Raw genomic sequence first — 70,717 nt, 5'->3', positions numbered from 1 at the left:
CCCCCCCCCCCCCAAAAAAATCTCCTATAAACTATGTATTGAAGTCAAGGAAGGGAAGAAGAATGCAAGAAGGATGATTTATCAATTCCAGTGAAGCTGATATATCACCAAGAAGAAGAAAACAAAAGGGTCGAAGATTATCAATAAAGGAAAAATTACCTCCAAAGGAAGCGTCGCAACAAGTGGAGCACATAATTCTGATGTAAGAGACACTCCTGTTGGGATAAATATAGTCTTAACCTGAAAAAAGTACATATTCCTTTGGTAAATTACAGAGCTCTATGGTGAAAGAATTTACAAAGACAAAGAGACAGTACAATTTGGAAGTACAAAGTTCTTAAAAATAATGACTTAAAAGAAGTAATGATTTCGTATCAAAGAGTACCTTATCCCAGTTCTCTTCAATTTCAATCCCTCCACATTCTGAAAAGCTTATACCATTCCCAATTCGGTCTGAGACAATATTAAGATAGAACTCTTCGTTGTGTGGGATGAAAGGTTCTACAATGAATGTCGTAATAGGTCCTTTACATCCACCCATCTCAACCTATAAACCAACACCGATAAAATTCACGCAAAAAAAGATGCTCAAAGCAATGAACTACAGTATAAAGCAACAAAATCATACAGTGTAAGAGTAGAAAAAAAAAAAAAAAGAAAAAAAAAGAAAAGGGGGTACCTCTTTGCCAAGACGCTCCTTCACGAATGTAGCAACTTGAGCCAAATCAAGATTCAAGGCAACTAAACCGCTCTTCCCACGCTTCCCGAACAACATATCAGGTTTCACAACCAACTTCATCGACGAAAGCCAAGGTTCATTTTGGGCTAACTCATTGAAATCTGTTGATTCCGTGACCTGATGCAAGCAAAAAAGTACACACCAAAAATAAATAAATAAATAAATAAATAAATTCCAATATCTATCCTAATCATAAAGCTAAAATTAATGAAGACAAAAGAAAATAAGCTTTTTCTTAATTTCAAAAAACACATCTTGGAAGATCAAATCTCAGAAAATATCCCAATTCAAATCTACAGTTATATAATATTGTTAGCTTAAATGATTAAATTCATCATTTTCCAATAACTTAAAGCTTTTAGAACAATCAGTAATTTATCATTATATATGCTAAAAAGCACGGACATGGATACGCATACGAGTTCAGGTGCAACACAACGACACAAACAAACAATTTCTGAAAAAGCATAATATAAAATGACTGGTACGACAATCTAAATAAAGTATCAATGCTTTTTAGGGTATCTTAGCAGGAGGTCAGCTTTTGGAACAATCAGTAATTTATCAAATAACAACGATCTAGTTTAGGAGATAAAATCGATGTAGATCTATGTTATAACGAAGTCGCTGATTAACACTAATATATCATTCCTAATCTCTTAGATTTCAGAACCTCGCAACATTTTTTTCAAAAATATTTGAATTAATATTCGGTATTTAAACATATAATAATCTAATTTAAGCTAAAAAAAAAAAAAAAAAAAAATTAGACATCTTTTCAAACATTCAGAGATTATGAATTTTTGGCATAACTTACTTGGGCTGATTTAATAGGTAGTTCACGGCCAGAGAGCCTCTTGAAGTGCTCTTTCAACAATCTCTTGGAATCGTACTCTCTGATCTTCTTGCGTGCCATTTCCTTCTGATTTCTCTCTAACCTGTGAAAAATGAAATCTCAGCCGTCAGTTTATATCAAAAAAAAAAAAAAAAAATCCAATGCCCCAGATCTCGATCATGATTCATGCAGAACTGGAAAAAAAAAATCAAATTTATTCGGAACACAGAAATAGGGGAAATGAAATATAATGAAGCATAGAAAGAGAAACCAAAAAAAAAAAAAAAAATTTAAATTACCGTTGAAAGAGAAGCAGGAGGAAGCTCGCTAATATGCAGTTTGTGAGAAATTTAGAAACAAAGAACTTTGAAATCTTTCAGTCTATGGCTTGGTCTATTTATAATTGCCAACTTGCCAACTGAATTTTTTTTTTTTTTTTTTTAAATACTAATTTTAGAATTGGGTTTGGTTGGGCTCAGACTTTGGTGTAGCGGGAACTGAGTAGTGAGTAGTACACACATGTGGCACCTACCGCCTTGGACCAACACTTCAACAATAATTTTTTTTTTTAATTTTAAAAAAAAAAAATTATGGGGGGTGATTTGGTGCGTCGCGGGAATAGATTGGATGATGGGGTGGCGAGGGGCATCAACGTGAGTTGGAAATACTTTTTAATTTTGAGGTTGTGGAGTGGTCGCTATGGTCTAATAGTGGGAACCTAAGAACCAGACATTTGTTGGTATTTTGGTCAATTAAAGACAATTAGGTAGATATTTGGAATCGTAATACTTACTGCATTCTTGGAGTTTCCTTTAACTAAAATGTACGATTTTGTTTTGGTAGTTAGTTCCATCCGGGCATGTGGTTCGAGTTCAAGCGTTTGGCAAGATCAAGCAACAATGAATGAAGTTTATTTATCTACCAAAAAGAGCTTGGAGGGTTTGGAATGGGTTGTCCATCCAAGAGCCGGACTTGACTAGACCGTCGAACTTGAGGTGAACTAACTCGACACTAAACTAAGTTGGGTCTCCAACTCTGAAACCCAATATTGGATTAGGTGTCGATTCTAGTCTTCTGCAACCTAACTCTAACCAATTGTAACGACTTAAGGAAAAGCGCTAGCCACATCTGCGCTATACCTAAAAATGATTAGTCACAATTGAGGCTCATTGTAGTTGTTAATAAAGCCCAGTTCAACCCAGTAAATTCTCGATGTGGGACTCATCACACAATCAATCAATCAAATTGGGGTATCACAATCTTCCCCACTTAAATCCCTAACGTCCTCGTTAGGGCCCATTTTACCAAGCCCATACGGGGTTACCAATCGAGCTCTGATACCATATGTAACGACCCAAGGAAAAGTCACATCTGCGCTATACCTTAAAAGGACTAGTCACAATTGAGGCTCCTTGTAGTTGTTAATAAAACCTAGTTCAACCTAGTAAATACCCGATGTGGGACTTATCACACAATCAATCAATCAAATTGGGGCATCACACCAATCCTATTGAAACCACCTAAGCTGCTTCAACGTCGACATTTTCATATGTCTATGATGCCATTTTTCAAATTTGACAAGATCTCCATCAAATCTAGGGAGATTGCAACCAAATATAGGGAGATAACACTTAGATTCAATGAGTCTACACAAGACTTGAAAAGTCGCCATCACTTACGATCTCAACCAATCTAACCACCAGAAAAATCAACCCTTGGTAATCAATGACCTATATTCCTTGCAATTGGCTATAGGTCTCATGATCTTAAACCTAGCATTCTTAGGCCAGGTGGCGAGTTAACAAATTAACACCAAACTTGACCCCAACAGACTGTGAACAACTCTATTAAAAAGAACCAGGGGGATTTTTGTTTAAAAAAAATATATATATATATATATAGTATTGTGAGGGGACGAGGATCCAAGAATACAAATTAAGTGATTAAGGAAGGAACCTCGAAAAACAGCAGTAGAATGTCCTTGGAAAAATACTAGCGACCTTGTGCAAAGGCAAAAAGACTACAGCGGATGAGGACTCCAAGGATGCCAACTTACCTCGGCAAATTGGGAACCAAAGCTAAAGGAAGTTGGGTACGAACTGAGGGTGAAAAGGGTTACTTGGTGCTGAGCAAAGAAGAAAGGAAAGAGGAAGGATAAAAGCAACCATCCCTTCCGCATTAAATGCACTGCAACCACTTAGCTGGATGCATTAATGAAGAAAAGACTTATGAACAGTATCCACACAACCCATACCTCAACGTAAAAAACTTTTAGCAAGGCCTTAATGGGACAAGTATCAGGGAAATCCAATCCTAACCCTCCAAATGTAGGGTTCAAATGCATCTTGGCTGATTATATAAAGCCAAGAAGCCCCTAGATTAGAGGAGGAATTTTTTTGGGGAGACAGAGAAATTACTTGTAACCGCTATCTCTGACTAAACCTTAGGACATCAATATTACCATTCCAAGACTGTTCTAAATTAAATATACTTTGTCCTTGTTTGGAATCAATTCCACTTAAGTTATCTCTCCTGTTAAAGGTATTTAAGGTTGATTGAGCTTCCCACCTCTTAAAAATTAATTGTGTGAGCAAAAGTATCAAGATAAAATCTGTCAACTTCTCTATTTACTTTTCGCCCGCCACAAGTATATATTAGTAATTACTAATTACTATTTGAAAATTTTGGTTAAAAAAAAAAATCAAATCTAACCCCTTCCAAAATTGAAATTTAAAATTTAAAATAGTCATATAGCCCAAACTTTTAGCTGGTGGTCACTTCCAAGAAATCCCTTTTCCTCACAAAACAAAAATCAATTCTTTAATAAAAAAAAAATGTGATTGGTATAACACTTTGGTTATTTACATTTTGGGGACCCAAAATTAAAATTTATGATCGGGACTTGGGTGTTGTTTTACTCTAGTCACCGTTTGCTGTTTTTTTTATTTTATTTTTTGGTGCCATTAGCAAGATGACTTTACAATTCAACATCATTATGGATTAGATATTTTCTATGCTACAATAAATTCTCGATTACAAAATATAAATTATCACTTTAATGAAAATTTATTGGAGTTACTCATTCTTAACTCGGTTGTAGATCCCTAGTAGTCAATGACCTAAATTCCTTGTCATTGGCGATGGGTTTCATGATCTCAAACATAACATTCTGGGGCCAGGTGGCGAGTTAACAACCTAACACCAAACTTGACCCTGACCGACCCATGAACAGCCCTATTAGAAAGACACCAAGGGGGATTTTTGTAAAAAAAAAGTATATACTAGTAATTACTAATTACTATTTGAAACTTTTGGTTAAAAAAAACTTCAAATCTAACCCCTTCCAAAATTGAAATTTAAAATTTAAAATAGTCATATAGCCCAAACTTTTAGCTAGTGGTCCCTTCCAATAAATCACTTTTCCTCACAAAACAAAAATAAATTCTTTAAAAAAAATGTGATTGGTATGACATTTTGGTTATTTACATCTTTGGGACCCAAAATTAAAATTTATGATAGGGACTTGGATGTTGTTTTACTCTTGTCACCATTTGGTGTTTTATTTGTTATTTTATTTTTTTGGTGCCATTAGCAAGATGACTTTACGATTCAACATCATTATGAATTAGATATTTTCTATGTTATAATAAATTCTCAATTACAAAAAATAAATTATCACTTTAATGAACATTTATTGGAGTTACTCATTCTTAACTCGGTTATAGATCTCTGGTAGTCAATGACCTAAATTCCTTGCCGTTGGCGATGGGTTTCATGATCTCAAACCTAACATTCTGGGGCCAGGTGGCGAGTTAACAACTTAACACCAAACTTGACCCTTACCAACGCGTGAACAACCCTATTAGAAAGACACCAAAGGGGGGGGGGGGGTGTAAAGAAAAAAAAAGAAAAAAAGTATATACTAGTAATTACTAATTACTATTTGAAACTTTTGGTTAAAAAAAACTTCAAATCTAACCCCTTCCAAAATTGAAATTTAAAATTTAAAATAGTCATATAGCCCAAACTTTTAGCTAGTGGTCCCTTCCAATAAACCCCTTTTCCTCACAAAACAAAAATAAATTCTTAAAAAAAAATGTGTTTGGTATGACACTTTGGTTATTTACATCTTTGGGACCCAAAATTAAAATTTATGATAGGGGCTTGGGTGTTGTTTTACTCGTCACCATTTGGTGTTTTATTTTTTATTTTATTTTTTTGGTGCCATTAGCAAGATAACTTTACAATTCAACATCATTATGGATTCCAGATTGTCTATGTTACAATAAATTCTCAATTACAAAAAATAAATTATCACTTTAACGAACATTTATTGGAGTTACTCATTATTAACTCAATTATAGATCCTTAAGACCCATGAGTCTTTTATGAAGGGAAGTTTTGGGTGTTAAATTACCCATCCAACCTGTCTACATGTGTGTTTATACATATTATCACGTGATTGTGTGCTATTGGATAAAGGGTTTACAACTTTTCCTCCTACCTTCAACCTCCCATATTCTCACATAGACCTCCATTTTTTTCTCCACAGTCTGTCATATCACAGTTGTGACAAAGTTGTTCTAAAAATAGGTGTGGTCTTAGATTTTCTCTCTTTTTTTGTTTTTATTTTTATCAAACTCTAAATTTGCTAAGCAAACCCCCCATCAGGGTTAATTTACAAATTGAGAGAATGTTAGTCTCTATTTTGTACATCCCAAAAGATCCCTAAGAAAAGCTTGATACAAAAAAAGAGGGCAACCATGATAAACTATTTTTCCGACCGGTATGTTGTCCACACTTGTTTGTCAAAAATATCTGCACAACCAAGAACTTCACAGTAGATGTGCCTAGGCCACATATTCTCAAATGTAGCAGAGTAACGTCAATACATCTTTTATTTGGCTAAGTAATTATGGAGAAAGAGAATAGCAAATGAAACCCTTATAAGTAATCACTTCTTTTATTGTGGCACAAAATTTGTGTCCATAGACTTTCTCAAATATAAGCGCCAAGCTCACCCCAATTCTCTTACAAGATAGCTTAGATAGTTACAAAACAAATATAAAACTCCCTTCTTAAGGATATGGAACAAAGCCCAAACCCTTTAAAGGGGGTTTTCTTGTTTTTCGCTAAGTAATCAATACATTATTAATTATACATGTTGTATATGGCAAATTATTAGGTAACCTTAGAATAGTGCTCCGAGACTATCCAATAATTTCTCGTTGTATACATTATTTACTCTTTTTCATCAAGCATAACCAACCATTTGATGATTGGCAAGATTGTCCAAATTTGAACATGATTTTGCTACTTCTTTTTATTAATCAAATCTAAGTTGGCACCAAACTATAATGGCTACTTATATTAAAATTGTTGTTTTCACATTAGCAGTTAGCACTATTCATGAAAATGATTTTACCAATAAGCTTACCGCATAATATTTTTGAATGCCATTAAAGTCATTGTCAAAAAAGTTGTCAATCTCCACATATTTTAACAATGAAAAACTATTAGCAGTACATTCAATATTCATTTTGACAATTTAATAATTCATAAGGTTTGAAAATATCAATCTATTGCTTTCGTATTTTGCCAGAAAGCTAGAAAATATCAATAAGGGGTTGAAATGAAACCCTTAAGGCACTGGATAATAATTTATTTTAAGAAAGTTTTAATACACTTTTATGGAAAATGAAAAAAAACTGTCAAAATATTATTATTTTTTTTTATTTTCTATAAAAATTTTCTTTAAATGGATTATTAACTAGTACTCTAAAGCCACTCATTAGCATTTCTCATTATTATTGAACTGCAAACTCCTTCTTCAACCTCTAGACAACGCTTTCAATTTCGTGTAAAATTCTGAGCCACTGTAAAAGAGACAAACATTGGATTTGGATGTTAATGGGAATTCAAAAGGCACTCAGCCACATAAATAAATAAATAAATAAATAAATAAAGGAGTTTCACAAGTGTTGCTTCACCCTTACCAACCACAGTCAACCAGATGAGTCGACACACCACAAAACCCTTTGGTCAACACTGTACAGCTGCTCTCTATCATTGACTTGGTTTTGCTAATTGCAAGTAATACTATAGATTCATACTAAACAACAATATGATACTCTCTAATTTCCATGGAGACCGTGAAAGAGTAAACAACTTAACATTTCAGCCATGACTTCAAATATACTCCTAGTCCTAGCAAACTTTCAATGTTTTTATTCTTTGTTTTTCCTCCTTGGATGATGACTTGGCACTATTTACTAGTAGACTATAGACTCCAAAAATTGAGTAATTATAGAATATTCAGAGTATTATAAATGTATATTTTCTCTTTTTATATAATATTATGTTCTATAAATTACATTCATGGTATGGTTTACCATTCACGTAAAACTAAGAGAAATAAAGTAAGCATTTATGATTCCCATAACTCAGAGTATTCAATAATTTACTCCAAAAATTAAACATAATTTGAGACAAAAACTCATGCAGCATAAAGTCTTCTGTCAAATTCATAGCAACTCAATAATGCTAATGTGGATCTTTACCTCCTTTTTGGGTAAACCAGAACGGACGACACGTCCTAACCCTTTTTTAAAAAATTAGGTACACATTGTGAACCAGCAGAAACCAAGCACTAATAAAGAAAGAAACATGGAAATCTTTAGACTGCGTAAAACGTGGGACATTTTTTAAGTCTTTGGCTTGTGGGTGTGTAAATTGGAATTTTGGGCTTCACGGGCAGATAGTGCTGCAGCTGAATATTGACTTTGATGTGTACAAAATATGAATACGCTGGTTGACATAATTTTTTTCTTCTTTGTTTTTGAAAGATTGCGTAATTCTCCTTTTCATAATTTTTCCCTTCTTCGTGTGGTTGTAGAAAAGTTGGGAAAATGCGTAGCAGTACGGTTTATTTATTTTATTTGTTCTAATGGTGAAAATCCAAAATTCAATTTATATGTTTCACCAAAATTTATTTAAGCTCTTTAACTTTGTTTTTGTTCATTTATGTTCTTTAAATTTTAAGATTATTCAATTAAGATTTTTCTATCAATTTTTGTTATCTGTTGTGATTAATTTTCTAATTTTTTAAAATTTTCTTCAAGTTTTTTAAATTAAAAAAATTCAATTAATGATGGAAAAATATTTTTTAATTTTTTTTTCAAAAATTTTAACAAAAGTTAATGGAAATGTTTTAATCAAATAAATCTGAAATTTGGAAGATTGAAATGAACGGAAACAAAATTAAAAAATTGAAATGAATTCTGAATAAATTTAGAAGATGAGTTTTCTCTTTTTCTTTTTTTTTTTACTAAGTTCTAAGCTTCTTAAAGTTATTCAATGAAAGCATCAAGGGCACCGTTGAGACTATAAGATGATAGAGATACATGGATCATAGTCATAGCTCATAAATGTTTTATTGAACAATTTTGGCATATGATAACGGTCTGATGTGGGCAGTGTGGACGAATTACGAATATACGATTTTTTTTTTCCCCTCATTAATCACGTGCGAAGAACAGATGAGCGAATCCGGCTGTGTGCAGTGTCTATGTCAAGCATTTTGTCTTGTTGAGCACGTGACAAACTTACAATAATGTTCTGAACTTCTGATACTGGAGCCAAAAGGTTAATAGGTTGATTTTTGGATGGTTTTTTTTTTTTTTAAACAATTTTGGTTTATATATATATATATTTATATTTTTTGTTATTATCAATTTAGTTCATATATTTTTGGTAGCAACTAATTTGATATTCTTATTTTTAACTAATTTGAAAATACCATATTGATCCATACATGATGTAGTCACTATCCATTTGATCCCTACATTTTTGTTTTGTTTTGTTTTTTTTTTTTAAAGAAACTTGAAGCAAGAGCACTTACAGATGGGATTACCGCTAGTACTTAGTGAAAAATAATCTAATCATCACTTGACACATACACAAATTGTAATAATTTGTGTGGCAAATTGTGTGTCCATATAATTTTTTTTTTAAAAAAAAATTTGTGCTTCGTGTTATAAAAATCTAAAGAGCAAAATATTTTATGGGAAAAGAGAGGCAAGATTAGGTAAGAATTCAGGACTTGTGAATTCAAGTCAACATGCAGTGATATTTCTACCTCCATTGCTATCACCATACTCTTTTCTCACTAGCTTTATTTTTTTCTTCTAGCTGAATTTTTTTCTTATTGAATTATGTCTGATTTTTTTTTTTTCAAATCTCAATTATAAGATTTGGGGTATATCTAGTTGTATAGTTTTTGTTTGGTTTTATGTGTGTCATATTTGGGTTTTTTAATAGATTTGATATTTGGTTTAAGATTTTTTCCTTCAAAAGTGTTTTCTTGGTTTTTTAGGCACTTCCTTACTTCTTTTTCATTCCCTTATATATAATAAAATCAAGCGCAAAACATCAAGATCCACATGCACGCACAAACACAGGGTCTGTTTGGATAGCACTTATTGTTGCTGAAAGTTGATAAAAACTGATTGTTGCTGAAAACACTGTAGCAAAATAATTTTTAAATGTGTGAATAGTATTGTGGGACCCACTTTTAATATTAAATATTGCATGAACAGTATGTGAACAGTGCGTGAACAGTACACGCACAGTAATTTTGTCCCCCCAAAGTCAACAGTTGCGGCAGAAAAAAAAAAAAAAAAAAAGGAAACGCGCCGTGACTTTCCTCTGTATCCAAACCCTCACTAAATTTCTCTCTCAAAATTTTCTCTCTAATTGATCCACTGGATCCATCAAGGTTGCCCATGAGCATTGGATTGTTTCTAAAATAGCTAAGAAAGCCGGTTTGCTAAAATTTTACATAAATTTCACCAAAACTTATTGAAATGTTATGTGAAATTGAAGTTTTGGTTTGTTATATTACTGATATTACTTTTTTTTTTTTTCCTTTAAAGATGTGTGAAAAAGTGTTTTTTTTATTAGATTTATCTTTTTTAACATTATGTGAATTGCTGTAGATCCTTTAAACATTTATGTCATACTATTTAGAGCAGGGCCCCTTGGACACTCTCTGGGGACGCCAACCAATATTCTTTGGTCTCTTTTATTCTTTGTTTATAGATTCTTAGATCTATTTCATGTTCTTGTGTTTTAAGATAGTCTCTTGGATTGGTAATCTTGCTTTAATTTTTTATCATGTATGGATTTGATTAATTATAGATTTGAGCTTTGGGTAATGGTGTTTTTTTAATAATTTTGAGTTGGGTATGGGTTGTGTTTGAGTAATCGTTTTGCTTGCCTTCTTCTTTTTATTTTTATTTTAAAAAAAGAAGAAGATGTTTCATACTTTTTATAGTTGTTGATGTTTGGTTTCAATTCAATTCCAACTGAAGGGCAAGACCCATGAGTCAAGCTAAAAATTGCTGCCACGATTTCAATTTATTCTCTAATTCTAAATTGTTTCTTTCTTATTATTAGCTTTACTTATTCAACTCTAATTTTGATTACATAATCTTTATCCTTATCAGTTATTCGCTCAAATCTATTGTATAAATTTGCTAACGTTATTAACCGTATTTGGTTAATTAGATTAGCTACCATTTTTATTTGAAGAAATTCTAAATTAGAGAATTTGGTATCTTAGAAAAGTAGAAAACATAAATAATTGTTTGTTGTGTTAGTTTCATCTGGCAAAGCTCGGTCCATTTATGTTGACCTCATTTCAAGTTATCCTTAAATATTTGAAATCTAATCATATTGGGCATGATTTGGACTCTTTAACTACCATTCACGTCGGTACTTTTTTGCATGTTTAAATTGATGGGGTCTCGGCAAGAAGAGCAATTTTGTTCGCCTCAAGAAATTGGGATCAATCATTCAATTTTTTTTAGGGAGATTATCAATTCTCTTTGTAAGGGTGACATTGTTATATTTAACTTTTGATTACTTAGTAAAAGATATGTTGTCCTTAGTTTACTCTGTTCAAAGTTTTTTCTTCTCTCATACTTATAGGCAAGAGGCATATTACAATGATAAAAAGCTGAGTTTGAGCTGATTACACATGGTAACTTAGGATGAAGGAGATTATGGACAAGAATTGAAGGAGATTATATACAAGCATGATACTAGTTTTGTGGGAGTAATCATCTTGTGCTTGTGAGGCTTTTCAAGTTAGTAAGGAGTGTCTCTGTGTATGTATCAATTAAGAAGATAATTAAAATTTTGTCTTGATAAATTTGAATGGTGAAAAAGAATGCATATGGCCAACCTAAAATTTTTTGAACTGAGGTTTAGTTGTTGTTGATACAATATATTATTTCATATAAATAAATATATAGAAAATGATCCAAAATTAATCTATGTATAATAATTATCTTATTAACTTAAAAGATTAATTTAAATTAAACATGTCATTTGAATATTTAAGGGTAAATTGAGAAAATTATTGTTAAAAAAATTGCTAATATAATATTTATATCTAAATTCAACTTAAAGGTGATATTACTTAAAATTTTTGTACTAATTCTGTATCTCTTTCTCTATGTTTGAAACTCACTGCCACCATAAAAAAAAAAAAAAGAAATCCTGAACACCATCACCACCTCAAATTCTTTATTCACCACCACCAAAACCAATCACATTCTTTGTCTAAAAAGAAAAACCCAAAACACCATTACCATGTGTCTAAAACTCAACACCATTGGAGGTAAAAAAAAAAAAAAAATCAACTAACCCACGACCCACCAACTAGTAGCCAAAATTAACCATGACCCACATCATAAACCCATCAAAATCATCGCCAAAATCAACCCATGACCTAGACAACTCAAATCGGTGATAGGCAAGACAGTAAGAAGGCAAAGTGGCTAGACGGCGTGCAGAGGTGCGATGGGTGGTGGCAATGAGATATTGAAGGTTGGTTTGAAAGAATTAGAGAGGCGAGAAAGAAGAGGAATAAAAAAAAAAAAAAAATTATGTTTAGCATTTGGGTTCATACCGTTCTAATAGTAGAATGGTATGGTTACAAATGCTAAAAAAATTTGGCTTTTAAAATATCTCATGTTGCTTGTTTTTTGGTGTTTGGTATGCTAAGAGCATTCCCATTAAAGGTGTCAAATGCCAAATATTTAGCGTTTGACATCCCAAACTCTAAAAAGTCACTCCCATCAAGCATTGTAAATTCCATAATTTTTGGCATTGATGAATAGTGCGGTCTCAAATTTGAGACCGCATTGTTCACTAATTGTATAAGTTATATTATTTTTTTATTCCGTGGGGCTCGCTTTCTTTTTTGCTTATTATTTCTTTCTCATTTCCATTTCTTTGAGCCAACCATTTCTCTGCTCTTTGTCTCCCTCTGCTTGATGTCTCTGCCTCCCTCTTCGACGAAACCTAGACCAGAGCATCAAGCCAAGCCGATTGAAGTAGTCGTGGGTTGGAGTGTGGGTTTTTGGTTTGGAGCATGGATCGAAGGGTGGATCAAACTGATTGTTCGTGGGTCGGAGCGTGGTTTGGTCATGGATCGAACTGATTGTTCATGGGTCGAATCGAACTGATTGGTCGAAACTGATTTGGCCGTGGTTTGTGGTTTTCTTTTTTTTTCTTGCTGTGGTTGGTGGTGATGGGTGGGTGGATGTGGTGGCCGACGGTTCGACTTGGCTGTGGTTTGGTCTGACGGTGGATGTGGATGTGGATGTGGATGTGGTGGGTGGATGTGTGGGGTGTTTTTTTTCTCTGCTGTTGTTTGTGGTGGTGGTGGATTTGGCTAGTGGTTGGTGGTAGCAATGGTGGGTGGATGTGGTGGTTGTGGTATGGGTGGTGGATGTGGTGGCCAGTGGTGTTGAGAATTTGGGTTGAGAAAGGAGAGACAGAGGAGAGAGAGGAAAAATAAAAAATTATTGTAAAATAATAAAGAAATATTATTTAAATGAAACGGTAAAAAAAATAGAAGTTTTGATATAGGTGGTATTGTAAACTGTAAAGTGGTGTGTTATATGTTATAAAATTGGGTTTTGAGATGCTAAATGCTATATTTTTTGAGATGTTTGATAAGGATGCTCTAAATGTTAAAAATATAGCATTTAGCACATGATGTGCTCTTATTGGACCCAAGATTCAAGCAAAGGGGTTGAGGGAGGCCATTGTGCCCTCAAAAAATAAAATGCTAATACTTAATGACTTTCCCCTTCCTCCTTAAAAGAGCCAAAACACCACCTAACTATGAGTTTGAATTTGGTAAGGATAAGATGTGAAATTCATGTTTTATACTATCTATTAAAAAATTGCTACATTAGTTTTTTACTTAAAACTTAATACATCTACCACACCTAATAACATCTCAATAAATGTCCAATTGGGCTGAATTTTCAAATGAGTATTATAAATAATTGGGTGTGATTGTATCTATTCTTTAATTCGTAATATGATAATATGATATGTTGGGATTGGAGAATGTAAAACTTAGGCTTTATACCACATCTTTATAGAATTTAATCTCCCTAATTTTTTTTTTTAATGTAGTTCTTGGTTATATACTTCTTTTATATAAATAATTTTTATTAAATATATTTTTATTATTATTATTTTATGATTTTTTTTTTTTTTTTATAAAAAATTAAAGTATGAAAATGTAACCCATACAAAATTTATGGACAAAAAAAATATTCTAACAAAAAAAAAAAAAAATCAGTTTAACAAAAACTTTAAAACTAACAAATTAAACCTTAATTTTTTTTTTAATAAAAAAGTTTTAAGTTAGAAAATTTAAAATGTAATACACCATTTGCAAAGAAGGCAGAAAAACATATATGAAATTATTCAAGCCAAATGAAAAGAGAATCTATCCTAGTATCCTTTACATAGTTTGTGAAAGTTCAATATATGTGTAAAACACCCTTGAACGTTTGATCCTCAATTACAAAATATCAATTCAAGCTTAATATCAAACAATTAATGTGCGGAACATGAACATAAGCCAAACACAGAATTGATAAACAATCTAAGCCAATTATAATCACATCCACAGCAGAAAATAAAAGGCAAAGATAAAGGAAGAGAGATACAAACACAAGGACAACACGCGATGTGTTATCGAAGAGGAAACCGAAGCCCTCGGCGTAAAACCTCTCCGCCGCCCTCCAAGCGGTAAATAATCCATTAAAGAATGTATTTGGGATACTTGAACAGCAGAAAACCCTCCAAGCCTAATCTACCCAGTGTACCTAAGCCCTTCAAGCTTCTTGCTCCAACGAGGTTGCGTCGAACCTATTTTTTCTTTAGCTTACCAGATTCCGCTATACACCATAGCATTAACCAATAGTCATTGGTCCATTACAAACTGCTTTCTTTAGCACCAAATGTACCTTCTCACAGATGTGGGTGTGATGAGAAAAAGATTTGATCAATAACCTCTCAAGGATGTATCAATGGAGAGGAAGAGAGTAGAGAAATTTGTAGAGTCTCTTAGTGAAGATTAGGGATGAGACAATCTTATTTTTCTCTAGGATTTCTCTCACAAAATTCTCTCTGGAAGCTCTCTTGATTTCGTGGGTATAAGGGTCTATATATAATAGTGTGTGTTTGGAATACGAAGAGTCAGTTTTTGCCAAGCAGGGTAAGTTGGCGGCTTGGCCTCACGGCTTGTCCAAATCGCGAGTTCAAGTCGCGAGGTAATGGCCTGGCCAGCTTGGGACTTTTGTCCTGTAGTGCGATAGCTGGTGTGACCCTTCACCTTCCCACATGCTTCTCACGTGCACAGCATTTGGTGGCTTGCAAGCCGCGAGTCAGTTGCGAGTCCTAACCGTGAGTCTCTGCTTCTTTGCACAAAGATGAGCAATTCTTCACACTCTCTTCACACACTATCCTTACATGAATCTCACTTAAATACAGGGTTACTAAGTGCTATATTACAAGCAAATTAAAACGAAATAAAGTTAACAAGATGGTTGATAAATTTCAACCTTACAGTTTGCAAAGCTAAATTTCCTTCCTTAACCAAGTAAGCAAAAAAGACCAAGAGCAGAGACACTTATTAAACTGCGGTCTCATAGTAAAAGACTGTAGACTCCAATTGTCTGCATACATTCCTTGACTCTCAGTGAAGCCCGAGAAACATCAACTACAGAGTAAAGCCTACTCAGAAACAGAGTCCGCAAAAGCAGGAACTTGTAAACACAATCTAAATTCACGTAAACCAGCTCAGCCCAGAGCACAAATACTCAATTAATTCCACAAGAATCGAGTTCCGTTTGAGACCATTAATTCCAATTTTTTTTTTTTTTTTTTAAGAAACTAATTCTGATTTAGTAATACTACCAGGTAGATAGAAATGAGTATCACACTCTCACTCTGTTGCTGCTAAAGCGTTTGAGCTTATTATTAGCCAAAATGCAAATTGTATGCTCTAAATTTTATTAAAATTTACTTTTAACCTCTAACTTTTGTAACATTGAGTTTTTTAAGTTTTACGTTTATTCAGTCAAAACATTTTGATAAAAAAGAAAAAGAAAAAAAGAGGAGATGGAAACTATTAAGATTTCTATTTTTAAAATATATGTTTCTTTAAATAATAATTTTTGTAACTCTTATACATTTTTGCATTATTATTTTTATTTCATGGTTAAGGGTGTTACCATGTTAGTTTAATTTGATCTTGGAATTAGTTTGCTATATTTTTTTTTTAAGTTTATGGTTTAATTTGTTACCTAGATAAGAAAAAAACTTAAATGAAAAATAAACTCCTAAATTTCATCATTTTTCATTTCAATATTCTAAATTTCAAAACTACTCGGTTCAATCTTCCGTCAAAGTGCCGTCCAATAACGTTTAGGCCTGATTTTAATATTTAAGTTTTGGGGAGTGGGGTTTGTTTTTTGCGTTCTTCAGATAAGAAACGACACCGTTTGGGTACTAGGTTTTTTTTTTTTTTTTAAAACATTAACGGCAGAACTAGACGGAACTTTAACAGAGGTCTGAATTGAAAATTTTTGAAATTAAAAGGACTGAGATGCAAAATGATGAAACTTAGAGGTGGGTTTTGCATTTTAGCAAAAAAAAAAAAAAAAAAGAGTGTGAGAGTCTGAGAGAGATCTGAAAGAAAAGGATCGTTATATTCTACTATTCTAGGGCTTTAGATAATCTTTTATGTTTCAATTTTTTCTCTGCAAATAGTTTCTGGTGAGACCTCCATTTACGTTAGTAATTTCGACCTTAATCGAGTTCCATTTCCTGTCTCTCTGTGTGTGTTTGTGTGTTTTTTAACATTAATTTGTGTTTTGTTCAGTTTTGAAATGGAAGGAACAGAGCAGTGGAAGTATCAATTGGAGCAGCAGTGGAAGAACCAATTGGAGCAGTGGAAGAATCAGTTGGAGCCGTGGAAGAATCAAGCGACGCAATGGTTGAACCAAGGGATTGAATATAGTCATCAGATTCCACCAAACCAGCTCTACGCTGCTCTCGCTGTTTTGTTATTCACAACCCTCTTCTTCCTATTCAGTATTTCTCTCTCTCTCTCTCTCTCTCTCTCTCTCTCTCTCATTCTTTGAAACCCACAGTTTTCAGTTTTTCGATGTTCAATATATTCAGTGAATCTTGCATGTGTATTCAAAGGTTAAGTAATGTCTTCTGTTTTTTGAATTGCTTTGTGTAGCAGTTCGATTGTTCAAACGTGCGAAATCGGATACAATTGTGCTAACTGGGCTTAGTGGGAGTGGGAAAACTGTTCTATTCTATCAAGTAAGCACTGCCATTGTTGGATTTGTGTTCTTGAATTGTCTTTTTTTTTTTGCTCTCATGACTTAATTTTTGGGGTACACGGCACCAATCTATTTGGGCAAAACTAGTAGGGTAGGAAAGTTTTGTCAAATAACACATGTATGTGTACAGTGTAGTGTTAATGTAAACCCAATTACTCAACTTTTGTATTCTTTTTTTTTTTTTTTTTTTCAATTTGATTGAATCGGGAAATTTAGCTATGCAGTGAGCCTCATTAAGTGCAGTTTCTACTCGTTGTAACGTCTATCAAATATTGTATGCTTTTATTTGGAATGATGTCTCCTTATGTTTCTGCAACAAACATTGTATATCTCGAGCATGCCTTTCAGACTACCATATTGGCCAATCATGTAGTATTATGTCTTGATGTGATTCATTATGTTATATTGCATTTTTTGTTATACGAAGGTTTACATTTTCACCCAGGGGCACAAGGAACTATCTAGAATCTGACACTCCATTTGAACACCAATAGTTAAATAATGTATATTAAGTGTCTTGGATAGTGATTCATCTGAAAGAATAGAGAAAGCGTTCTTAATCTATAATTTTTCAAAACCCATGGATTAGGAATACATTGTGAGATGGAAAAAATAATTGTCTTGATGTAAGCTGTAAATTTTCATTTTCATTTTAATTTTTTTATACACACGAAAAGGTTTTGAATTTAATACTTCACCCTTTTGACCATTGTAATGGGAGAAGGAAGTGCTGTTTGAGCTACAGCTCATTGGCTTGAAAAGTGTTTCATAGTGCCCCAACTATTATTTTTAGGATCTTTGTTCTGTTAGTTATATGCTCTGAATCTGATTGGGGCATCTAATGAACTATGTTTTACTTTGATTGCCCCAAGTGAGATCCCCTTTAAAAGTTACCTTTGACATCAAACTTGGTAGGCAAACAATTTCCAACCTGTTGGGCTGATAAAACTTCATAAATGTAATCTTTGCATCTATGAACCCATACTGCAATTAGAAATATGGCTTAGTTGAGTAATAGTTATTCAGTTATGTAGGAGTCGTATTTCTGTTATGCCTGTTGAGGCGCCATATTGCTGGAAATTCACGGCCAAGAGGCTTCAGGCTTTGTTTGAGGACTCAGGTTCTGTTGCAAAGCTGTTTGTTCCATAAAATTGGTAATTTCCCTGCCTCTGTATTGGTTAATAACAGCAGCTAAATAAATATGTGGCCTTGCAAAATGCCACATGTTGAAGTTATCCTTTCTTTAACTTTAAAGTTCACCTGTTAAGGCAGCATGGAGTAGTTGTAAGTTATTACTTAAAAGAGAATATGGACACACCAAATTGGGTGAATGAGTAATGGAGACACTTTGTCATGGACAACGAGAATTACATACTATGGTTGGGGCTGGGGAGTTTGGTGTCATGGTGAAGAATAAGTTTTATTTAATTTTTTGGTTTTCTTTTATTCAATGATATTGGGGAAGAATTAGTGGGGAGAATCTTGTTGAGTTTTGTTATTATTCTTAGCTAAATAATTAGCAAGGAATAGGATATTTTTGTGACAGCTGAATGAGCAGTCTTTTGAATATTGGTTGTTTAGTAACTTGTACAGTTCAAGCTTCATACTTTATAGCATAATATATTTTCTTTAATTCAAATATTAGTGTTATCCTATAGATAGCCCATGCTTGTGGTTAGTCAAAACCCTTATCATTTCATTTATCATCATGGCATGGCATTAGAGGTAAAATAACTTGGATGGCCTTTGGAGAGAAGTATTTTCAGTGCGTATATCTTCAGTAAATGAGTCTTTTTTCCCCCTAAGCAGAACAAGATTACTTAGTTCATGGAGTTTTTAGAAGTTTGTTTCTAAAGAATGCAGTAGTTTTCCTAACCTGCACTAGAAAAAAAAGAAAGAAAATGGAAATGATTCAAATATTATAATCACTTGTGTTGGAGGGCTTTGTAATATATAATATTAACTGAGCTTTGAATTTTAATTTCATCATTGTTGTGTTCCTATGATGTTTACTGTTGCTCAAATATTTTTTAAAATCTCATGTTGAATAGCTTTCCCGTGCATCGCACATGTTAACGACTGGTTAAATTATATGGTGGAATGCATAATGAAAGACTAGAGAACATTATTTTGTGCTGTTCAGCAACCTGGAAGTTCTGTTCCTTGGTCTTTGCATTATTTGGTTATTTATTTATTATTATTGTCCAATTTGTTCTGAAGCTTTTGGAGTGTCGGAGAGTGGCAGTTAGGAACTTAGGAAATAAAGTGTAGTGTTGTTTGTAAGGCGGTGATGTTATGCTTGACTTAGTGCCTTTGCAATAGCACAGTGGTTGAGCATTCAAGGTGATTGAACCTTTTATCCATAGGATTAGATGGTGTTCCTTCAATTTTTATTTTATTTTTTAATATCTCGGGCTCTTGGTCCTTTCAATTGTGATTCTTCTATGCTCTGTTTTTAATTTTAATTTTATAGGCTGACTTTCCTGTTATTGGCATCATGTTTACTAGGGGCTTCCCCTTTTTTCTCCTAAGAAGCTTTTATTTAGCAGAACCCATATACTGCTCATATTGCTACTAATTAATTTATTACATGACATAGTTTATGCCTTACAGATGTCAATCTTACCTTTTGTGCATGGTTTTATGCTTGGTCCAGCTTCGGGATGGCTCTTCCCATCAGGGTACTGTTACATCAATGGAACCAAATGAGGGCCTGTTTGTGCTTCATTCTGAAAAAACAAAGGTATCATATTTTATTCTTTTTGTAAAACCAATGCATGAGCAAACAAGCACAGCCAAATGTCTCTGTGCATACTGATTTTCTCAAATCACACTTCTTCTGTATAATGAGGGGAAGCATGCCAACTCCTTCAACTGTCATGTGAACATAAGATTAATTCTAGTAGTTTCTCTCCTTGTCATTATATTGTTTTTTATTTGTTGGTTATTGAATCTCAGAGTCAATTGAACTGAACCTTTCTATCTTCCCATTTGACAGAAGGGAAAAATAAGGCCTGTTCATCTGGTTGATGTTCCTGGACATTCTCGTCTTCGACCCAAGCTAGATGAGTTCTTGCCTCAAGCAGCAGGAATTGTTTTCGTGGTGGATGCTCTAGAATTCTTACCAAACTGCCGTGCTGCTTCAGAGTAAATGATTGTTATTTATTTTTTTGGCCTAAGCCACAATATGTGGTTAAAAAATACTGTTCTTTTTCCATCATTTACTAATTTTCCACACCCTGCAACCATGGCTTGGACCTCATGGGTCCCCAACGAGTCCAAGCTCCATCCTTATGTGTGAGCAACACATGGTTACCATGGGAATCGGTGTACTTCTTTTGGGGTGGGCATTGGATCTACTCTTATGGGCCTCATCCTCCCCTCCTCTCCTTAATTATCTTAGCCCAAAAGAAAGAAACAACACAGTTAGTGAGCAAATGGAAATTAGAATTGACAAAGAGATATGTTGCACACAAGGATACTAACATTTCTTACTTGATTGCAAAAAGGTACCTGTATGACATCTTGACTAAGGCAAGTGTCGTGAAGAAGAAAATTCCAGTTCTCATTGTCTGCAACAAAACAGACAAAGTGACAGCACATACCAAGGAGTTTATCAGGAAACAGATGGAGAAGGAAGTGTATGGCTTCTAAGTTCTTTTATATCGAATTGTTCATAGTTGATTACATTTATTGCACATTTTGCAAGCTGTGTATGGGATTAAACTGCTTGTTTTGCCACCATTTGCTACGATTTGCTCTACATTATTAATAGATGAAGAAGAGATATCTCTCCATTATGTAAGAAAATGTTGCATTAGTATTTTGGATTGCCATCCTTGAGTCATGCAAAAGTTGTTGTTCAATGCAATATCTTTTGTGTGTCCTTCATTCTCAGCTCACTGGATGGTGCTCTATATATTTGCAAAATACTTATGACATGTATGCATTAAGTTATTCTCTCGATGTTTCATCCTTGATCAATTGCATCTTATTGGACATTTTTACAAGTGGTTGCTTTTGATCATGATTCGCTCTAAAGTAAATTATAGAAGGAAGAGATCTTTGCCATTACACCAATTGTCTTTCAAGAAAATTCTGCTTACAGTATGATCATTGTGATTTTCATTCATAATCCTTCTAGAGTTAGTTGTTGAATTTGGATCCATATTCCTTAGCTGAATGAAATTACAATGTGATGCTTATGACTCATATTTCTAACATATTTTCTATCTCTTGACAGTGACAAATTAAGGGCATCAAGAAGTTCAATTTCAGAAGCTGACATTGCAAATGACTACACACTTGGGATACCTGGAGAAGCATTTTCTTTCTCTCACTGTGATAACAAAGTTACTGTTGCAGAAGCTTCTGGTTTGACTGGTGAGACAAATCAGGTGGAACAGTTTATCAGGGAACATGTAAAGGCCTAGCAAGATGTTCTCTAGATTTCTTGAATCTGTGATGTTTTTGCCTCTAGAGCTTGCTTGAGTATTCATGCTGTTTGGAAAAGCTCTAGGAAGCTTTAGACTCCCAATTGAACTTCAAGGAGAGAAAAGAGAGGAAAAAAGTGGGCAGAGATCCATTTGGGTGCATGATAGTGGTCTGGTCAGTGAATTTGACAATGAGACAATTGAATATGTTATTTTATTTTATTTAAAAATCTAGGAGTATTGACTGTAGTTGGAGTAATCATGCCTTTGCCTCTCCAAGCTCACCAACTGGTTTTTGACCAACTGCATGACTTTTGATTTCGTTTGCATTATTCATAGTCTTTCATCGATCTTTGCCTTGTTTGTGGTTCATTCTATTTTAATGAATCGTGGGCCACTCCATCAATTTTCTGATAATATGGAATATCACAGCTCCATCACAATAATCTAGGACTAGGCCATACCAAAGGCCAAAGCCCCTAATTTGGAATGTAATGTTGGCATGACATTGCGTTCCAATTTCCAAAACCCAGTTTAATGACGTGTATTATTAAGTAATCGACCAATTCAACCCTATTTCTGGAATCCATACATCACACTGTTCTTTTGATGAAACAGACTGTCGCAATTATATTCAATGGAAATAGTAAACAGTAGTAATCTGATGGGAACACTCCCCCTAATCCCCTAATTTACTCTATTATATTCAATGCAAATAGTAAACGGTAGTAATCAGATGGAAATACTCAGGAAGACCGCCCTAATCCACTCTTTTAGTCGTTTGAGCAATATGAGACACGTTTTTATCTTAGTTGAAAATTGAAATTATTCAAAGGGCTTTAAAATTCCATCACTTAAAAAGTGGATCCTATTTGTGTATCTTTATATGAAATGAAATATATTTGTGGATGGAGTATTTCTCTCGGGAGATATTTATTACACCATGTGTTTTCATAAATTGAAATCATGATACGTGTGTAAAAAATTTTACCCTTTCTCTTATCTCAATATATTTAGGATATTGTCAATCTAACTGGTGTGTTTATCTTCAGTTAATCAAATTTTACTTTGGAATTCTAAGTACAAATTCTTCCAACCTTATAAGACCTTTTGCAAATCCACTCGATTGTATGACATGTTTCTTCAAATTTATTGCGAAATTCATCAATGGTTGCATTTCGGTTGATATTCAACAAGGGAAACCCCGTTTGATTATTTTCTATATGCCTATCAAATCCAACATATAGCATGAGAAAAGGCAGTCCCAAGTTACAATTTTGTAACTCACAGCGTGTACACTACGTATATGTCAAGGGCAACAGTTGCGTGGTGGTTTATGAAAGAATAGTAAACTGAGTGTTTCTTTACTTCAAATCAAAGAAAAGGGGTGAATGTGAAAAGAAATGCTATTACGAAAAAACTTTGCTGAAATCCGTTACTAGTCAAGATCAGCGTTATCAAAGTTATAAAGTATTAAAGAGTGGGAACAACTTTATAGAGAAAACAGAAAAGTCTCTTTCAGAAAAAAACAAAAAAACAAAAAAGCAAAAAAATAAAAATAAAAAAATAAACAGGGAAATGGAAGAATCATTACAAGCTAAAGACCAATACTGTGGACTTCGAAATTGGCAATGGAGATAGATATAACAAATAAAGCAATCCTGAAGTAACAAATCCATATGGCTGATGATAACTTAGTTGAACTCATTTACAAATCCCCCATTAAATAATTCACGAGTGCTTGGCAAGTCAAAAATGAAGTAGAATTGAATTGAGAAACAATTAACAATGTTTGGCAATTTATCCAAGCACATAAATATTTAGGACGTATACCCCCTCTGGTGGACACAAAAACATGCATATCTGATTTGTATCCTGGGAAAAATAATGATCACCAGCTTATCAACAGTCTTTACATCCTTCCATTGCTGCTCGAAGTAAAAAATAATGACACTAGCAGCAACTCTCTTAGAAGATGAATACTGAACTAAGCTTTCATATGAAATGGTGTGGACCCTTGTTTTACGCTCAGACCCTTGTAATTAACATGGTCGAGGGCAGCATTAGGCTTCTGTTCTGTTTCCTCAACTAATAATCTGATACGAATCCGGAAATGATCTTGACAACCATATGCGCTTCAACCTAAGAATTAAAGCAAAGATGAAATAGCATGGAAGATGCATCAACCCCACTGCGAAGTACCTGCAAAATCCACAATGGCAGCAAAATGGTAGGATTATGAGAAGCAATAGAATAGTAGATACATTTTGGTGAGATTAGTCTCATCTTCACAACAGTGGCAATTACTTAAGAGTTGCCTACTGAACCTTGGAAATCGTACAACCGGTGCTGCCATCCTTTCAATAGTCTCTCTCACTCACGAAGCAACATAATATATTTTTTCTTTAATGTGGAGGCATATTATTGGCAATAGATTATTTTTTTTTTTTTCTGATGACACGGTGTCTCACCAAGGCAGGCCCTTTGGACCCACCCTTGGGGAGCAAATCACAGATACATGACCCCACCCGCCAGATTGGCACTTGCAATGATTGAAATCTACCAGATATGGTACTTAACCTAAAAGTTAAAAAGACCAAGTTATATAACATCTGGACAATCATTATCTGATACCATGATTTCAGTGATTTGAAATGCACTCAATGAGATATTTGGCTGCCATCTAAAGGAAGAATTGTATTATTGAGGAAAATTTCTTGCATTTTGGAGGCATAGATGGCCAATTGGCATTATATATGATTTCTTCAAAACTTTTCTTTTGTCTATGTTTTTGGAAAACAAACTTGTCTTTTCATGTTGAGAGTTAAATGCATGTTTTTGCACAGAATAAGGGGGTTCAAGAATAATGGTAGTATTAGCAATAGTAATAATTAAATAGATAATGACACCATACCATAAGGGAGCATATGGAGATGACAAGTCAAGAAATGGATATGGCCACCTGTAAAAAAAGGAAACAGAAAAAAGAAAATGTATAATTATAATGAAAAAGTAACTAAGAACATAAGAATAAAAATGGAGAGGGAGAGAAAGAATAGCAACAACAAAAACAACATTATCAAAAGTATAATAATAGACAACTAAATGGGAAAAATGTTTTACCATATTGAAATACATGCATGGATGACCCATTGGAAAATGACAAATATAGCTGTCCATAACACAAAATATGCAATCCGAAACTTTGGAAATCGCTGGGACAAAGAGATATATAGTTATAAACTTGCAACTGATCATTGAGAAGATTAAAATAAGTAGAAAACAATAAAACCATTGAGGAACCAAACTTACCACACAATTTAACATTGTTTCACCAAGCAGGAAAACAGCATTGAATGAGTGCATACTAGCAAGCAACTGCAATTGAAACAGCAACACATTCCTCAAATGAAGGGGATTCATTATTAGTGATACATAGAGAAACTCAATTTGTATTACCTAAGAGAGTGAGAGGGAGGGAGCAAATGATGGGGGAAGTGCAAAGAAAATTTTATTTTAATTTAGTCCTGTTTAATTTTAAAATTCAAGTGTATCTTTATTAGTCAATTGGATTTTGTTTTATGTCTTATTAGGTAATTAGGTAATTAGTATTTTATTCAATTACCTAGAGTTAAAGGGTATTTTTGTTATTCAATAATTGAGAATTTCCTAATCAGTCAGATTAAGGGTTTAGTTTTAGTAGCCTATATAAGCAGGTTATTGTACTCCTATGGAGAAAAGTTTATGATGAATAAAATTTCTTTTGGATTTTTTTTTCTTTTCAATTGTCTGGTGTTTGTCTCTAGCCAACTGTAGGTGCTAACTCCAAGTAATCCTAGGTGTTGATTTCTAGGGTTTTTCTTTCTTCCTTCGATTTTGCTGTAGAATTTCAATTGTTTTTGTCCTGTGTCAGCAGGCATGATGGATGTGACATTTGCATAAAACTGCTAACTCTTTGCTTTCTGCTTGTTTTGAGGCCTGACTTGCTAAATTGCAGAAACAAGAACATATAGTTGAAAGTAACTGAGTTTACTGCCTTCAGCCCCACAAAATAAGACAAAACTTGTCACTGCCAACACCCCCAAAGATCTTTCTCAAAACCAAAACTCATTTTTCTGCTTTCAGGGTTTGTTGGTTTTGGGAAGTGGTAGAGAAGACTTCAAGGTCAATGAAATGTCAGAGTCCTATTCTGACTTAAGAGGTTTTTCTTTCAAGAACAACCAAAGTCCTTGATTTAAACCCTTTCCAAATGATACCATATCTGTCCTATCAGTATTCTATATTTAAAGCATATCCCTTTTTGGCTAGTAAAAACATCTCCTTCAAAAGGGCATTATAATTCAACCTTAAAGTCGGCAAAAAGGGCAGAGGGGTCTGAACAAGGTATGGTTTGCATGTACAGAAACATAAACAGTTAAATTAAAGGAAGCAAACCAGGCAGTGTGATGATAAGGTCTGTACTTACAAAATCCAGTTTATACTCGTTGGACATAAGAAAAGGATAAAGAATGAGCCAAAATACGCAGTCGGTAAGCGTCACAGCACCTGCACACATCTATAGGTACAAAAAAAAAATGAAAAAGATTTCAACAGGTCACTTATGAAACAGACTTTTTCTTATCAATGAAGTAGTAGATATAGAATCACTTAAGATATGTTTACTAGAGTATTAAAAGCAAGTTAAAAGAACAGTAGTTGCCAAATGTGGTTAAACTCATACAGATAAGCAATCAATGACAGCATAGTGCTCAAGATTAGTGAACCATATATATTCTTAAATTTCCTCAGGAAAAAAAGAATAAGAAAAGAAAGTTCATAAACTTCTCTGTTGAACTGGTGAGGGTAGGATAAAAATACATAAATTAATAAACACAAGCCAGGTATTCCATTCTCAGTACTAACTAATCAAGGGAATCTACAAAACAAAACCATGGCAAGTTTAACATTTTTTCTCCCCTAAAGAATCAGCTCATTAAAATTACAGTCTTAACTAAAGGAACAAGGTGAAGAGAATATAGAAAACACTGAAAGCAAGAAAGAAACTTGAATGACATAGTTTAAATTCATACAAAAAAATTTAGCAACTGAATTTTAGAAGAAAAATCACCTGAAAAATGATTTGAAAGATATAACCCCATACACCTGCAGTCTGGCGAGAATGAGGTGCTTCATGGGTATCTGGACTCTTGGACATATTGGCCATATCTGCACTCTGTCCTATTGTGGGAGCTATATATGTTCCCTGCTCTGCATCTAAACTTGCATGATCAACCTCATCGCCTCCAACTCTATTGTGCTTGAACAATCCATAAATGGAGAATAAAGATCCAAGCTACAAGTTGAAGTTGAAACCATAAGAACTTATGAATGATGATGTAAAGTAAAATTGAACACAAGGAGCTACCATACTCCCAAAATGAATTAATGACATTGAAGACAGATGGCTGTTACGTGTTCCCAAGGAGGAACTCAATAGCCAAGTAGTGTAGCAAACATCTTTAGACAAGATGATTAATAAAAAAGGATAAACAATAATTTAACTAGTCCAAAGAACAAAAGAGGTTTATGTTCCAATTTCATCTCTATGAGACTTTACTACAGTTTAAAAATAAGGATCTGTACAAGAGTGTTTTTAGAGATGAAAAGTATACCGCAAAATAGATCGTGACCAAAGTAAATGTCCACCTGTGCAACACCCAAAAAAACAAAATCACAAAAAATATAGTTCCACCCCACTCCACAACATCCAACAAAAAAAAAAAACTCTTTTTCCTTTTCAAATTGTTCATGGAGGTATTGAAATTATTCACACAGAAAAAAAAAATATAAAGTATAATAAGGAACTATTCCAGCATCTGACATAAGCTCTTTGTTATTGACAAAAGTACACAATATATTCTCTCCAAGGGGTTTTCAAAAATCCGTAAATTGAAACCGTGCTCCACTATAATGTGAAAAAGTATACCATTATCTATTTACAGCATGCCAAATAACCTGCTAAAGAAAAATTAGGGCCCCCCACTCAGGTTGCACAAGAATTGAAGAATAATGCAGATTGTGATACTTAAAGCAGGAAAGTATCAAATGGTGACATCTAAAATCACAACACAAGTTAGAAGAGATTTCTTTAAGTGCACCTTAGGTAGATATATTTCCAGGTAAATAGATGAAAGATATATAGATGGGACTTGGATGGCTTACTGAGTGTAAAAGAAAAAAATGCCAACTCCGGCGTAAACAACATCTGCGATGAGCAACGCCATAAGCACAGTCAATGCTATCATTCTGTAAGCAAGCAGCCAGGCAGGATGGATTCCTTTAAGACATGTCTTCCAGGCTTCATCCTTGTACAAAGTCCCTGATTTTTCTTGCTGATTTTCTCTCCTCTCCGGTCTGGACTTGTTGAAACCTTCATATTTCCATATCAGAAATGATGCCAAAACCATTGAGGCTAAGACCCATAGTGCACAGAGGAAAAACCTCCAGTTCAACCAATAACTTGGAGTGTTTGTAGCAGTACTAGTCATGACAGGCTGCCAAGTACGGGTTGTAGATCCTGTTAAGAGTCTAAAGATATTACTTCTACTTGCTTCACTTTTTATCATATTTTGTAGTTTAATTCCCAGAGCCAAATGTTGGGTGAAAATTGAATTCAATACCAAACGCACAGATGAATGATGGTGAAAATTTTAAAAACCAAAAGGGTTATTCTTAAAATTTGATGACTTGAAACTATAAAATGGGGAAACAAATTTTATGGAAGAAAAGAAAAAAAATGTAATCAAGATTCCAAAAGAAATACACAAAAATAAACAAGAAGCATGTGCTTGCTATGCTAAAGGTTCAATGAGATTACAGTGGAAACTCAAACATTTGAATTTTCCACAAACACTTCTATTGCTAAACACATTATAAAGATTAAAACTTTGAAGAACCCAACAAATTTACAAAACAAACTAGTATGCCTCAGTGAGATATCATGAAACCCAAATCTCAATTTTTTTAATAAGTAAACTTTATTAATGAATAAAAAAGAACAAGTCCTGGTTTCTTTAAAACATGTCCCAGGTTACACTAAATATGTACACTTGGAACAACAAAAACACAGAAATAAAAAAGGAAACAACAGGAAAAAAACAAGAAGAAAACAAGAAGAAAACACGAGGCTAACAAAGGCCAGACTTCAAAAATTCAATCCCAACACAATCAGTTTAAGAATTTTCTTAGTGAGTGTTATGCAAGTAAGGAACAAACAACACAAAGAACTAAGAACTAACACGGGTTCTCTTCTCCTTAATAGTGTCATACACAAACAGAGATTCTTTACTTTGGATTGGTTTTTACCCAAAAGGTCATGATCAAATAATAATAACAATAATAAGATAGAAAAAAACGTAAATTCCTATAGATAAAGAAAGGTGTGGCACTTACGGTTTCGCAAAACGAAAATGCAGAGAGATTAATAGAGGTGTCAAATATAAAAAAAGAAGATGCTTTGCTTCTTTCTATTGCAAGCAAAAGAGAGAGAGAAAGAGAGATTTAGTACAACACAATAACAACCTTTTACAAAAGACGGGTATGCTTTCGTTGTCTGATTAGCAGACTTTTCTGGGATTGGAGAAGATTCAGCAGAGAAGATAACCCACTACACGCTTTTTTTTCTTTGGTTTTTCTCTCTCACAATGGATTTTATTTACAACATGGGTTTGGTTTTTTCTCTCTCTCACAATGTATTTTATTTATTTACGGAATGGAGTTTGTTTATATTTGGAGAAAGAATGCAAATTCTATACGGAACCAGAAAACCCACACACACAGAAACACACACACAGTAAAGCGACGCCTACACGTAATTTTGGACAGGTAGTAATTAATAATAATAATAATACCTACCCAAATGGAAACAAAAAACACGGCAAAATTTGCCAAATAATAGAATTTTAGAAAATTTTTTGCAAAAACGCACATGGATCAAACATTTTAGTAAGTTAGACTGTTTTTGCTTTTAAAAAGTGGAAATCGAGTTTAAGAAACTCGAGTTGTGTACAATTGGAACTCGAGTTTCTTAGACTCGAGTTCCACTTTTTTTTTTTTTGATCCATTTCAGACTTATGGCAAAAGAAAAATGGGTTGGAAGTCGAGTTTCTTAAACTCGATTTTCAAAAACAGTCCAACTAACTAAAATCTTTCATCCGCATGCCATGCACCAAAAATTTTTCTAAAAATCTATTATTTGGCAAATTTTGCCCAAAAAACACTGTATCTTTCTTTATCTTGTTGATGGTTTTTTTTTTTTTTTTTATAATAATATAATTTTGATGCAGAATTTGGGTCACTCTTTGTCTTTTCCTTTTCTTTTGTCAACAGGCTATGGTGGTGGTGGTGGTGGACCGGTGGTGTTCAATTTCTTCATCCCCACGTACTTGGAGATGAATAAAAGATAAAAAATTTTGGGCAAAGAAACGGTCCCAAGCCACACAAATTGGTCAGACTGTTCACAAAATCTTGCTATACATAAAAAAAAAAAAAAAACAAAAAAACAAAAAAAACAAAAAAAAAAACATTTTTTACAACATTTTATATAGAGGCACCCTTATTTGTCATGACTCTTCCATTATAATAACACTAGTATGTGACCCCGTGTTATCACACGGGACTGGTTAATTGTAATGACGCTATTGGCCAATTTTTTTGTTATCACACAGATGATAGAATTAAATCAAATAATGAAAAATATATATTGCATTTTATTATTTAAGTAATACTATTGGTCTTTTTTTTCTTTTTTTTCTTTTTTGGTTTATCATACATAGGATAGCATTAGATAAAACAATGAATAAAAAAAAGAGAATACTGCATTTTATTATTTAAGTGATGCTACAGTGAAGAAAAAAAGAGAATATTGCATTTTATTATTTAAAATATATAAAGGGACATTAAAAAATAAAAACTTATCATTGAGCTTGGAATCTTCTTGGAGACACCAATGAAGCGCTAATGTATGAGAGTGTGAAGTAAGGAAGAGTGGGATTGAACATTGTGTTTAAACCCGACCTTACTCTGAGGAATCCGTAAGGAGGAGGAGAGGGTAGTGTGTGGATCTAGTTGGTAGAGGTTGAGAGAGGAGGAGACATGGGATGGCGATATGGAATTAGGAGGAGATGATGTTTTACTTTTATAGTCTTTCTCGTTGGACTCCTTGGTTTTGGTTGTGGAATTAGAAGAGCTCTAGACTCTATTGAGATCACCCATAAAAGTGTGCAGGTGAGATGTTCTTACTTAGGCCAATGAGTATTATCATTGTGGTTTTCTTGGCTTCCGTATTAAATGTTAATACATCATTTATTTGGGCATAAAAATTAGAAAATTTAGATAAGATCATGACACAAAATTGGAGTCCAATTTATAATCTCCATAAAAGTGTGCAGGTAAGACGTTCTTGCTTAGGTTAATGAGCATTATTATTGTGGTTTTCTTGGCTTCTGTGTTAAATGTTAATGTATCATTTATTTGGGCACAAAAATTAAAAAATTTAGATAAAATACATGACACAAAATTTGAGTCAAATTTATAATTTAATTAGTTTTTTTTTTGAGTTTTGGTTAGGACAAGTGGCGCAAAATTGAGAATCCAATTGAAATCTAATTGGATTTTTTCTCTGCTTCACCTATTATTATATATATAGATGTCATTTATATAACAATCTTATAAGGTTGGTTTGAACTTTGAATACTTGGATTTGGATTTGTATTTGAATTTTAAAGTAATAATTTTAAAATGTCTTAATTCCAAATTTATAAATATTGAGGTATGTCATATGAATTTTTAAAATTTTATGAGTTTAGAAATTATTTCAAATTCAAGGATTTTAAGATTTAAAATTTTTTGTAGATTTGTGAAATCCAAATTTTTGACTCTTTGCAAACTACCCAAATAAAATGTTTGAATTTTAATCACTCAAATTCAAATTCGTATATCAACATCTTGCCATTCAAACACATTATAAATATATATGACCGCATGTGTATTTGTAAAGTTAAATCATGACCTTGTCATGATTACAGTTTATAAAAATCAATCACGTAGTATGTATGTCGCACTAATATAGTATTTACCCAAATATATATGACTGTTTAATTCACGCATGTGTATTTGTAAACTGTAAAGTTAAATCATGACCTTGTCATGATTACAGTTTATAAAAATAAAACACACAGTATATATGTTGCACTGATATAGGTATCGTTTTTAAGTCCTATAGTGACGTTTTAAAGCCCTATAGCGGCGTTTTCCTGCAAAATTTTTTTCATAAGTATTCAGTACAGGTTCAGGGAGGCCTATAGTGGCGTTTTTAAGTCCTATAGTGACGTTTTAAAGCCCTATAGCGACGTTTTTTTGCTAAATTTTTTTATAACTCCATTTTGAAGGCCTATAGTGACGTTTTTAAGTCCCTATAGCAGCGTTTTTCGGAACTCGAGTCTTTAAAACTCGATTTTTACTTGAATTTTTTCCCGCCTCAAAGCTATCCGCTTACAAAGCGAGACTTAAAAACTCGAGTTTTATCATAGAACTCGAGTTTTAGACACTCGAGACGTTACTTTTCAACATTGTTTTGAAACGTGACAAGTATCTAAATTTTTTTATATTTATGGTTAAATGGAAATAAAATTCGGAGCAGCCCTATCAAACAGACAGGACTATATACATTTCTTTTTTCTTTTCTTTTTTCTCAATACATACTTTACATTTCATTTTCCCCATTTCTTCCTCCAAATATTGCAATCTTAATTTACCTGAAAATACTAAAGTCACAAACTATTTTACAAATTTTTTATAAACTGCTGATGTGAAGAATGATTATTGGAAAGCAAATAAGTGATGTTAGTGATGAGTTCTAGTAAGAATTTATCACATCAATAGTTTATAAAAATATTGTAAAAAATTTTGTGTTCTGTAGCATTATTTACAAAGCTCATTGTTCTCTTCTGGTAAAAATAAGCAACATTGCAATTGAACAGTTCATCTGTGTCAGAACCTTCTTTGCAATTTCATTCCCATTTGAGCTTATCAGCTATCAAATCAACGGGTAATGACCCTAGAGGCACTGATGACTCCACCTCTTCAAACGAATCACTATCATAATTTTCATACTCATCATCGTCACTATCATTATAGATGTCATCTTCATCATAACCCTCAGATTGGGGATCATCTTTGGACTCTGCCATTGTGCCACTTGTACCATCTTCGCTTGACAATATTAATGCTGGATAGGAATGCTCTGTGGCCTGTGAAATACCCTCAAATTCCTCCACCTTCTTCAAAAGAGCATCTGGACCAAGGTTAATCTCATCCAGCAACAATGCTTTGCTTGACTCTATTGCTCGCTTCCATAGTGACATCATTTTAGAGCTTGTTCTCACTGTTGTGGCATTACCCTTAAAACAATCACCATCATCCTTACCTGAAAAACAAAATGAAAAATGAAAATTAAGGCCAGATCATTTTAGAATCTGTCATCATGTCACAATATTTACCATAACTGCAAAGTACTGCTAGGAAAAGTCAATCCTTTTAGAACTGGTTTTTCTTGTTTGTATTATTATTATTATTATTTAACATATACCACATTTGAAAGCAACCTCAAAAATCCCACCTCCCATCCAAGTTGTTCAAATGTGCAATTCAGATGAGAATACAAAAAGAGCACTTGCTTACTGGTAATGCAATTTCAAGGAAACTACTCTTGGAGCATCTAGTAAGTACCTCTTTAACTTTTTCACAAAAAACAGGATGAGTACCTTCCTTTTCCAAAATCATTTCAAAGTGGTGTCCAACCAAATTGCACAGTAGCTTACTAACCAAAATAAATAAATAAATTGCAAAGTAGCTGGCCTTATCCAAAATAATGTCTAGTTGTCTACTTAACTGTGGTGGCCACTACAGCTATTCTTCCTGAATTTAACTAAAATCTAGTGGCTAATGGCGGCTTCCTTGAAATTGGAATGAAAGGCTTTTTTAAGACATACTACTATGTCAACTTTTATCATATCGTTTACCATCCATGACATGGTAGTCCCTGTGCATATGAAATGATGTATCCCAATTTGCCATCATCTATAAGACTAAAACCCTACTCAACAACATATTGTTTTCCTATGAAGTACATCAAAATCAAGTGCCTTCCCACCCCCATGCATAGAATCATCCAGCTGTTATCTACAATTTGATCTTTGCATAATATCATCTTACAGCATAAATAACCTAATATTGCATGCAATTGTACCCTTGATAGTGTGTCAACAGTTCCAGATAAAATTTCAAAGGAAAGTTGTACAAATGCAATGTGACTTGTCCCATTCCTTTTTGTAATGCATACCTGAACTTTCCAAACCACCGGCAATGCCAATTTTAGGGGGGATTGCAGGTAAAGGAGCATTTGTATACATTGATTTCCAATCTTGTCCCCTCCACATCAATATTTGTTCACCTTCAAAAGATAATAACACACAAGGAACTAAGTCCTGTCCAAATGGAGAGGAAAAAAGGTTAAAAACTAGGACAGCACGGCAACCAGAATGATAGGTAAACTAGTAAAGAATATAAACACCATCATTCAACATTCAACATATCATAATACACTTGTGTAAGGGACTGCCTATCAATTAACAGTATAAAGGGGCCACCATCTAATGCAATGCTTTGTCTCAGGCTAACAAGTGCATATGCAAAAGATGCTGAAGGTAGGATTCTATCCAAGCCACCCTACCTAGGTGGGACTAACACTCATAATGACTCATATAATGACAAGTAAAACTTTAGAAAGGTACCATTTCCTCTGAGCTACATCATTTTTTTCTTTTTTGCTAGGCATCTTTCCTTTTGACCTACATATACAGATGCTAGAATTCAAAACGTTTGTAATATATACATATAGACTATGATTGTTGAGGAGAGTTCACTTTGCGGTGAGCCAAGCCCTAGCAGATGGGATAACCCTGTTAGCCCACGCCAAGCCTGTCATTAGGTTCTTTTCATATGTAGCTTGGTTGTCTGGGCTTTAAAAATGTGCAAATTAATCACAAGTTCAAGCAAATGCAAAAACTCTGTCTAGAAATGTTCATAGGAACTACAAAATTTTCGTTTAACTTAGACATCAAGAACCACCTCATGCTTTTACAAATTTCAAAACTAGGAAACAACAGCTTCATAGAATATTTTTAACACTAGAAAGAAGTTACACTTTTGGTTAACATAGCAATAACTTCATTTGGAATGTGACCTTTTCATTGTCTTATGTGGGGAATTTGGGGGGAGCCAAATTTTCAAAGGCATGGAGAGATGTGTTAAGATCAAGTCTACTTTCTTATATTTTTGGTTTGAATGGTGTACTATGATTTGGGTTATCTTTACTTATCAAAAAAAATGATTTGGGTTATCTTGTAATTTACTTGATTAGATGGATAATTAAAATATAGTTCTGTAATTCTTTAAGAGGCTCTACCATTTTAGCTCTCCTTTTCTTTAATAATTTTTGTTATTACTTATCAGGAAAAAGAAAAATAGAAAAGGACACCCAGCAGTGCAATAACTTAATTAATCTACCACAATCAATTTAAAAATGTATTGACAAGAGAGCCATATCCAATGAGTCCCTTCATCAGCATCCATATCCTCCCCCATCTGAACTATTTGGGGATTCAGATGACAAACCCTGTTCCATCATTTTAGTTCATTAGGTCAAGACTCAGGACCTGAAACTCAGGCCTTTATAGATTAACCTCAAGTTCATATTTCATAGAAGCCATTAGATACCCATAGTTTATTACATAAAATTCCTGATTAATATATAGTGCCAGAGTACTTATCAAATATATACATAGTGCCAGAACATACCTTCTTTCAAACTTATATATTTGGGGAAATTACAGATTACCCACTTGTGGTTTATCTCGAATTTAACCTACCCACCCGTGGTTTCATGTTTTACACTTTACCCACATGTGCTTCCCTCCGTTACTTCTCCGTAACCCACCTTCCTTTTAGACATTACTCTTAACACATTTTTTATCAAAAACAAAACCCAAAACAGATCAAACACTCCTCTCTCTCCCAAAACAAGAAAAAAAAAAGAAAAAAAGAAAAAAAAAATAAGATCAAAACATGCTATTTCAAACCCAGGAATATGCATCTGGCTCAAATCAAATTTTTTTCAAACCCAGAACACAAACACAACCGACCCATCGATGTCAACCTGTCACCACCTCATTCCGTTACCCATTACACTCCAAAACCACTGCACAAATCACCGGTGCGCCCCAAAATTACATTAAAACATCACAAATTTTCCGATCGGGTCAATTGATCAAATACCCAACACACAAAAAAAGAGGCCTTTCTTTTCATTTATCTGACGCTAGGGTCTAACCAAGGGAAATTCATTGAATGACGGTGAGCTTATAACACACTAGACCCACATAGCAATTCAAGACGAAAAATCCAAAAATTCAAATCTTTGCAGGCTAAAAATGCTAGAAATGTATGCTCTGTATCATTTAAATAATGTAGAAATCACAAGCTAGTACACTTCCAGATTAGTGGCAATATCATAATCACAAAAATTATTTAAACTCATTGTGGGGCCTAAACCATGGTTGACAAGTACATCAATCCATGGATTGGTGCTATCAATAGTGCTATGGTGTGTGTGGGTGTACAGGGTTACCATTCTCGAAGCAGCAAAAGCTTTTGTTGGCAAGTGATGAAGAGGCACCCACAACCACCACAACCATTATCAGAACCCACAACCTAGCACCACCACGCCCACCATTATCAGATTAACACCATTGTTTTTGTGAGGAATCCATGCCAAAGGTCTAGATTAGACTGTGATGCCTTCGTTCTTACTTCATGGGTTTCATTTTTAACTATGCCACTACTCTCTCTCTCTCTCATGGTTTTGCTTGATTTGATTTGTATTAGTTTTCTGGTGTACGTTCTTCATGTTTGTGAATTGTGAGAAACCAATACCATATTTTTATTTTTATTTTTTTCTTCTTGTTTTGGGAGGAGAGAGACATAAAATGGATGTAAAAAGACTTATTTACCCATCTTTTTTAAACAGAGGTGGGTAACAAAGACTAAACGGAAGTAACTTCAGATGGGTAAAGTGTCAAAAATGAAACTACGGGTGGGTAAGTTAAATTCGGGCTAAACCACAAGTGGATAATTTGTAATTCCCCCTATATATTTTCTTTCCAATTTGAGATCAAACTCTATTCTTAAATTTAATACCTAACAATGTGTATGTGCTTATATATAAGATTGTGCTACATTAATACCGCTTGAAAGTAAGAAGAATGCAAATGTTACAGACCTTAAGCTTAGCACCTAACTTCTTGTAATCACTTGTGTGCATCCCTTTGCAGTCAATTTTCACTAGAGGGCTTCCTTCAAAAGCATTCCTAACATCTTTCACCAAGTTTACGTATACTCCATTTTTTGCTGCAATGTGAAAGAAGGAAATAAATAGTTTGAATTGAACACCAATAAAAATAATAAAACTTGAGTCTTGATGATGCTTATAGATAATAGACTTTGTCCCATAAATAGTGCAACTAGAATCTCTGACATGAAAGCAAGCCTATAATACAGGAACAACTTGCAGCATACACATTCAAATCCATAGACACTTCAGATGGTTTAGTATATACAAAGTATGTACAATGTGACATGGTCATATTGACTCAAGGCATTCTAAGCCCATATTGAAACTGAGATTGGCTGTTTGCCTGAGCAAAACATCAACAGATCTGGAACCCAGGTGTTGGGACTGGCTAGAACAATTGGCATGAAAGTGTTTATAGCATGACCCTTTTAGAATAGGGAGACATACAGTTCAGGGTTCAGCAATTTCTGGTTATCCAAAGTATTGCTTCACATCCTATGGCTCTAGTTACAGAGAACAGATAAAAAAGACAATGTGAATTAAATATAAAACAAACTTTATGACAAGGTGGTTATTTATAAGAACAAGTGATGGTCCTGGTGAATTTACCTAATTTACAAATTGGCAAAAGTTTTTCTCCCTGCTTCCGAAATTCATCAGCTTCAGCTTTTGTTAATCCTTCTGGAGCTTCTTGGATAAGTTTTGGGTAAACTGGAGTAGCTGGTTTCCAGAGCATTACTGGGTACTGTGGACGGGTGCGATAATTGTAGTTTCTGCCACGGAAAAGATAAACTACACCACCAACGCGATGAATGATCTTTCCCCCAGTTTTATCCTGACATTATAAGAAACTTGAGCATGATGCAAGCATGAGCTTTCTTTATTAAATCAAAGAGAACATAAAATTTGAATTCAGCCTGATAATGAACTTAATTGGTTCATAATTAACTTTGGAGGCTTAAACTTCTTAGGAGAATAAAATTTGATTTATTTGATGTACATTTTCATAAGTCGAAAAACTGGCCTTTAAATTAGAAATAGAGGCAACTAAGGTGATTTATGCGCATACAAAGGCACTATTTATTGCAATTGAAGTGAAATCTTAAAACAGAATACATGAAAATCCAGTAGTAGCATCTATGGTTAGTGCAATGTGCCATTGTTCAGTTAAAACAAAATGTTGGCATGGGCCTCATGGCTGCTTCTATATCTCACACCCAATATCCCATTCCATCTCTTAACAAAGTGATGGTAATTGAAGGAATGCTATTCAAACTTTTTTCTCTGCCAAATTACAATAAGAATTTATAGAATGAGATTTTTAACTTCACATCCCATTCCTTGCAAAATAAATGGGAGCTTGAAAAGAAACTTTGCCCACAAAATGGCACCTTTAGCAAAACATCTCTATCACATGCTTGATAAGCAACAGCTTAGATAAATGAAACTGAGGAATACAAGAAAAATGGAGAGACAAATACCTCAAGGTGGCGGCAAATGTTATCCATATCCACAGTGGGAACCCCTTTACATCGTACTTTACAAACCTTCTGCCCCCGCCAATGCGAATGTATCAACTCCAACATATTATGCGTCAACCCATCCCTCCCTATACACACCCAAATTTAACCAAACAAACATGAATATCCACGACTAAATACCTCCTCCAACCCATACATGACGGGATAATTAAATCATCTAAAGAAATCACATAAAACATGGATTAGGATCCTTTAACATTCTTAAGGTTACTCCATAATCAAGCTCATAAATCCTATTAATCTATTTTGAAATAAGGGGACTGAATTCAACAATGCATCATTTTTATTGTATACCAATCAACAAGTTATAAAATTTGTTGTTATTGATACTTAGACAAACTTTAACAATGACCACTTTGATTTCTATTTAAATTATTGATGACGTGCCAAGAGACTTGTAGCTCAACTGACACCTCATTTCCAGGTTCAAATCCCTCATCCCAATTGCAACTAATGAATTATCAAAATTAAATTAAAAAAATCATTAGCAACGTGCCAAAATCCAGTCTATTCGTCTTAAAATGAATGAATATGATTTTAGGCATTAAGAACTCCATTGTAAACTTATCCGCTAATCACATTTAACAAAACAATATCTTAAGTCTCTAGTCGCCACCTAATGAGTTAGAGAGTCCCTAAAACTGTGGTTTGAATGAAAATTCAGCTACCATTTCCGAGCAAAAGAAAGGAAAACGAAAAATCTCACCAAGATTAACCTGGCGATTATCTGACAAGCGAGGTTCGACAAGCATTTTGATCTCCCATTTCTTCAAACGCTCACCGAGTATTTCCTCTCTCGTCCTCTTCTCCTCCACAAACTTCCCCAACGGAAACGGCCTCGCCATCTCCACGCGCTTCACTCCGTCGGTACCGGCCGGAGGCGAATTCAGCGACTCCAGCAGCCGAATCTTCCTATCCTTATCCCTCTTCTTCTTCAGCGGCGCCTTCCCGGTCCACGGCCGCGGCATGGTCGGCGGAGCGAAGGGCAAGAAAGCCGGCTCGCGAATCGCGAGCGGCTTGACATTGGGAGTCTCGGAGTAACTGTACTGGAACTCGAAGGGAGCGCCGGGGAGGAGGTAGGAGACGCCGGAGTCGCCTATGACGACGGAGCGGCCGGCGTCGGAGGCGATGACGCCGTCCTTGACGGGCTTGTAGTAGTTGGAGCGGCGGTGAGGGGTTTTGAAGGCGGGGTTGGTTTGGGAATTGGGAGGTTTGGGAGGGGTAGTTTGGGGTTTTGAGGATTTTTTGAGAGGTGGAGGGTATTTGGGAATGGGAATAGGAGGAGGAGGTGGAGGAGGGGTGGAGTTTTTTGTAAATTTGGGGTCGTTTGGGGGTGGTGTTGAAGGGAGTGAAGAGAAGAGATTGAAGCCTGGTAGTGATGCTACAATGGCCATTTTTAACACTAAGTGTTAGCTTTTTTCGGATGAGTTAGAGAGATGAGTGATGATGAGTGTGAATGTGCGATAGTGATAAGAGTTTTCTGGTTTTTCCGTTGTGTTTTGTAGAGGGAAGAGTGTGAGAAAGAGAATATGATTTTTTTTGAGCTTTGTCGCATGATACGACGCCGTTCTTAACTTTTTTTTTTTTTTTTTTGGGTTTTGTATGCGAACATACGACGCCGTTCTTACCAAGTATACTGTGATTTGTGAATTTAATCAACTGTGCAAATGCTCTTGTTAAATATGGGTGCATTTTTAATTGGGTTTTTATCTTTCATGATGCTCCCCTTATCATGATGTTTTTATTTTTTTAAGGAAGAAAGGAAAAGTTATGTTGAATTTGAAATAAGACTAGGACACAAGCATTTCTTAGTATTTTTTATAGAAATATTCATAATTCAAATAAAGGGTTAGATGCCATAGAACTCCAAGCTAATTGGCACATTTTTTTTTAACTGGGTAAATAGGACGAAGGGGATTGGTGAGACTTAAAACACATTGTCCAATTAGCACAGAAGGTGTTGAAATTATTTGATTTTCACTCAAACCGAAATTAACATAAAATTTTGATATGTACTAGTGCTATTTAAAATAGATTTTTGAATGAAACATTTAAAAATATCCTTAGATTTCATTATTTGTCAATGAAAAGAAGAAGAAGAAGATTGTAACAATAATAAAGTTTGCCACTACTCGAATCCATAATCTCAGACTCTCAAAGTGATGAGTCACGAGAACTTCCTACTATTAAACTGCTTTTACAAATGATAAACGATACCATTACTTATAACTTCTCTTGAAAAACATAAGAAAATACTATTTGTAAGTTGTTTTTTTTTTTTGAGAAACTATTTGTAAGTTGTTAAACAACATATAACACAAAAAATCATCCCATGCATATGTCCCTAACAACAAGACCACGTATCATATGCATTAAAGAGTAAGATAAAACGGCAGCCGTTTTGCATCACCCTACATTAATACGAACAAAAAACGCAGCGTTTCACACGACCCCCAACATACCACTCATGCACCCTCACCGCACCCAATCAAAAACCCCTACAAACCCTAGCAGACCCATCCACCATATATAAACCCCTCTTCATTTCCGAATCCCTTCTCATCCATTATTTCAGACTCTTTTCACAGAGACCCTTTTGAAGCGGCTGGTTGCTGCGAATCGCAGAACCAACCAACCATGCAGATCTTCGTGAAGACCCTAACGGGCAAGACCATCACCCTCGAGGTCGAGTCCTCAGACACCATCGACAATGTGAAGGCCAAGATCCAAGACAAGGAGGGAATCCCGCCGGACCAGCAGCGCCTCATCTTCGCCGGAAAGCAGCTCGAGGACGGCCGAACCCTAGCCGACTACAACATCCAGAAGGAGTCGACCCTCCACCTCGTGCTCCGCCTCCGCGGCGGCGCCAAGAAGCGCAAGAAGAAGACCTACACCAAGCCCAAGAAGATCAAGCACAAGCACAAGAAGGTGAAGCTCGCGATCCTTCAGTTCTACAAGGTGGACGATTCCGGAAAGGTCCAGAGGCTTCGTAAGGAGTGCCCTAACTCTGAGTGCGGCGCTGGAACTTTCATGGCCAACCACTTTGACCGTCACTACTGTGGCAAGTGTGGCTTGACCTATGTGTACCAGAAGGCTGGTGGTGATTAGGTTTTATGTTTATGTTTTTTTTTTGATTTATAATATGTTTTAATTTTGAAATAGCGGATGATATGGATCTGAACTACTAGGTTGTGTTGTTTTTTTTCCTGAATTTTCTGGATGATTATCGTACTATTATTCGACTTAAAAGTTTTTTTGGGATTTTTCTTGATTATCTGTTTGGTTGTTTGTTTTTAATTTCTGTGTTATTTTAATTTCCTATTGATTTTGCTATCTTAAATTGAATTTGTAGGATTGTGTTGTTCTAATGTGATATTGCACACACAAACAACTTAGGAAAATGAAATTTGATGTGTGGGATACGCTGATATGGTGTATTATTCAAATGATATGATATTTACTACTTTGTTAGCTTTGGAAAACACTTCTTTGAATAGTTAACTGTGTAGTGTTTGAAATAGTTATGTTAGATCTTGCTTTGATATGAGCTTTGTCATATTGGTCTAGTCACCTTTGGTGTAAATGGCTAGTTATGTTACCTTTTCATTGTCTTATGTGGGGAATTTGGAGGGAGCCAAATTTTCGAAGGCATGAAGAGATGTGTTAAGATCAAGTCTACTTTCTTATATTTTTGGTTTGAATTGTGTACTATGATTTGGGTTATCTTGTAATTTACTAGATTAGATGGATAATTAAAACATAGTTCTGTAATTCTTTAGGAGGCTCTACCATTTTAGCTCTCCTTTTCTTTAATAATTTTTGTTTATTACTTATCAGGAAAAAGAAAAATAGAAAAGGACACCCAGCAGTGCAATAACTTAATTAATCTACCACAATCAATTTAAAAATGTATGGACAAGAGAGCCATATCCAATGAGTTCCTTCGTCAGCATCCATATCCTCCCCCATCTGAACTATTTGGGGATTCAGATGACAAACCCTGTTCCATCATTTTAGTTCATTAGGTCAAGACTCAGGACCTGAAACTCAGGCCTTTATAGATTAACCTCAAGTTCATAGTTCATAGACCCTGTTAGATACCCATAGTTTACATAAAATTCCTGATTAATATATATTGCCAGAGTACTTATCAAATATATACATAGTGCCAGAACATACCTTCTTTTAATCTTATATATTTTCTTTCTAATATGTGACCAAACTCTATTCTTAAATTTAGTACCTAACAATGTATTGGGCTACATTAATACCGCATGAAAGTTAGAAGAACACAAATGTTACAGACCTTAAGCTTAGCACCTAACTTCTTGTAAGCACTTGTGTGCATCCCTTTGCAGTCAATTTTCACTGGTGGGCTTCCTTCAAAAGCATTCCTAACATCTTTCACCAAGGTTATGTATACTCCATTTTTTGCTGCAATGTGAAAGAAGGAAATAAATAGCTTGAATTGACCACCAATAAAAATAATAAAACTTGAGTCATGATGATGCTTATAGGCAATAGACTTTGTCCCATAAATAGTGCAACTAGAATCTCTGACATGAAAGCAAGCCTATAATACAGGAGCAACTTGCAGCAGCATGCACATTCAAATCCATAGATACTTCTGATGGTTTAGTATATACAAATTATGTATAGTGTGACATGGTCATGTTGAATTGAGGAATTCTAAGCCCATATTGAAACTGAGGTTGGCTGTTTGCCTGAGCAAAACATCAACAGATCTGGAACCCAGGTGTTGGGACTGGCTAGAACAATTGGCATGAAAGTGTTTATACCGTGACCCTTTTAGAATAGAGAGACATACAGTTTTGTTGGGATTTTGCTTGATTATCTGTTTGGTTGTGTTTTTAATTTCTCTGTTATTTTAATTTCCTATTGAGTTTGCTATCTTAAATTGAATTTATAGGATTGTGTTGTTGTAGTGTGATATTGAACACAGAAAACAACAACAACAACAACAACAATAACAACAACAACAACATAGGAAAATGAAAAATTTGATGCAATATGTGTCTTTGTGGGATATTGATTCAAAGAGTCTCGTATCTCAATTTAGACATCAAGGGTTTTAATCTCCCTATTCCTAATTATTGAATTATCAAAAATGATATTTACTACTTTGTTAATGGAGAGTGATTTTATGTATTGTTATTCTATGTGAAATTTGTGTAGAAGATGAAAATGCTATCTGTTATTAGCCTAATGGAGGATGTGAATTTGTGTTTTTGCATATTGTGGTTTGATGATGTACTTTGTTTCGTGTGTATTTATCATTTTCATAGCTTTGTAAAACACTGATTTGCATTATTAACTGTGTAGTGTATGAAATAGTTTTGTTGGATCTTGCTTTGATATGAGCTTGTCCCATTGGTCTAGTCACTTGGTGTAAATGGTTAGTTAGTACTCAGCTAGTATTCTTTTTCTAGACATATGGATGTAGTAAGATGTCTAATTTAAATTTATTAATTAGGGTGTTTGATATGGCCCATATGGGCAATGTTCTTGTTAAATCTGTCTAGTCCCTTCTATGTTAGGGCATATGTGTTGCTCGGGCTATTCTAGATTTTATGGCATTAAAGACAATGCTGGCACGTTTTGAAAATGTGTGTCTTGCACATTATAGCACCTCATGACTTTGAAATAGGATGTGTTTGTTGTTTTGCTCTACTTCACTTGAATTATGATTTAGGATCTTACTCATTAGGTAGAAGATTATAAAGAAGAATCCTTGGAATTTTGTAGCAGAAGTGGTTAACTTGAATTGAGGTTTGGTGACTGGTCATGGTATTTGATACTTTCTGGCATAGCGACTGGAATGTCTTGCTAGAGGTTGGTAATTTGCTGATGATTTGAGTAGGATGGTATTAATTGGATAAGAAACTAGTGAATGCGATTGCTAAAGCAAGAGGGTGAGTGGAGTTGTATTTTGTGATTGGTATGATGAAATATTTAATAGTGGAGACGACCTATTAAAATAAATATGTTTCAAAATAAATGAATTTCGATTGATGAATTTCTATCAAAATAAATGAATGAATTTCTATCTCCATTTGAAATCAGCAAGAATCGACCTGATGTGCTAATTCGATTGAAGGAAAGTGAATTCAGGCCATAAACACTGAAATCCGATTTGGGTGTCCTTAATTTTTTCTTCAGTTTCCCGTTGTTCTTCTTTTACCATATTGTTTTTTGTCTTTTACTCTTTATAGCGTGATATGATGTGGCATTCCATGTGTTTGCCTATGTGGCAGAGAAATAATATTTAACACGTCAATAACGTCCAACTTTGAACAACAGTACTAAATAGAACAACAATGTGTAAAGGCTAGGGACTACTTATACAATTTACCCTATTTTGTTTTAGTAGTTTCTACTCAAATTAGAATGTTTTTATTATTATTTTAAATTACTTATAGTAGGGAGTCCTTGTCTTTCAAAAAATGAAAAGGATTGATAATAACATTTATAACAACCTTTAGAGCACTTGCATAGGTGTTTGTATGATAGAAAAGTAACACACTTTAGCAAACCAAATTTAAAATTCACCTACATTAGTTTTTGGCTACAAATTTGGCTGTAGCCATTAGTTACAACTTTCACTAAAAACAATTAATATGACTACATATTTTAAAAATTTAATTGTCGGATTGTATATTGTACATGTTTTTAATTTGCATGTAAAATTTTGTGTCTATTAGATGTTATTTACTATTTGAATTATAAACTTATTTTTTATGTATAATTTTAGGTTACAAAAACTCGAAATTTAAACATTTGATTGATAACATAGCTATTGATTTTGGATCTTCCAAAAAATTTGGAAGCATAGAAGATATAAGAAAGAAATGTAATCCAATGATGAATTTGTTAAAATTCACATCAGACATTAAATAGTTGTAGTTATGGGCTACAACAAAATTTGTTGCCAAACTTTGTCAAAAAATAAATGAAGAATTAATATTATATTGAAATTGTAGGTAGAATGAAGAATTAATATTATATTGAAAATGTAGTTAGAATAGATAATATGATGTTGGTGTTTTTAAAAAGTGGTTGCGTAAAATAAAAAAAAAGTAGTTTCTTATGCTCAAATAGACTTGGCTTTTTGAATGAACTAATGTGAATGCTCTTAGCATGCATATACCACATCCAACTCTCTTAGTGTTATACCAATTACTAATTTGAGCAAATATGCCTACCTACATCTTGCAATTCTCAAGACTAAAGTAGATGTAATATAACATAAGACCTAAATTTTGTCCATCCATCCCAAAAATCAGTCATATAAGTTTATATATGCATTTTACTATTGAACTTGTGCAAATGCTTTGCAAAAGCATTGTTATTGTGCATTTTAATTATTTATTTATTATGTTTCTTGAAGTTTTAAGAAAAGAGTGAATAGTGATTGTTGTGGGTAAGTAAAGATAAGCAATTTTAAAATTAAAGAAAAAATTGATATCCTAAAGAAATAGGGTTTAGACTAAATAATATAATGTGTGCATACTGAAAAGTGGTTTGATTAAAAAAAAAAATACTTATGCTAAAAAAAAAAAAACATGCATGACCTAATATGAATTCTCATGATTAAATATTTTTCTAATGATGCTGCTTCAGGCAAGACAGTCGAACTATCCTACAACTACAAGGATACAAATGCTGTATTTTTTTTCTTTTTTGATAGAGTTTTAACCTATGATGTTTGCTTCCGATGATAGCTTTTTATCATCAGATTAAGACAACAATTAGTTTTTGGTGTAAGCGAGGATTGAACCCTAGATCTCTTATACAACCATCAAAGACTTTATTAGTTGAATTAACTAGAATCCACACAAATACTGTATTAATTGTGTTAAAACGTAGGTTTATTTTATTTTATTTTTACTTTTTAATTTTAAAAGCGGGCCAATAAGATGGAACAAGGTATCAACTCGTTTATGTTGTTGTTTGTCTTAAATTTTTCCTAGGGCCATTCCAAAATTTAGTTCTCTTTAAAAAGTTAATAAATAAATTAACTAATTTAATCACTATTATTCTTTCACAAGACTTTAGAGTTTAAATTAATGAGAATAGTTTTAAAAGTTTGTACATTTATAGGTAAAAGACAAAGCATTAAATACTAAAGTCAAAATTTTATTTGGAGGAACTTTCCTCCCGTGCACTTTGTGATGTTTGAAAAAATGATTAATGTATAATTTTAGTTACATAACATTTTTAATTAATCACATGGCTTGTTTATATAATACACAAATGAAGAGTAATTCTTAGGTACACCTAGAGTATAGTGAATGATGCTCTCTCCTCTCACATTTATGGTAGAGTCCGCTCATTAAATTCATGGTGGGATCCACCATGAATGTGAGAGGAGGGAACACATTTTCTCTATGCTTCGGGAGTACTTAAGAATTTTCCCACAAATGATAATCTTATTAATTGTCATGTAATGGGTTGAAAGAGATTTCTCCTAACAAGTTTGAAGGTAAATTTATTTCAAACCAATTTTAAGAAATCTATTGGAACTCATTACATTTAAATAATAAGATTATCCACATGTATCATGTAAACCGGTTACAAGACTCATTAAAAAGGTTATATGACTAAAAGTACACGTAAATTATTATTTTAATCATTATGTAGTGAGATTGAGAAAGTTATTTATACTACTATTTAAAGAGGCTTTCCCTGTTTGAGATCCTCATTTTTTGGGTTCAAAAATGCCTCTGCACTCATATGTTTAAATAGAGACAAAATTAAAAGACAATTTGGTAAAAATATAACTCTAACTTCTATTAAAACATTGCTTAAAAAAAAGGGTCACTCTCCTGTTGATTTTTAAATTATTTTATCCACTTATATATTAGATTCTCAAAATAAAAATTATATATATAAAATAAAAATACAAGTTTTTTTTTGTTTGTTTTTAAAAAACCTCATCGCACGTGCAAAGCATGTGTGATGAGTCTAGTTTCCTATTACATGATGTTTCTTATAAAATTTGGATATTTTAAAAGGGTTCTGTTAACAGGTACCCTTAGGACAATTTTTAATAAATCATTTAGAAAAGTTTTAACATTACTTTTATAGGAAAAGTAAAAAACAGTCAATACAATTACTTTTTTTATTTTTTTTTATTTATAATTTATTTTTTTAAAAAATATATCATAAACCAATGCCCTTAGACATCAATTAAGTTTTCCCATTTTAAAATGAACAAAAAAGATGGGCATCATGACCTCTTTTTTTTTTTTTTTTGATAAATAAATTATAAACATTTTAAATTATTTGTAATGATTTCAACTATATTTTTTTCTCAAAAAAAAAAAAAAAAATGAAATGAACAAAGTTTAGTTCCATGTATATTTTTGGAGCCTATCTTTTTCCATTTAAACTACCTTAAATATCTAATGCAAAATCTTGCCAAATGATAGAAATTATCTAAAAACACTTTATCTATTTATAGCATTTATTCTCTCTCTCTGTCTCTCAAAAAAAAAAAAAAAATTATAGCATTTATTAATCTTTTATTGCTTTGGGAAAGAAATTATATACCTCCATTGTTCTCCTCTTGACGATGAATATTCTATTGAATGTAAAAACCTTAATCTTATACTCAAATAATGTTGTGGAAGTCATGAGAGTTTGTGTCGGGGGGGGGGGGGGGGAGGGGGGAGAAGAGTAATTCTTAAGTATTCTTGGGGCACAAAATGATGTTCTCTCCTCTCACATCTAATAAATTCATGGTGGGGTTCACCATAAATGCGAGAGGAGGAGTACAATTTCACTATATTCTAGGAGTTTCTAAGAATTTTCTAAAAAAAGAAAACTACTAGACCAAAAGACAAGAAACATAATACAATGCCGCACTTGCTCCTTCATAGTCACAAATCCCCTCTTTTGGTTCAGCGCTGCACTTCTCCATGCGGAATGCTTCAAGCAATTGAATATGAGAAGGTCCATAAAATTAAGTAGCTCATGAATAAATTTGAACATAAGAAAATGAGTCAAGTTTGAACATAAAATTTTGTTACGTGATAAGCTTGAGCTAAGCTTGTGTTCGAAAAAAATTTAACTAAATAAGCTTAAACTTTTAATACCCGACTTATTTATAGCCCTTTTTTTTTATTATTATTAAAAATAAGAGAAAGAAAGATAGGGAAATACTTTATTTAAAAAAAAAAACACTAAAATAGCTAATTAAAATTGAAATAAAATAAGTTAGTTAACAATAAAAATTAACACTAAAATTTTAGTTGCTTGCTCCACAAGCTTAGTTAGAGCCTTTTTTTTTTTATTATTATAAATTTAAAAAAAAGGATTAGAGAAAGACTTTATTTAAAAATAGCACTAAAATAGCTGATTAAAATTGAAATAATAGTTAATTAACAATAAAACAGTTATAAAAAAAAAACTGAAATAAAACAAGTTAATTAACACTAAAATAATAGTTTCTTGCTACACATGCTTTATTTCCCACTCTGTACTATTTCTCACACTCACCCACACCCACGTTTGCACCCAAGAACTTCCTTCGGGTCTTTCTCACTCAGAACCGAAAAAATCTCTCTCACTTAGATTCTATTGGATTCTTTTAATTGGTTTTGTTTTGAGAAATGGTTTAATGGGTTTGTATTTGTCAGGGGAACAACAATGGTCTTGGGAGTTTTTTGATGCTGTGTGTAAGGACTTCAACTTGGCTATAGGGAAATATTAGAAATACTCCAAGGCTAAAAGGATTTTACGCCAAAATTGGAGAGCTTTTGCTATACTATTGCGAAGCCATCTATGTCCCACATCAAGAATGCATTTGTTGAGAATGCGGATTGCATGGACTAATTTCATTATCAAACCGGCCAGAGATAGTATGGTGAATGCAAGGGCTTTGTTTCAAGGACAAAGCCAAGACTTGGAGTTAAGGGGGGCGACTCTTTTGCTAGCTGTGTGCGGTGGCTCTGGCCTTTGAGTCTACTACTTTATTACTAAAGATTTTTGTTTGAAAATTTTTAAATAGCCAAGTTGTTTGTTCTGGGTAAAATATATTGATTGGGCTTAATTTTTTTAGTTTTATTATTGGTAATTTTTGTTGTTGGGCTAATTTTTTTGGGTTTGTATATTTTGTTTTAGATAATTTTTTATGTCATTTAAAAGGTGAAAAATGCCAAAACTACAAAAATTTTACAAATTGCTAATGTGATGAGTGGTTATTGATAAATAAACAGTGATGTAAGTGTACGAATCAATAAGAATTTGCTACCCCAATAGTTTGTATAAACGTTGTAAAAATGTTTGTGGCTATAACATTACTCTCAAAAGAATTGATGGCATTATTAAGAAGGAAAAAGTGTAAATTTATTGAACAAAATTGATAAAATTAGTACCTATTAATATAGTAATATTTTTTTTTTAAAAAATTAGGGGGGACCATTGGCCCCCCTAGTCCAATAACAATTCCGTCCATGCTTCGTTTGCAAGATCAGTGCAAAGACTTTTTCAGAGTGCTTTGGCTTTTCAACACTGTGATAATAATGGCGATGAGATATTCATCGACAATTTCCCCCCAAGCTAGTTTTCAGCTTTAGAGGTGGTGCATTGGTTTTTTTCATTTCAGAACATTGTTGCTTTGGTTTGTTCAAGTTTGCATGCTCCTTTCATCCACATGAGAGCTAGTGAGATGCATATGCCAATTCACCTATTTTTTAATGAAAGATAGGCTCTGCTAGTTGGTCTCAGGATAAAATTTTCCCTCCTTAAACTTTTGTTTGGATTTTATTTTCTTGGGCATTGTCAATAGTGTGTAATTTTGAATTATCTTCTCATTCTAGTTCTCTACTTTATTGCTTATTTAGTTTGTCACTTTGGATTGGTGGGTTGTTTTTTTTTATTTTGGGTTTTGTTTTGTTTTGTTGTGTTTTAGAGGATACCAAAGTTCTACATTATAATAGCCTATTGTCATATACTTTATTGCAATAGTCTATTGTCATATACTTTATCGCAATGGTGGGCAACAAATTTTTTTTCGTTGCAATAGAGGTTTATTGCAACAAAAACCCCCAAATGCGATATTAAGAGATTTTGATGATTATATAATGGATGATGCGGGTCATGTGGTTGCTAATATGATGATAATGTTGTTTATAATGATCAATTGTACTGTTACGGTAACCTAAAGCAACAAAAATTTTATTGCAACAAATTGTAGCAATAGTATTTTTTGTTGCAATAAATTATTTTTAATAATAATAAAAATATTTTATTGCAACAAATTTTTTTTTGTAACAGTCTATTGCCAACAGTCTTTATCACAATATTGGGCAACATAATTTTTTTTGTTCCAATAGAGGTTTATTGCAACAATTTGAAGTTAATTGCAACAAAAAATTTCGTTGCAATAAGGATTTTTTCTTGTAGTGATTTGTAATTTGGTACTTTATTAGTAATTTCACTAATTTGTATCAAAAATTACTTTTTTTTTTTTAATTATGTTTCTTTAATATATATTATGAATTATAATTATGTGTATTTTTTAGTGTTTTTTTTAATCGGAAAGTAGGATCTTACTATCCTTGTACTGATCCTATACAATATCTCTCATACTCACCACACGCTTTATTTCCCGCTTTGTACCATTTCTCACACTCACCCACACCCACGTCCACGCCCAAGAACTTCCTCTGGGTCTCTCTCACTTAGAACTGAAAAAAATCTCTCTCACACCCATTTCAGAGACCACTCAAAATCTCTCATACTCACCACACCACCATGTATGTGAAGGAAATTCTATCGAATTTGCCTTGGATTCTTCAAGCTCAGAGAATTGTTGTTGGAGATGGTAAGTTTTTTGATCATTCCTTCCTTACTTTCTTTCTTTCTTTTTTCTTTTTGAAGTTTTTTTTCTCTCTTTCTTTTTGTACTAAAATTATTATTATTATTATTTTATATGTTGGTGTCGTTTCAGTGATTCCCGCTAATACATCTCGTTAGGAACTAGACGAATATGCGGCTAGTATGGGTGCTTTCATGGGTAATTAACTTATATTGGGTTAGATTCTATTGGATTCTTTTAATTGGTTTTGTTTTGAGAAATGGTTTAATGGGTATGTATTTGGCAGGGGAACAACAATGGTCTTGGGAGTTTTTTGATGCCGTGTGTAAGGACTTCAACTTGGCCGTAGGGAAATATCAGATATACTCCAAGGCTAAGAGGATTTTACACCAAAATTGGAGAGCTTTTGCTACTATATTGCGAAGCCATCTGCATCCTACATAAAGAACGCATTTGTTGAGAATGTGGATTGCATGGAGTAATTTCATTTTCAGACTGGCTAGAGAGAGGATGGGGAGTGCAAGGGCTTTGTTTGCAAGGTCGGTGCAAAGACTTTTTTAGAGTACTATGGCTTTTTAACACTGTTATAATAATGGCGATGAGATATTCATTGACATTTTCCCTCTGAGCCAGTTTTCAGCTTTAGAGGTGGTGCAATGCTTATTTCCATTTCAAAACACTATTGCTTGAAGTGTGCATAACATCCTATAGAATTTGCCATGGATCACTGAAGCTTGGAGGATTGCTGTTGGAAATGATTTTTTTTTTTAAAAATCTTTCCTTCCTTTTTTTCATTATTTTTGAAATTTCCTTCTCTATCTTTCTTTTCCCACTAAAATTGAAATTTTGTTTGTTCTTGTTTTTGTCACAAGGGTTGCTGCTGATACATCTCATGTGGAACTTCAATAATTTTTGCTATTAGTTTCCCCCAATATTTTACTAATTTTCCTTACAAAAAATTGTAATCTTCCATGTTCTATATTATAGACAAAATAGAAAGACAATTTGAGTGGTGAAGTGATCTAATCATACTATATGTATTTTATAATTTAAAAATTGCATGATATATTGGCTAATATAGATAGTCAAGTTTCATGCCTACTTAAGAATGTAAATATCATTTCCAAAAAAATGGGTAAATATCCTTCAATTATTTTCTTTATATTCTTGATTGTGTGTTAATATATATATATATATATTTTCTATGTTGGACTTGTTCCAACTATTGCAAAGTAAATAAATTTGAGTAAGAATACCATATTTCAATAATTGTTTTCCATATAAATCTTATAAAAATGACAATAAAATTTCATTATATATAAAGAATTAATGCACCACCTAATATAAATAATTTAACAAAATAAATGTAGTTATCCTATTAACGGTCTCAAATAAAAATAGTTTCTTATATAAAATTCATAAAAAATAATCATATAAATTCCTCTAATATAAATAATGAATGCACAACTATAGATAATTAATATATACATTTACTGTATTGGCTAATACAATGAAATAATACTTTGATATAAATACAAAATTTGATGAGTTGAAAGTCTAAATAAAGAAAATTTCAAAACAAAAAAAAAAAAAAAAATGCAAACTTTGTTGAGGTGAAAGTCTAAACAAAGAAAATTTCAAAAAATGCACCACATGGCTATAGAGTATTATTTCGTTGGATTAGCCAATAGAGTAAATGCATATATTAATTATTTATATTTGTGCATTAATTATTTATATTAGAGGAATTGGATTCAATCAATATGAGAGAGAGAGAGATCCAATGTGACCACTATTCCAATTTTTGTCTAACTTCGCTTACAACATGATTGGAATAACTTAACTAGAAGTACAAGCTATAGATAACATTTTAATACCATGTATGAAGTATAAATTCCTGAATACAAGGTTCTCTAAGGGTCTATTTGGGATTCGCTTATTTTGCTGAAACTGAATTTTTTTTACTGAAAGTACTGTAAATAAAGGTAAAAGTTAGTTGAAAGAGTACAGTGAGACCCACGAATGGTACCAAAAAATACAATGGGACCTATAAATAGTAGCAAAAATAAGTTGAATAGTAAAATAAGCTGGCAAAAAATAAGCTATCCAAACAGACACTAAGAGGGTGTTTGCGTTTGGATAGGATTCATTGGAAAAAGAAAAGAATGGAAAGTAAGGAAAGCAGTGAGTTATTTCTAATTCAGAGTATTGGGCATGCAATGGACAAGGATATTAAGGAAATGACATGTTGGACAGTTACATCATATTGTAATAATCTTTCAATGCCTCTCATGTCAAGGGGATTGAGAAGAAAAAAGAAATTTTGTAATGAAATTGGTAGAATGCACTTGGTACAGTCTACTAACCACACAATTCAGCATATGAATCACATGCCTATGCCAAGCTATATACTATTGCCCATTAATTTATTTTAACTGAAATAGAGCAGCAGCACATGGAAACAAGGTTGAAGAGAACACAAAATTGTGACTTGGCTAGAAGATGCATGTCATGAAGAATACTAGAATGTGAAAGGCCATCTTTCTAAACTTGTAAGCAAAAATCTCAATGGCACAATCAATTTCACAAAAACTAGCAATCATTGAGGTTCAAACAACGCATCCGGGTGCTTTCAGAACTAAATGAAATGCAAAGGAGCACAAAACCTATAATAAGGTTAGATTATAGCCTCTTGAAACATTCTCTATTAAATTCGTCTTCCTACACTGACCATGTTTTCCATTAAAGTATAAGAAATTTAATTTGTCACATTACCCAGAAGTAGGGGGTAATACTTAGGTAGTCCTAGGGCAGTGCTTCTGGCTCTCACAAAGTGGGTGGGACCCACATGTGAGGCCCACCTACAATGTAAGAGCCTGGAGCATTGCTCTGGGACTAAGTTTTTCCCGCAGTAGGGAGCCTCATTGGGCAAAAGTGACCAAGTCTTTGTGAATTTCTCTAGAACAAAAAGACACCAAAGTAAGCAATAGCTGAAATGCCATTGCAGAAAAATCTACTAGCTCTCACTCTACATAGATTAATAACAAAACCTCCCCCAAAAATCTATCACAATTCCGCTGCATAACAAAAATCAATGATTTTCTGATCCATCAATAAATGACAGAGATTGAAGAGGAATAAAAAATTGAAATTCAACAAAGATATCATCGATAAAAGGCGTAATATCATATTCTCTGAATTACACATAACGTTAGGAGCACAATAATTCTAAAACACATTTCCACTATTTAATGAAACTAGGCTCTCCACATAGAGCAGAGCACAGCGTGGGTAGAACGAGTTTGGAAGCCCTGAACGTTGAAGATTCTTAATTTCTTGAGAACCAATGTTATACAAAGCTACTGTATGATCTTCATGGTCACGCAGTAGAATAAGCTCTTCATTCTTGACAAATCCTAGTGGTCTCCGAATTCCTTCGAGGGGTCCTACAACAAGTTGTTTGGTCCAAGAATCCTCGACCCCATTTTCGCGCATCACCCATATATTGAAGTATTTCTCTGGTATTTTACGACAAGCATTAAAAACAATAAGAGCAAGGCAATTATTGAACAAAGCAAGCTCTTTCATAAAAGAAAAAACAGTGCTGTCCCGCTGTGGGAGACTTTGTTTATTAAACACCCCATTTGGCAACCTTATTAATCCACACACCTCATGGCTCATGTCAAAGGATACAATTACCTCAGTATACTTACGATTTCCATTGTCGTCAGTGACAGAGGAACCATACCAATGATGAACTCCATTTAAGAATGCAAAATTACAATAATCTAGCAATGTGATGTTTGAACGATCAGTAGCAGCAGAGTTCATTATTTGCCTCCAGAAACCAGTATAGGTTGTAAACATGAACAACATTGCAGCTTTGTGTGATTCCCGCATATGTCCCCTATAATTGACAATTCTAATCACTTTATAGATATTAGAATTGTGGTCATGACCAAATCCATATCTAACAGTAGGGTTGCATGGAGAAGGTTTTATTGCAACATGGGCAGGACACTTAGGGACTCTGAGATAACGAACAACCTTAGATTCTCTGATAGTCGGATTCCACAAGAAAAAGCCAGAGAAGCCACTATAAAAGGTACTGCCAACCAAATTATGCCGTTGATGCAAGCAAACAATTCTATCTATGGAGGTTGGCCACCTTCCTGTCCACAATCTCCTTCGTGCCAGCAATGCGTACTCCTTGAGAATCAACATTTTCAGGATGAGGATGCACGGACAGTCCCTAAGGTGCATCAGGTCGCAGCTCGCGACGACAAGATCTGCATTTGTTTGAAAACGGTGGCGCTGCTGTTTGGCAATGAAACTTGGGTTTCGGAAGAAAGTAGCAGTGGACCATGAATTTTTAACGCACTTGAAACGTGTTAGAGATTTCACTGGAAGCCATGAGAGGATCTCTTCCAACAAGTCTTCTGTTAAATAGGGCGTCAACCTGGATCTGAACCTGGAGCCTGGATCTGAACCTTGACTCCTCCGTTCGACCGTTCCATGTTTGATTATAGATATTGACCCGTATTTCGCTCTAACAATTGCTCTAGCCTCTCGCTTAAATGTGAAGTTTTTGTTTTTGTTTTAAGAACTGCTTAAATAGTTAAATGTGAAATGAAAACCCTAATGTAAAGTACAAGTTTGGTCTCTAACATTTATATTGTTTTTTTAATTTGATTTCTATTATTTCAAATGTATTAATTTAGTTTTTATCATTATCGTGTCAAAATAGTCATAGCCACTAAGTAGTGAATGAAAAAACTTGACATGACTAATGTTGATATTAAAATTTTATTATTTTTCATGTCATAAAAACTATCACGTTGGATGCCACAAGTCCTTAATTTATAAAATAAAATATTTAGAATTAGTTTGTTTTCATATTTGAAAATTTTTCTTTTCTTTTTCTTCGATTTATTGGTAACCAAACACAATCACACATTATAAACTTAGAAAAATAGAGGAAGCCCAATTAAGCAGGATCCATTCCCACTCATCAAAAACTCACCAAGAGGATTGACTTCACCATGAACTCTCTTGGCACGTCTTCAGAGCCCTAATAATATGCAAGTAATTCAAGTTGCCTAATGATGCCAACCACGATCCTCCACGTGCCAAGCAAATCAACTAAACATCATCGCCACATACACCATTAGTGATGTAACCCCCCAAATCTACTCTTGAGGAAATTTGCTATTTAGCATTTTTTGGAACAATTTAGTTAATTGTCAAGTTTGCAAAACTATTTTGCAAACTAATATCTCGAGAGTCTAAAACTCATAAATTTTTTTAGAACTGCTTAAATAGTTAAATGTGAATTTTTTTTTTAGAACTGCTTAAATAGTTAAATGTGAAATGAAAACCCAAATGGTTCCTCTTTTTTTTTTTTTTTTTTTTATTTTTTTTTAACTCATGAATTTTTTATTATATAGAATTAAAACCTAACTCATGTTTCTAAAAAGTAACTAGTAGCTTTTTTCGTTTGGAGAATAAACTAACTCATATCTTACATTGGTGCATAATAAAACTAAAACTGTACTAGTAGTTCACTTCTTATGTTGTGGCACATAAGTTTTAGGGTCCATTAAGTTTGGAGATAGAGAAAAGTAAAATTATGAAAAATATTTTAGTTTTCTTAGTTTATGTTTGGTTGAGCGATGGAAAAGTGGAGGATGAAAGATTTTCTTGTTTAGTTGAGAAGAAAAGTGAGAAGATGGAAAATGTAATTCAAACAAATTAGCTTGATGAGGTACAATATCAGTAAGTTGTATGCTCCAAACACAATGGTGAATCAACAATTTGAAAAGAGAGGAAAAGATTATTAGAGTGCACCGGTGTAATGTCGGCCAAGGACCTTGAATAATCAAGTCAGTATTTCTCTCAATGACTCAAAAATAGGAAGTGGATGAATAGTTGTGCATGCCTTTGCTTAGGGAGGTCTAGTCCTTTATATAGAGAACTTGGAGTGGGTCTACTTATTAGGTGCCACTACCATTGTTGGAGAGGTGTGCATGGTTTTGAAACTCGGACCGTTCATCGAACCTTAAAAGGAAGAGGTTTACAGTTTTTGAGGTTTGACTGAGGTTGAACCGTGATGATGTCATTATTAATTTAATAATTATTTAAAATATAAATTAATATATTAAATTAGTATAAATATAAAATTTGTCTAAAATAAACCAAATAAATATAAAGACCATCTTTCAAATGTATTTTTCATATCACAACTTCTATTAAAGTGTTCAAAATTCAATGCAATATTGTCAATTGTTAAATAATAATAATAATAATAATAATAAAGAAAAAGAAAATTTTTTTATTTACAATATACTTTCAAGTTAAGATTCAAATTATAGATTAAATAAATGCTTACAACATTATACATTTTTATGCAAATATGTATAATATTGTACACTCATTATTAAATATATGGCCTTTTTTAATCTACAATTACATTGATAGTACAAAAGCAATAAATAAATTTAATATACGAAATTACAAATTGGTGGGAATTGGAGGAGAAATTATAATGTCATCATGGTGGATTATGTCATTTTTAACTAGCAGTTTACCATTCTATTAAAAGACTTCCACATGTTTAAAATTTTTTTGACTCATTTAATGATAAAATTTGAAGTAAAAGATAAAAACATTAAATGCTACCTGTTAAAAAAAAAAAAAAAAATTAAAGAGAGTGCAAGGGTGAAACAAAATTTCTAAAGAGAGATACCGTTTAATTTCGCAAGAGATCAAATTGAAATCTCTTCCCCCTTTTGATGATATTAATTCTGCAGCATCATCTTCTCCCTTAATCGGTAAGGTCCAGTTTTCCTATATGAACTTTCAGCCAACTCTATTTTTATTTTTATTTTTTTATCTAACAGATTTTGCATATTCATTTGGTTTTGATTTTGGATTTTATTTTATTTTATTTATTTTTTTAATTTACGTTGAATCTTAGGTTTTTAGAAAGGGGTTTCCAGCTGATTTTTCTTGTTATTAGAAAGAATAGCTTGGTTTTCATTCCTTCGGTTTTAAATGGGTATATTTTTTAAAGTTCTTATAGATGTAATAAATTTTTATTATTTTAAAGAAAATTAGACCAGAAATTTAATTTGGGAAGAAGCTGTTTGTAGTTATATGGGATGTTTTTCCTTAAATTTTTGTATATACCCTTTTGATTGAGTTTATGAACCACTCTTGTTCCTTTCAAATCCACTAGTGATTAGCGTTTCTTTAAAGTTTGGTTAAATTGATGAGGCTTTGAGTGTTTTTGCTGCGATTCAAACGAATTCTTTGTTGTTGGCCATTCAAATCTCTTGAGGCCAAAAAGGTTGTAAAATTTTCTATTAAAATCAATAGAAAGATCATATTAGATTCCAAAACTTTCATAATCAATAGAAAGAGATCAAAGAAAAATGGCCAAGAAAAAGCCATATACTTAGGGTCCGTTTGGTTCCTGTAAAATATTTTTCGGAAAATACCTATTTTCCGGAAATGCTATTTTTCGGAAAAGGAAAATATTTTCAAGTGTTTGGTTGTATTATGAAAATTGTTGTAAAAAATATTTTCACGTGTTTGGTTCTATTAGGAAAATGCTATTTTTCTACAATTTTTTCACATTTTCTTAACTATTTTCTCAGCATCCAAACAAATTTTATTGCTGAAAATTTCAAAATTACAGCCAAATCTCAATCCACAGCCAAATTTTATGACAAAAAATTACAGAAAATGAAATAATCACAGCCAAAATTTTCTCCGCCACGACAACAACAAAAATCACACCACCACAACAACAACAAAAATCAAAAATCACACAGGAATCAAGCGGGTCGAAGGTCGAGCGGGTCGAAGGTCGAAGGTCAAGCGGGTCGAAGGTCGAAGGTCGAAGGTCTGGGTCGAAGGCGAGAACGCGCGGCGGAGGTGAGATCGAAGGCGAGATCGATCGGCACGGTGCTCGGGGTTCACCGGTGACGAGACCGGTGCGATCTGGTGCGTGCAATCGTCAGACTGGAGCTTGGGGTTCGCCGGCGTGGATCGGGATGTGGAACGGGTTTGGTCTCTTCTCTCAGCGTGGTCTCGGGGTGGAGCTCCGGTGTTGATTTCTCGGATGGTCTCGCCATGGAGGATGACTTCTTCAAGTTTCTTGGCTCTCTCTTTTGTGCGTTCTCTCTCAACTTCTCTGGCTCTCTCTTTTGTTTCTCTCTTTTGTGCGTTTTGTGCGAGACCCGGAAATGATTTGAAGGGAAAATAAGAGCGTAAAATCATTTCTGGGTCAAAGGAGTAAATTTGGTCAAACTGAAGCTAATTTTCCGGAAATTGAAATTTTCCTTCCCTTCCAAACACTGGGGTCAGGTGGTAAATGATTTCCTGAAATCATTTACCACCAAAACAAACGGACCCTAAGAGACATGTTTTTAGCTAATTTAATTTTATCGTCTTTCTTCTTTGCACAATTACTGATATTTCTCTCAATTTCTTTTATAGATGCTGGCCCATATAATGGGCCCAGGCCAATTTTGCCATGTCTAACAAGTATGTTGCGAACTTGTAGTATTTCTTTCTCTCTTTTTCTTCTTATTTTCTTTGCGGGAAAAATTAACGGATTCTCTATAAAGGTATTAGTTTATAAAATATTTTTAGAATTTTTCATGGAAAATGGAAAAAATATTAAGCTTGATAATTTATGTAAATGGGGAATGACCTAGTTTTAAAGTGACTATCAAGAGTCTTATAGCTTAATTGATACTCCCCCATGCACAAAGTACTTAGGGGGGGTCTAAGGAGAGTGAAATAATTCAAGTTGCAAGATTAGCAGTATATTATAATTATTTTAGAAAAAAAAAAGTTGCCTTATTCCAACTTTGATTGTCCTTTGTGAGACTTCTAGGTTGAGTTGGAGGATTGCAAAATTTCATAAGGGAGATATTTACGATAGAAACCATGATAGAAGGGTATCCTACCAAAGTTCATGGGCTCACACTTTTGTAATAAATAAAAAAAGGATAAATTCCTTTAAGCTACCTTGTGGTTTGGGGTAATACTAATCAAGCTCAAAACATTTCAAAACAGACCAACTTGGTCCTTAAAAAGAACTTATCCCTAGACGGACCAAACACTGTTACTAATTCTCTCTTCTCTCTTGCCCCCCCCCCTCTCTTCTCTTCTCTCTCCTTCATCCCTCTTTCTCCCTCTAACCTAACACTGGCTATTGATACACCTAGAAAAATCTACAAGAACCCTTAAATAATCCTAAAGTACCCAAAAAAAAAAAAAAAAAAACACAACAACAACCCAAAAATACCAACCCTCTTTAAATCCATATTAATCCTAAAGTACCCAAAAAAAAAAAAAAAAAAAACACAACAACAACCCAAAAATACCAACCCTCTTTAAATCCATAAAAACAGTACCAAAATCTCACTTAAGGTGCCCTAAAAAGGCTAAAATATAGCACATAAAAGTCTCATTCAAAACCCATAAATACCTTTGTAAATCTCAGTTGAAATCTCCTAAAAAAATCTAACAGAAACTCCAAAAAACCAACAAAAATCCCAGCCAAACAACATATAGAAAATCAACACAAATAGCACTCAAGACCATTGAGTGACTGAGAAACTAGAGAAGAAAAAAAAAAAAAAAAACACACCATGAGTTCGGCATCAACATCCTATGAAGAACACTGTCCAAATTCGAAATCCAAAGCCCATGTCACGATCCATAACGTTGCCACAAAGATGAGGAGAGAGTTTGTTGATGGCAAGATCCAGATTGAAGCACCACCATGTGGGTTCCGATGTGAGATAGAGAGAGGGATGAGAGTCCATTGATAGCATTGATGGCATCAAATTTGTATTGGGAATTGGGATTGTCCTAGTGTGGTGGTGTTGCTGATGCCGATTTCATTGGTGACCAGGGCTTGTTTAGAGAGAAAGGGAGAAAAGAGAGAGAAGAGAGATCTTGTGAGAGAGGGAGAAGGACATGAGACAGAAGAAGAAGAAGAAGAGAGAAAGAGCAAATATAAATAACGGTATTCGGTCCGTTTAGGGACCAAGTTGTCTTTAGAGACTAATTTGGTTAGTTTTGAAATATTTTGGACCTGATTGAAATTAGCCTAAATATCAGAGTAGCTTAATGAAATTTACCCTAAAATAAATGAAGAACAAGAATTTTGTTTCATCAAATTTGAGTGAATGGACATAATACACATTTACAAACAAGCAACCATACTTAAAAGAAGACCAGTATGCAACAATGCAAGCATTCATCATGTATTCTTAAATCAAAAAAAGAGTATAAATTTGCATATTAGATAAACAAGTAGGACATCCCGAGTATCAGCTTCGAAGTTTTCCACATGCAAGCCAAATTTAGAGCTTTTTTCCCCTGTGATATTATCGGATTCAAGTAAAGCGAAGCCATGCTTAAATACCTTCAAACTTCAAACATATCCTACTATATGTGAAAAATCAAGAAATACAACTAGTTTTGTTATCATGGACTGGGAATATTCATAGGTACGTGTTTCTCTACCAGATTCTGCTTCTTTTTCTCGTTATCTTTTATCTCACCATAAAAGTATGAAACAAACCCCCACAGAGAAAGTGCAAGAGCAACTCCTTTTTCTGCTTGAAATTTTTCTCTGTAGAAAATAACGGCTAGGATCTCTATCACTGGGAGATGAACCGCAATAACAATTCCAGATAGCAAAGACGAAGCACAAAAGATGATTCCCGCTGCTCCCATGAAGAAACACTGCCAAAGAATTGCACTAAACACTATCACCACGTAGTACTTTGTTTCCCCGAGCTGAAATGCCCTCGCTTCTCTTGGGATTGCCTACAGAATAATAGAATTCACACCGCATGAAATATTCGTAGCTACAATATTATGAAATTAACTCGTTAAAATTTCACTTGGGTTGGATTTAAACTACATGTTGTGATATACCATCACTGTTTCTTTACATAACATACAAGCCACAACTCTAGATAGTGTTTTATTAGGAGAATCTATTATGTTTCCAGCATCCAAATTTTCAAGAATGTGATGTTTGAGAATGTAATTATGTTCACGTTTAGCTTAATTAGGAATTTAATCCAGTTGAGCAGCCACCACTAACTACCTCCGTACACAACTATAGATCCATTATTCATACATGATGCAACTTCACGACCTTCACATTGAACTGCCTTGCACTCATGAACACTGATCATAATTGATCAATCACCATGGAAATTTTTAGGTACATATCTCTTTATATTTGAGTTATTCCTAAGAATTCTAAAGGAATTATTTATTCTTCTAAGAATATTTTTAGGCTTATAAACCTCTCTTCTTTTTCATTTTTCTTTTTTTTTGAAAAAGCATATAGACACTCGTGGAAAAAAAGTTTTTAGTGGAAGACATAATGGTGTTTTCTGATTAAATATCAATATAAAAAGCCCACCGTAGTAAAGCCCTTTTTAGAATCTTATAGTATTGATGACATAGTGATTTTTTTTACAAGTAGTAGGGCCACCCATTGACCCGTGATAATCAAAGCATATTGGGCAGACCTTTATGAGAGTCCTCTCTGTCATAACCTAGTACGTGTGGGACAGGAGGGCTACTTACACCTGAGGAAATAGTCGGATAGTCGAAGAGGTTTGGACACCTTCGTTTGTCAAAAAAAAAAAAATGATAAAAAGCACATTGATTGCCTAAACCTCTCTCTCTCTCTCACAGAGAGAGAGAGAGAGAGAGAGAGAGAGAGAGAGAGAGAGAGAGAGAGAGAGAGAGAGAGAGAGAGAGAGGGTCANTTATCAAGTTGCTAGTGAAGACATGGTGGGACATATATAATGATGAAACATTGGACTACAAGAACACATTAGCTTCTGTTGAGGCTGAAGCTGGTGCTGAGAAAAATGGCTTGAAACGATTCTTGACAACAGTGTCAGAGGTCGTTGTTCACTATATTAATGCCCCATCTGCTGCTTAGTGCTTGTTATAAGTTCAATGCAAATGAAACTTGTGTAGGACTAGACTAATGGGTATGGTTTGGTATGGTCTTTTATTTTAAGATGAAGACTCACCAATTACTTACGTAATTAGTAGTTTCTGGTTTACTTTTAGGTAATTAGTAGTTTCTGGCTTTTTATGGTCTTCTGTTTTAGGTCGAAGACTTCACTCCTATTATTGGGTCAGAAGTTCAAAGCAATTGTTCCTTCATTTGCATTGTTTTCTTTGTTAACATTTTCAATTTATAAGAACAAATATTTGATGTATATAAATTGTTCTCTCTCTCTCTCTCTCTCTCTCTCTCTCTCTCTCTCTCTCCTATTGTTAATTGCTATGTTAGTAAATGTCCAACCTTGGTTTCTATTCTTGAGACTGGATTAACACCATGACCTTTCTTCTAAAAGCAAACTTGGTGTTTGTGCTTAGTGCTTGTTATAAGTCCCAAAAAAAAAAAAAAAAAAAAAAATTGCAGAACATCGTAGTTCAACATCTAAAATGATCAGTATCAATAGCATTAACAAAAATAAAGTAAAATAACTTACCAACCAACAACTTCTGATTCAAGCCTTTTGAGAGAGAGAGACTAACAATTAGATACCAAGGTCACACCAAAAAAATTGTAGCCTTCAAGTACTTCTTATTATAAACAGAATTTACCAAAAAAAAAAAAAACCATGTCTACAGCTTTTGGTGAAAAAATTAAGTAGCAAATAATAGGAAAAAAAAATATATTTAAATTACTTTATAGCATCCTTTTTGTTAAATATTTTAAGTGCATGAAATTTTAGCTTAGATCTTACATTAGGACTTTATAATTATGATTTATAGTGGCACTCTCTCTCTGAGAGAGAGAGAGAGAGAGAGAGAGAGAGAGAGAGAGAGAGAGAGAGAGAGAGAGAGAGAGAGAGAGAGAGAGAGAGAGAGAGAGAGAGAGGTGTCATAAGAAAAAAACACAAAAAACAAAATGAGTAAATGGATTACCCAATATACTTCACGTAGTTTGCTTAATAAACAGTTGTATTGGGTTGACACAAACATGATTCATTTCAATTTGTTTAATAAATTTTTGTATTTTGTTTACACATACAAAACTCATTTCAATCCATTTTAATAATAAGACCTAAAATTATTAACATATTTTTATATTTTGTAAGCACATAAATTACAATTATTAACAAATAAATTCTATTTTGTAATAACATTAATTAATAGAAGTACAAGCATCATTCAATCTAAAAGGTTTTGTTTTAACCTAACAAAATTCCACCCAAATTTACAAATTCACAATTTGAAGAAAAATAAAATGAAATAAGCTTTTTTTTTTCTTTGTTTTCAATAAAAAGGTTAGAATTTTTATACTTTCAATGATGAATTTTTCAATATTACCAATAAATTATTTTAATTACTTAATTCCATATATAAAATTAAAATTTTATTGAATAAAAATGACATTTATTTACATAAATTATGAGAAATTACATTTTACTCTCCTAAACTATACTACTTTTAAGCTTATACCCCTAAACTATGAGAATGCACACTTTACTTCATAAACTATTACTTAGGTAACAGTTGCCCCCTAATCTATTACTTGTGTAACATTTTACACCCCATTCCATGGGTAATAGTTTTGTGAAATAAGTGTGCATCCTCATAGTATAAAGGGTGTAGAAGGGAGTATACTTTAGGAGGTAAAGTGCATTCTCATAATTTATAAGGATATGTGTAAAATGGGTCATAATATAGGGGGCTAAAGTGTAATTTCTCCAATAAATTAAATAGGTTCGTATCAAAACCAGTCAACCCAATAATGATCTGAGTTATTTTAGGGTGTAGGAAATACAAAATTAACCCATTTTTTAATCAATTTGCATCGAGTCAACCCACTTTGACATAAATTTATTTAGACTAAACATTAAATAGCAAAAATAAAAAATGTCATATTTATATTAGTGGATTAAGTTAAATATTGTCACCCTTTATGAAGAAATTTGACGAAGAAATTTGAATATGAAATTATTTTTTTTCCTTTTTTTTAATGGTGACAATCAACTAATTGCACATATTGAGAATAGTGCTAGTATCCTAACAAAACTTACAATTTTGTAATAACTTGCCCAAATGATAAGTTGTGAATAGTGGAGTTGTAAAACAATTATTTTTACTCCACTACTCATAAATCGTAGCATAGATAAGTTGTGACAAAAACTATGAGTTTTATTGTGACACTTGCATTATTATTCTCCTGTCCACTTTCCAACCCTTGGGGCACGAAGATGATTTCCATTTTTGGGGAACTCATTGTATTGATGTGATAGAAAGGTCCCTTACCCATGGAACACCTCTAAGATTTATAAGCACAAAATTCCAGCAATGTTTTAATATTGAATAAAGTAAAAAAGTAGTGATAGAAGTTTGCGTTACCGTAGAAAAAGAATAATAGTCTTTTTAAGGCTTTGGTCAATGTATACCATAAAGGTATTCATCAATAATTTATTTTAAGAAAATTTTCATAAAAAATTGAAAAAATTAACAAAAAAAATAATAACTCTTTCATAAAAGTTTTTTAAAATAGTTTAGTAATAAATGGCTAAGAGCATACATTAGTAAAATCTTTTTTTAATCATAGGATAGTAAATTGAAATATTATGGTCATTTTAAAAAATTAACTTTTTGAAGCCACGACAATTGTATAAGACAATTTTTGCTAAAAAAAAAGTATAAGACAATTTCTATTATTATATATATATATATATATATAAAACCGAAGCTTCTGAAGCTCCATAATTTTCCACGTCACTACTATTTTATTTTTCTTTTTATTTTAGGTTTTATATCTTATATATTTATTATTATTTTGTTTTGAGAAACTATTTATTATTATTTTAAACAAAAACTACTCTCTATAAAACCCTACTACAAGACCATACATAGTAAAATCCGACTATAAGACCATACGCAAGAAACCGAAAAATTGAAAACCCTAGACCATTTGTGGTTCAGTTTCTTCCTTCTCTACTCCGGTCTCTATCTTTACACTTTGCTTTTGTAGTCAATACCATTTGAGACTTGGCTTTAAGTTGCAAATTGTTTGTGTTTGCGTCTAAATTGTGGTTTGTTAAGGGTTGAGTTTAACTTGATCTAATATCTCTTTCATCTTTGAAATTTCAGAATATATCAAAAAATCCAGAAGGGAATCTGACCAGAGTGGGAATTATCTTAGAAAGCCAAGTAAGGAAGAGGAAGTCAGTGAGAAGGAAAGGTAAGGCATGGGGCTTCTTTGGGAAGTTTGTTTACTCTATTAAGATTACAAATAAGCCAAAGGCAAACAAACACGTAAAGTTGTACATTGAGGTCTATACAAATGAGCCAAAGGCAAACGACCACGTTAATTAACATCAATCACTCTTGAAGGTGGCAATGTGATCAAAAGGATCCCGATTCCCATCGTATGAATCCAAAGAAGGCATTTTAAACTTCGGTGGTAGGGGATGACCATTGATGGAGGCCGTAAAAGGAGAGTCAGTTCTATGAACCAAATCTTCTACTGGGTTTGCCCTCCTCATATTCTCCTTCATTTCGTCCATAGCCTTCTTCATCTGATCCATCTCTCTCTTCAAGTCAGATGCCCTTCGTGAAGTGGTATCCCTTGATGGGCTCCCACGCTGAAAGTTCTCTCTGCCCTCTTGGTCCTAAGTTTGCCCTTCTTCATCCTGCTCTTGATGTGTCTGCCTTCTTAAGTTAACTTCTCTCCGTAACTCCTGATTTTGGCGAGTTAACTCCGCCATCGCAGCCACCATCGAATGCATATGCTGAACAGACGAGGCCTGCACATTGGGTGCAGATTGTCGATCGCGATGGGGATTACTCGACGCATCCCTACTCTGTTGAGGACCCGGGCTAGTTGCCCTTGATCTAGTCCGAACCATTTCAAACCCTTTCTTGTGAGAAAGAACTCGCAGAACTAAACAAGTTCAAGAGCGACAACTACGTTTCCCACAGACGGCGCCAACTGATAATTCTGGAAGATCAGTGGGTTGGAAATCTTCAGTACTTTGACAATTTTGAGAACTGGGTCCTGTAAAACCAAAACCAATCAGAGTGAAGACCGGTGGAGGCCGGCCTATAACCCTCCGATGATGAAGTTAGAAGGCTGGAATAGAGAGGAAAAATATCTAAGTGTTTTCTTCCTTCTCTAAGTGAAATAAAAATGTCCCAAGACCTTACCTTTACGCAGGATCACGTTTATATAGTGTGTGCCTTGATAACCGTTCCTATTGTCAAGGAGTTCACCAAAATCGGAGGTAACTTCCATAACTTCCTTAGGCGTCGTTTCATCTGAACCGATGCCCCTTTACGAGCAATGGAGGTTTCGATTCTTTTTGGTTAAGGATGCTTGGCTCGTCTATCCCTAATTAAGGGTGGACGAGCCATGGCATGGCCATGCTTTCCTCGTCCGTCATTTGTGACGGACGAGACCTCCCTCGTCCGCCCCAAAGGAATGACGGATGAGACCTTCCTCGTCCGTCCCAAAGGAGGGACGAGGCAACTTGGCTATGCTCATTTTTCTTATTTTTATTCTCTTTCTGTAGACGAGCCACATGGACAGTTTAAGGTGGTACAATTTTGTAGCATCATCAATATATATTAACATGGGATGAATACTTAATTTTTTATTTATTTATTTTTTTTGCTGAAGTGCAATGAATACTTAATTATTATGCCAAAGAAATTTCTGACATAATCCAAAGTTAAAAATATAGAAAATTAACTTGTCCTAGATTTAATAAAAGAAGAAGAAAAAAACACCCTTGTCCTATTCTCAAAAAATATTGGTCAATGAAAATAATTAGGCCAGCGAAGAAAGAGAGAGGCCAAAGATGTAAAATCGCCTATAATACTATTATAAATTATGGATTATTCTAAAATTTTAAACTATTAAAAAAATAATAAATTCAATTATTTAACTATAATTGTATCACATACCTCGAAGTCTTTGTTAATCAGCATCCCTATTGTGCAAAAAATAGTCGCAAATAAACTCATCACCATCTGAATCTCCATCACCAATGAATAAGTGATGGCCTGCTTGGCCTTCTTGTAGGTCAATTCCACCAACGGCAACACAAACCCGTATAGTGCTGCAGCACCTACTGTCATGAAGAACCCAGCAAAGTACTCCTTGTTTGATTCACCGTTAGGACGATCATTGCTCGTATGTAAAGCCAAAACACCAGCTCCAATGGTGAGCAAAACTACTGCGTTGATGGAATAGGAAGTGAACTTTTGCTTCACTAAAAGGAAAGCAAAGGCAGCAGTGAAACCAAGCTGTGAGGCAATGATTAAAGCAGTTGTTGAGACGGGAAGGCGAGCCACGCCATAGGCGTAGAGATAGTCATCAAGGCCTGTGATGATTCCTATAACTGCGGAGGCAATGAACAAAGGTGGTTTCATGAAGAATAGCTTGGAGCTTGAGCCTTCTTTGGCTCGGCGGTGAAAGTATGTGATTATGAGAAGGAAGAGAATAATAGGCCAGCCACCAGTTTCAAGCCAACTTGAGAGCCAAACTCTTTTTCCGCCATGGATGAAGTAAAGTCGCATTATTAGTGGGCCGCCACAATTGCCTATAAATAATAGGATGCAGTTTAGTATGAGAAGAACTATGTTCATGGTGGGGTTTCCTTAAGCTTCTAGTTCCATGATTGTAGAACTCTCTTTCTCGCTCTCCGTGTTTGTGTCTCTAATCTCTTGTACAATAATAAATAATAGAGTAGGGGTGAAAAAGGAGACAAAAGACAGGTCAATAACCAAGATATTTATTGAGGAGGTACGAATTTTAAAGGGGACCATATATTTGGATATTTGTGTATATATTTTTGAGACCCACAATTGGCTAAGTTCATCTATTAATGGAATATTTTAATAAAGTTTTGATTTTATATTTATTGAAAATATTAAAAAAACTGTTAAAAATTAACTATATTTTTGTTTTTACATAAAAAGTTAAAAAATATATATATATTAAACTAATTCCTTTAAAGCATTTATTAATTTTTCCTTTATTTTTACATGTGATTATTAAAAAAATGCATGTGACCATCTTCAACCACAATTTGAACAAGTTGGTTTTGTTCAAAGTAACAATATATATGTTCAGCTAAAAAGAGTGACTATATATCAAGCAATAAATTTAGAGATATTGCCAATTTCATAACATGTTAAAGTGATTGACCAGTGATTAGCCAACATTTTCCTTCTCTATATTTAATGGGACTTGTCTTTTTCTTTTTCTTTTTTTTTTTTTTTTTTTTACCAAATTAAAAACATTGAGCATTACAAGAGAAAAGCCTTATATTGGGCTCGGGTCCATGTAGCAAAATTGACATGTGATATAACAAATCTAGGAACAAAAATAACGTATATATAATCAGTCTTTGTTGCTGCAACTGGTAAAGGTCTGATAGGAGGGCTTGATCCTGCCATGAAGGTTTGCTGGCCTAGTTACATATCTGCACTAGCTTCCTGTCTTTTTTTTTTTTTTTTTTTGGTAGAAGCTTCCTGTCTTTTCTATTACTTATAATGAATCATTTCAATGTGAAATTAGGGATGTCTACTTTCTCAAAAAAAATTTAGGTATGTCTATAGTATTATTGATATATCTAACATGAGTAGGATTTGAAGAGTTATCCACTGACTTAGGTACAAAAAAGAAACGGCTATGATGTGTGGCTAACAACCATTCAAGATTCCCTTGGGGCTTCTTTCTGTTAGGATTTGAAGAATTATTGATATATCTAACATGATTAGGATTTGAAGAGTTATCCACGACTTCGGTACAAAAAAGAAACGGCTATTATGTGTGGCTAACAACAATTCAAGATTCCTTCGGGCTTCTGTCTGTTAGGTGATTACTAGTCATCCAACTAAAGCAATATTGCGGTCGATTCTTGGGATATTATCTGTTGTTTGTGTTGGGAAAAAATCATAATCCCCTCTATGTCTATGTGTGAATTAAAATATATATAATTAACAAGCAATAGCAATATTGTGGAAACAAAAATTTCAGCAAGCACCACATAAACACAACCACATGAAAACACCAAATCTTACATAAAAAACCCTCCGGTATAG

The 70,717-nt window shown here is 33.7% G+C and overlaps 7 protein-coding genes across 12 annotated transcripts in view; 2 read left to right on the top strand and 5 right to left on the bottom strand.

Annotated features, from left to right (window-relative positions):
* LOC112033998 (ATP-citrate synthase alpha chain protein 1) overlaps nt 1–1,985 on the bottom strand; it is a 4,542-nt gene extending 2,557 nt beyond the window's left edge. The window contains exons 1-5 of the mRNA XM_024066779.2: nt 1,874–1,985; nt 1,557–1,677; nt 680–856; nt 386–547; nt 160–240 (exon numbers count right to left, since the gene is read on the bottom strand). Coding sequence (XP_023922547.2) covers nt 160–240; nt 386–547; nt 680–856; nt 1,557–1,655 — 519 coding nt within the window. The 5' untranslated portion in view covers nt 1,656–1,677; nt 1,874–1,985. The remainder of the gene's footprint in view (nt 1–159; nt 241–385; nt 548–679; nt 857–1,556; nt 1,678–1,873) is intronic.
* A 14,632-nt stretch (nt 1,986–16,617) lies between these two features.
* LOC112034010 (uncharacterized) lies at nt 16,618–22,088 on the top strand. 3 transcript variants are annotated; one of them, XM_024066797.2, is made up of 7 exons: nt 16,618–16,727; nt 16,834–17,045; nt 17,203–17,285; nt 19,962–20,048; nt 20,304–20,452; nt 20,815–20,946; nt 21,549–22,088. In XM_024066797.2, the coding sequence occupies exons 2-7, from the start codon at nt 16,841–16,843 to the stop codon at nt 21,736–21,738; spliced, it is 846 nt and encodes a 281-aa protein (XP_023922565.1). In that variant the 5' UTR covers nt 16,618–16,727; nt 16,834–16,840; the 3' UTR covers nt 21,739–22,088. The 3 variants fall into 3 exon arrangements, with proteins under 3 accessions (XP_023922565.1, XP_023922563.1, XP_023922564.1); XM_024066795.2 differs by having other exon boundaries at nt 17,200–17,285; XM_024066796.2 differs by having other exon boundaries at nt 16,620–16,744; nt 17,200–17,285.
* A 1,261-nt stretch (nt 22,089–23,349) lies between these two features.
* On the bottom strand, nt 23,350–29,576 carry LOC112034015 (uncharacterized). 4 transcript variants are annotated; one of them, XM_024066801.2, is made up of 9 exons: nt 29,299–29,573; nt 27,940–28,305; nt 27,390–27,423; nt 26,846–27,070; nt 26,204–26,293; nt 25,051–25,116; nt 24,862–24,953; nt 24,653–24,700; nt 23,350–23,940 (listed from the first exon to the last, which is right to left on the bottom strand). In XM_024066801.2, exons 2-9 carry the CDS (start codon nt 28,263–28,265, stop codon nt 23,823–23,825), a joined length of 999 nt encoding a protein of 332 aa, XP_023922569.2. In that variant the 5' UTR covers nt 28,266–28,305; nt 29,299–29,573; the 3' UTR covers nt 23,350–23,822. The 4 variants fall into 4 exon arrangements, with proteins under 4 accessions (XP_023922569.2, XP_023922570.2, XP_023922571.2 ...); XM_024066802.2 differs by having other exon boundaries at nt 27,940–28,294; nt 29,299–29,572; XM_024066803.2 differs by lacking the exon at nt 29,299–29,573 and adding an exon at nt 29,170–29,292 and having other exon boundaries at nt 27,940–28,294.
* Nucleotides 29,577–32,626: 3,050 nt separating this feature from the next.
* LOC112034012 (CRS2-associated factor 2, chloroplastic) lies at nt 32,627–40,248 on the bottom strand. The gene is made up of 6 exons (XM_024066799.2): nt 39,434–40,248; nt 38,668–38,795; nt 37,796–38,021; nt 37,115–37,242; nt 34,118–34,262; nt 32,627–33,202 (listed from the first exon to the last, which is right to left on the bottom strand). The coding sequence occupies exons 1-6, from the start codon at nt 40,119–40,121 to the stop codon at nt 32,787–32,789; spliced, it is 1,731 nt and encodes a 576-aa protein (XP_023922567.1). The 5' UTR covers nt 40,122–40,248; the 3' UTR covers nt 32,627–32,786.
* Nucleotides 40,249–41,266: 1,018 nt separating this feature from the next.
* LOC112034014 (ubiquitin-ribosomal protein eS31 fusion protein) lies at nt 41,267–42,001 on the top strand. Its single transcript, XM_024066800.2, has one exon. The coding sequence runs from the start codon at nt 41,365–41,367 to the stop codon at nt 41,833–41,835; it is 471 nt and encodes a 156-aa protein (XP_023922568.1). The 5' UTR covers nt 41,267–41,364; the 3' UTR covers nt 41,836–42,001.
* A 12,798-nt stretch (nt 42,002–54,799) lies between these two features.
* On the bottom strand, nt 54,800–56,615 carry LOC112033992 (F-box/kelch-repeat protein At3g23880). Its single transcript, XM_024066774.2, has 2 exons — nt 56,595–56,615; nt 54,800–56,143 (listed from the first exon to the last, which is right to left on the bottom strand). Exons 1-2 carry the CDS (start codon nt 56,613–56,615, stop codon nt 54,800–54,802), a joined length of 1,365 nt encoding a protein of 454 aa, XP_023922542.2.
* A 5,255-nt stretch (nt 56,616–61,870) lies between these two features.
* LOC112034006 (purine permease 3) lies at nt 61,871–69,457 on the bottom strand. Its single transcript, XM_024066788.2, has 2 exons — nt 68,573–69,457; nt 61,871–62,425 (listed from the first exon to the last, which is right to left on the bottom strand). The coding sequence occupies exons 1-2, from the start codon at nt 69,254–69,256 to the stop codon at nt 62,081–62,083; spliced, it is 1,029 nt and encodes a 342-aa protein (XP_023922556.1). The 5' UTR covers nt 69,257–69,457; the 3' UTR covers nt 61,871–62,080.
* Between the last annotated feature and the right edge of the window lie 1,260 nt (nt 69,458–70,717).

Source organism: Quercus suber, unplaced genomic scaffold (genome assembly GCF_002906115.3).
Source record: "Quercus suber isolate HL8 unplaced genomic scaffold, Cork oak 2.0 scaffold_155, whole genome shotgun sequence".
Classification (NCBI taxonomy): Eukaryota; Viridiplantae; Streptophyta; class Magnoliopsida; order Fagales; family Fagaceae; genus Quercus; species Quercus suber.
The sequence above is the reverse complement of the archived record's forward strand: the minus strand, read 5'-3'. Positions and strand labels throughout refer to the sequence as shown.

Excerpts from the sequence above, each read along its gene's own strand:
- LOC112034010 (XM_024066795.2), top strand. The coding sequence starts at position 16,841 with ATGGAAGGAACAGAGCAGTGGAAGTATCAATTGGAGCAGCAGTGGAAG. Across the intron at positions 17,286-19,961 it reads AAACTGTTCTATTCTATCAA|CTTCGGGATGGCTCTTCCCA; the intron begins GTAAGCACTGCC and ends TGCTTGGTCCAG. Across the intron at positions 20,453-20,814 it reads AACTGCCGTGCTGCTTCAGA|GTACCTGTATGACATCTTGA; the intron begins GTAAATGATTGT and ends GATTGCAAAAAG.
- LOC112034015 (XM_024066801.2), bottom strand. The coding sequence starts at position 28,265 with ATGACTAGTACTGCTACAAACACTCCAAGTTATTGGTTGAACTGGAGG. Across the intron at positions 27,071-27,389 it reads TGGTCACGATCTATTTTGCG|CTTGGATCTTTATTCTCCAT; the intron begins GTATACTTTTCA and ends TTCAACTTGTAG. Across the intron at positions 24,954-25,050 it reads AAACAATGTTAAATTGTGTG|CGATTTCCAAAGTTTCGGAT; the intron begins GTAAGTTTGGTT and ends TCTTTGTCCCAG.
- LOC112034012 (XM_024066799.2), bottom strand. The coding sequence starts at position 40,121 with ATGGCCATTGTAGCATCACTACCAGGCTTCAATCTCTTCTCTTCACTC. Across the intron at positions 38,796-39,433 it reads TAATCGCCAGGTTAATCTTG|GGAGGGATGGGTTGACGCAT; the intron begins GTGAGATTTTTC and ends GGGTGTGTATAG. Across the intron at positions 37,243-37,795 it reads TTTGCCAATTTGTAAATTAG|CAAAAAATGGAGTATACGTA; the intron begins GTAAATTCACCA and ends TTCACATTGCAG.
- LOC112034014 (XM_024066800.2), top strand. The coding sequence starts at position 41,365 with ATGCAGATCTTCGTGAAGACCCTAACGGGCAAGACCATCACCCTCGAG.
- LOC112033992 (XM_024066774.2), bottom strand. The coding sequence starts at position 56,615 with ATGGTGAAGTCAATCCTCTTG. Across the intron at positions 56,144-56,594 it reads TGGTGAAGTCAATCCTCTTG|CGAGAGGCTAGAGCAATTGT; the intron begins GTGAGTTTTTGA and ends TTCACATTTAAG.
- LOC112034006 (XM_024066788.2), bottom strand. The coding sequence starts at position 69,256 with ATGAACATAGTTCTTCTCATACTAAACTGCATCCTATTATTTATAGGC. Across the intron at positions 62,426-68,572 it reads TGATTAACAAAGACTTCGAG|GCAATCCCAAGAGAAGCGAG; the intron begins GTATGTGATACA and ends ATTATTCTGTAG.